The 72,089-nt window shown below is 30.5% G+C and overlaps 1 protein-coding gene across 1 annotated transcript; it reads right to left on the minus strand.

The window, feature by feature from the left end:
• Positions 1 to 3,146: 3,146 nt before the first annotated feature.
• LOC107448133 (rho GTPase-activating protein 17) lies at positions 3,147 to 41,268 on the minus strand. Its single transcript, XM_087166453.1, has 16 exons — positions 40,915 to 41,268; positions 38,479 to 38,626; positions 34,911 to 34,987; positions 32,882 to 32,993; positions 30,820 to 30,896; positions 24,762 to 24,885; positions 20,985 to 21,135; positions 20,483 to 20,610; positions 20,357 to 20,404; positions 18,221 to 18,287; positions 14,119 to 14,200; positions 12,941 to 13,021; positions 9,013 to 9,147; positions 7,078 to 7,157; positions 6,195 to 6,273; positions 3,147 to 4,388 (listed from the first exon to the last, which is right to left on the minus strand). The coding sequence occupies exons 1-16, from the start codon at positions 40,965 to 40,967 to the stop codon at positions 3,725 to 3,727; spliced, it is 2,106 nt and encodes a 701-aa protein (XP_087022579.1). The 5' UTR covers positions 40,968 to 41,268; the 3' UTR covers positions 3,147 to 3,724.
• Positions 41,269 to 72,089: the final 30,821 nt, after the last annotated feature.

Consider the following 72,089-nt stretch of genomic DNA (forward strand, 5'->3'; position numbering starts at 1 on the left):
ATAAATTAACTATCTACAATTACCTTAAAAAATATCCTGGTACTGCTATCTGGTGTATAAAATGAGAAACTAAATGTTTTCCGGGCAAAAGAAATGATTTAGTTTTATTCTTATTGGAGCGTTATTACACTCCAGCCCGTCAATATCACGGGAGCGAGAAATAGCGGGCAAAAACTCAACCCGTCATTTTCACGGGAGCGAGAAGGAAGGGGTTAATAAACTAACGAAATGAGTGTGCAAACCATTCTTTTTACTACCAACCAAGTTTACTTAGTATCATTTGCAAATCTTATGAAGTGCATAATTCTCGAGCTCCTGTGTAGTGTAGTAGGATATTTTATACAATCAATCTATGAACTCTTATATTAGTAGGGAGCTAACTTCTTTAAAAATTCTTATTCGGAAAATTACTTATTTTACAAATGTTGCAAAGCATGTGTATTTTTAAAATGGTTATTCATATAATTTTCACATTGGCCAACAGTTTCTTCCTTGATGAATTAAAAACCATGACCCTAGTAAGCAGTGGAAAACTAAATCCTTATTAATTATTATCTTTTAACTTTTTAAATTTTTTTTTCTCTAAACTTGCTATTTGAACTCTATGATCCGCTGCAATATGCTTTTGTTGGAGTCAAAATATTGACATTCTTTATATTTTTCACAATTATCGTGCATCAACATAGTTAAAGAAATTAACATTTTTAAAGATTTGAAATCATTTTTCAAAGAACGCATCTCTAAAAATACTTCGACGAATCATAAAAAATAATTTTTCACAATTTATGAGTTAGTTTACCCTCTACATACCCCCTGAAATTTAAAATTCGATGCTAAAAATGATGAGTTTTTGTAAAAAAGAACAAACCAACTGAAATAAAAGAACTGACAGGAAAAGATATATAAAAGTTTGCTACACTACACTAAATAAATTATTTACATTTAATAATCAAAAATACAAATTTACAAAGCATTAATTTGCTTTATATAATTTTTTAATTTACAAACGAGAAGTTTTATGGCATTTAGCTAAATTATGTTTTACAATATTTGCACTGTTAAAAATGCTTAAAAGGTATCCACTTAAATCCTATAGGAAGAAATTCAGACATTTTAATTCTATTTATAGTTTTCTTTTAAATAAGCCACAGATTATTTAACCAATGAATATCACTGACTAATTGATCAAAAAGTTAAATTGTTAATTCAACTCAGTAAAACGTAAAAGAGTACGCATTTAGTTTCACATAATTTATTTTATTAAACATTTTTACCTTATATTATATGTCATATTCATAAATTTATAATAACTTTATATGTTATATTCATAAATTTATAATAACTTTGATTTTAGCATAAAATTTTCATACAAATAACGTTAGAACAGCTTTAAAAAAAAAGAAGATAAATTGAACGTTCAGATTTTAAAATCTTGGAAAATCATAAATAGTTTGTTAATCGATTCAAACTTTTTTTTCAAAGCATTAAAAAGAAAGCTCTGTTTTCCTTGCCTAGAAAGTAGATTCAAATATTTTCCGCTTGGTTGCTTAGCAACAGAGATACACAATGTTTTGCCGTTTTGTCATTCATTCAGTTTCTTTATAGTTGTTTTCAATTGTTTCACTATCTATGGCGAGGTAATTTGGCCTTATTTTTAACTTTTGCCATACATATAAATCTTTATTGCGACACAATTTTTTCGAAATGTTGTCTACATTAAAAATAAACTACTAAGCTAAAAAAAATCAATGTAAGGACTGTATTCTTTAAATAAACTTCCACACGTAAAGTAAAAAAGAATCCTGTACTAATTATGGTGTATACTATTATATATCATATTGATAAGAAGAGTAAATTATTTATAAAGCTAGTACTTATTATCAAATACACGACCATTAATTAGACCATATCTTTTTATTTTAAGGGTCAGAATTCCAAATATGTAAAAAAAAAAAATAATAATACATGTTTATTCAAAGAAAGTACGTTTTCATATCTGATTTCTTAACTTAATTAATAGTAAGCACTTATTAATAAATGCTTACTATTAATAAGTAAGCACTTATTAATTAGCATATTTGAGGTCACCCCAAGGAATAATTAAGATTGACACTTAGGTTGTAAAAATCCGATCATTAGAACGAAAGTTATTCAGGGTGATTCGTTTTTTTTTTGTTATCTGTACATAAAACTATGGAAAAAGATACGGCATTTCAATACGACGAGGAACTAATGAAAGCCAGAAGTTGCCGGTTGATTACGTTGAAGCCGCAAATGGCTTTATTAAAGTTACACATTCTTTGAGAATAAAATATTATTACAAACATGACTCAAACTATGGTGAGGTTTGACAAATCATAAGCTCAGACAAATAATGTTGTTTGAAAGAATACCAGAAGAATCTCCAACACCAGGTGCAGAAAGACAGGATATTCTACTGCACTAGGAGCAACTGCGCCTGGACATTAATTCCCGCATTTGTGATTGCAAAAGAACCGACTGGATGCATTCAACCTCGTGTGCTGAAAGACCTGAAAATACCAGACCACATCAAGGTCACCTGCTCTGTTGACAGATGAATGACAGCTAACCTCATGTAAAGTTTGCTAACGAAGATTTGGGGATTCAAATTAGGATGACGTTCAAAGGTTAAAATAATCTTGAAATGAGCCTCAATCCCTAGAACCTCGGGTCTCTCTGAAAAATTAAAAAGTTTGGATACCGATACAGTTTAAATTCCGGCAGGACGCGCAAACCTTTTGCAGCAAGCAGATGTTTCGTGGGTGGTGCCCTTTAAAAGTGCATTGAAAAGAGAATGGGTGCTCTTCATTAGGAATAAATAAAAGACTCTTGCCGGGAATTTAAAAAGGCTAACTCGGCAAGCTGGATGAAGACATGCTTTAGTGCGAATGCTTAGAGAATTTGCGTCACTAGGTTCTCGCATATGGGAACCCTGGGTGAACTGGTGTGGATTTAAGGCATTCAGGCTTTGGAAAGATTGATGAGAAGAGATTGTCAGCTACCACGCTAGGGATCTTGTGATTACATGCTGTATCCCCCCTTATCTTATCGGGATCTTAAATTAATTAACGAATAATTAACTTGCTAAGGAAATGTAATACTATGTGTTATTAATAAATTAGATGAAATGCTATAAGTTTAATAATACTTCAGCAGGTTAAATCATTGTTTCAGTATGCTTGCTTTTACAACAACATATCACAGTATCATTTCATATTAGCTGTATCTACTCTATATCACATCTAATTTCCAAGCTATTTACATATTAAACAAGTGTAATTAATTTTTTAATCACTATCAATTGATTCACAGTCATACAATTTACAACAAAACATACAATACTGTAACATCTTTTGCTACCAACTCTGGCAAATGCAACTTTACATGATTTTTTCCTACAATGGACTTCAGACATTTGCTTTTTCATTTATCATGCTTTAGCATCAACGTTCTTTGTTTATGCAATTTATTGACTAACTTTTGGATGTGACAATCGCTTTCGTTGTTTTTTCATTCATGCTGGTAAATGATAGTTTTCAGCATGATGAACAGATCATAACTTTGTCAAGCGTGTAACATTATACTTTTTATGGATGAATGAAACACTATCCAGACAGAATGGAATTTTTTTTTTTTTTTTTGTTGAGATTATATCCAAATGAGCTAGCACACCTGATATGTAGAGATATTGCAAGGACTATACTCATAAATTAGTATTCTCATTCTGAAGAGGGAATTTTGGTTTGACAGGTGGCTGAGGCCTGGCAGGTTTGACTTTTTCAGTAACAGGATCACAGGTTTCTTTTTGAGTCACAGGATCACAGATTCCTTGTTGTGTTCCTTCAGGAGCTCCTGTAGATCGAGGAGGTCTTTCGGGTGGCTTGTCTTCTTCTTTTTGATTCATTAAAAAGTCAAAGCGGTTAGTCTTTGATACAGAATTCTGTTCATCTTTGGTCACGTCTTCGAGGGAGCAGTCCGGCTGTTCCTCGGCATGAAAAATGCTGTCAGTACTGGAACAAAATTTTTGGGGCTTTGCTGGACGTTCCGGTGGAGGCACTGTTGGACGTTCTATGTGACTGCGAGCATCTCTGTTATACTGACCTTTGGAAGAGGGTCTGAGACACCTTCGATCCAGGGATAAAGATGAGTAATCTGGCTTTTCAGGGATAGCTGGTTTTTCAGTTGTGGTGGAATGGATGATTTTTGAAGAAGAGTCTTCACAATTTAAATCTATCAATGCTGCCGTTTTCTCCTTGGAAATGTCTACGTTTTCATCACTACTTTTTTGTAGTGGAGGAGGTGGAGCTGCAGGTTTTTTCACTGTCTTGGGAAGCAAACAAGGACTGGCTGTAGGATCCCTTTGGACGCTACAAAATAGAAAAAAAAATTAATGTAACATTGAATAAACCAGTTATGCAAAATAAAATTTTTTTTCACATTGTTTGATTTTAAGTACTATAAAAATAATTCCCTGATTTTTCCAGATTTATTTTATTTAACTTCCCAAATTTGTATAATTGATGGTATGAATTTTATTATCAAGTTTTCAATTATGCCTTATTCTTATACACAAAATATATTTAAAAGAAACAAAAAACAAAAAAAAAACACTCATACTTGATATTAGATTTTAAAATCTAACATAACATTGTTTGAAAAATTGATTATTACAATAATCTTTTTTTTTCTAAAAAAAATATTGGAGTTGGACTTTAGAGTATCAAAAACCTTTTTTTTTTTTTTTTAAATTTAAGTCATAATAAAGAACCAGACCCAACGGTAATGATTTCAAATTATTAGCCAAACTTCAAAAGTCTAAGCCAAAAGAAAATTTTAAAAATTTCTCACGATAAATTTTTTTTGCACATTGAAACCTTCAAATCATAATAGAAATTCAAATCAAGAGTCATTTTACAGTTGGGGAGGAGTAGCTGAACAATGAAGGAGAAAGGGTAAAAAAAAAAAGTAATTTGTAAATGAAAAATGTAAGTGTAATTTATCATCTTTGAGGATAACTTCTTAGATTAGAGCAGTAACATAAGGATAAAGGTGCAGCAACATTTAGTGCTTTTTTAGATTCCAACTATTTTCTAAATGTATAATTTCATTTCTAAATAAAACATTTCACTCAAGCCTTATTTTTTAATGAAAGAATTTTTACTCTCTTGCTTATTTTTTACTGTCGCAATGCAATAATTCAGAAAAAAACAATCGCCGAAGATGGTAAGTTATGAGCTTGAATACTTGGTTTGAATTATTTAATTCCGATTTAAGGGTTTTTATACTACTCAGAAATTTTTTTTTAAAATCAAAATTTGGGCGAGGGGTTTAAACACGTTTGTTGCCAGCTGAGTGCATGTGGTTATGCACAAAATTAATACTGATTTATTGATTATTTACTTTTTCACCCCTCGGTACGGGTATTTAGCTATTATAATAATAAAACAAGGTTTTACTATACTAATTTAAATAAAATATTGAAAATCTGCATTCAATTTATTATTTTTTCAATTGTTAGTTTCATTTGAAAATTAAATAGCTTAGAAATTAACCATCAACGGACCATTGCCATCATATAAGCTGCACGGCCCTCTTATATACTGGGTTTAATATTGTGTATTTTACAGAAAATTCATAGTTTTTTTTAATTACTCTTACTGCCATATTTGCCATTTATTTAATAAAAATTGCCAAAAAAATTAGATTAAAATTAGACTAAATTATACCTTGTGAGTAGTCAACTTGAAATACTTTTAGACCATTATGGCTTAATACTGTTATTTAAACTAGATTGCAATCATAAACTGTTTAAAAAATTGTTTTAATACGATATTTCTGTTTGGAAAATAGTTTCTTCCATTTGGATCGAATAAAAGCTATATCTTCCAGGGCAGTTTTTTTTTCCCTCTATGGAAGAAACTTGCCATCCCAGGTACATACATTTTTATAGGTATTTAAAAGCAAATGCTTCTAAATTTTTATTTTATTTTGTTAAAGCAGTTGGCAGTTTTTTTGGAACATTTAAAGTATTTATTTTTGAAAAACATCAAACTGAAATACAGAAAAATATGATTTTAAACTCTGAATTGGAAGAAAAAAAAATGAACTAAGATCAATTTGCAGCCAGTTCCAGATATTTTTGTTTTGAATTTTTCTGAAATATTTATACACACCTATTCGAGGAATTATTTCCATTCACTTCTTCAAAAGGCACTTCATCTTCATTTATATTTTTTGTCTTTTCACTTTCATCTGTAAATAAAAATACAAATTGCTTAGAAAAATATGGTTTACGTTTTGGTAGTTAACAGGGAAGTTACTTGCAACATTTAGTAAAGCAGGGTGCGTAGCCAAATCTTTCAACAAAAAATAAGCATCTTTTAAGTACTATTTAGGCACTCAAAAAATATTTTTAAGCACCATATACATTAACAAAATGCAGAATAATTTTCAAAAACTTTACATGATCATGATAAAATAACTAGTTTTTGACAAGGAACTCTTTTCATGATTATATTAACCACCATAAAAAAGATCGAGAGATTTTTCGGTTCGATTTCAGAGGGTGGAAAATGAAGCTTGAAACTGAGAATATCTTGCAAAACGCAGCAGAGTTGCACATGAGAGTGCAATAATCTCACCGGACCCAACTCACATGCAGACTCGCAAGTATTTCATCAAACCTGTAAAATGATTGAAGTTTTCTTATGCTATGGACAGACAGTATGCCGAAATAAACTGTGGTTGAATGAATTATGAAAGCGTTGAATAGAACAATGTGAAAAGCACCCTTTTGCATATTACGCATCGAAAATTGACATGGTAATGAAAAAAAATTTTCATTTTAGAAAAAGGAAAATTAAGCAAAATTAAAAACACCCCATAAAAAAAGCACCTTTAAGGGTTTTTAAAAAATGAAAATCAAAAATATGCACCTTTAAGCACTTTTTAAAAATGTTATGCACCATGTAAAGTGTTTGCAATCTACAGAATTATTTCTTTGTTATGTTTTTGTAACGTAACATTTAAATTTGGCAATGTATAGGGTTTACTTACCTGGTGGAAAAAACCATGGAGCATATGAGATGAGAACATCAACTATTGATGTGTGAAGACTAGCAATAGACATGTTCATTCTGCCCAATAAAAAACAAGAAATGTCTTTTTTAAAAAAAAAAGAAATGAGTATGCAGAAAAATACAATAAATGTCCATTATATCAACAATGCTTAATGGCAGATGGAAATGTCATTATTAATGAGATAGCCATTATAAGTAAATACACATATCTAATAAATATATAGATGTTAAAATAACAATTCAAAGATACATATAGTGCGGCTTTGTGGAGAACTCCTTCAGACTAAAAGTCTGGGGTTGTCTGATACTACGGTAACAAGCTAGAGCACACTTCTAATGGGGGTGGAATGGAGGAAAGAAGGTGCCGATTGGTTTACTCATGACTACCTATTCTTAATCAAAGAATGAAACTAATTTACAAATCCAGGAAAAAACAAAATAAAGTAAGTATTATTTAAATCAATAAATCAAAATAGAAAAGTGCTTAAAGCAGCTAAATCCAAGTTTTGTTCCATTTTAATTTAAAAAGTCAGAAAAACAACTCCTGCAGAAAACAAAAACCATAAAAATTTTTAAGATATGGGTGTTAGCAGGACAGTACTTCATCAGGGGACACACTGCCCGCTAACACCCAGGAGCCTTTCTGTTGTCAGTCGTGAAACCAAAAACTGGTAGTGCCCCAAGGCCCCACAATGGAAAGTCAAATACGAAAAATATAAATGTAAATGTAAAGATAAATAAATGACAAGGAGACACAAAGTAAGTCTTAATAATGACTTAAAAGTACACAAAATAAGACATAAGAAATGTCCACAAATAAGAAAAATAAATAAAGATAAAGTGACAAATAAATAAAGATGAAGTGATGAATAGCCACATCAAAATAACGACACAATAACATATAAATTGCCAAATCATTAAGACAAAACTATTCACCCCACATCACTTTTCGAAGTGTCCTTTCCTCGTAACCATAGTACCTGCCACGACACGAGACGGGTGTCTGGAGTTCTCGTGAAAGCCGCACTATAAATGACAGCTTTTCTGTTTGTTTGGAACAACTATTTGTTTTGAAATAAAACATATCTAGACAATTTTTGCCTACATGTACTAGACTGTACTGGGAGTTCTTGCAAGATAAAAAAAAAATTTGAAGTGCAACAGCGTGGAAAAGGCCAATGGTTGCTCAAACATGCTTTATTAACATAATGGGTTAAAATTGAAAGTAGGAAATAATGTGAAAGGATATTCGTTTCGAATTTTTCTTTACTGCTATCAAAATAAATAAAAATATCTTCTATTTTACTTTTTTCTCCATATAATAATTATCCTTCAAAAAGTGAAAAACTGTATTTTTCTCTAAAAAAATGTCATATCAATAAAGGCAACAGAAGCTTATCATAAACATACAGTTTCTGTATTTTTCATATTAACATTTTGTCAGTGACTTGGATAGTTGCCATAATACCTAGCTGTTTACTGCCTAAAAAAAATATTTACTGAAGTATATTTGATTGAAAGGAATTATTAAACTAGTAGTTACTAACACTATGCAGAAAGCATAAATATACAAAACAAAATGAGCTTATATGCAATTGGAAACAATCTTCAAAAATTTCAGAATTTTTTAAATTTTATTTTATGACACAAATGAATCAAGAGAGGTTCAACTTGCAATATAAAAATGCTTAAAAAATAAAATGTAAAATAATTTTTTATAAATCTAGAACAATATCACAAACATATTAATTTCTTTCCATAACAAAATGTCTGTCATTAGAAACAAAACACTGGCTTTCTGATTGGTCGCAAAATAGTTGTTGACAACAGAGACTCTGAAATACAGCTAAGTAGCACATAAGAGAAATATGAATTATGATTTTCCTTATCAATACTCATTAATAAGACTTACCCAAGAGTTGGTCCGTCATCAGAGGACAATGGGGACCAAATTAGATTGGGAGCCATGATAATTGCAAGATTTTGAGAGGACATTTTGTTCACATCCACATTTTCATGAACTTTAGCCAGAAATTGTATCACATACCTAAGAATAATTAATTCAAATAAACTAAAAACCCTGCACACGAATCAAATAAGAGATTTTAATTTAACAATACTACTATTTATTAAAGTAACATTATTTTATTTTAGTAACTGAAAGAAATATACAATTATTGAAACTGAAGGCTACAACAAACTTTCTTATTTAAAGAAAAAATTACTGCACATATGTCGGAGTCACCTTTTCAAACTCCCAAAATTTTATTGAAATCAAGGAGAGGACTTATACACTGTTAATAAAGTTGGACATTTGTTGATCATGAAATATAAATGTATTATAAACAATGAGATAGATATAGATAACTCTTCATCAATTTAGCCCTTTCAAATACTATTTTTAATATGTTATATACAATCAAATTTAATTTTTAAAATTGGCATAGTGCGCCTCAACTGAATCATAAGCTCTCGGCAATTTTGAACAAATTTGGACAAGCAATCAATAGCAAATAAACCCTACTCCAACTATAAGCAAATATTCTGATAAGCAGATATTTTTATAATACAACTGTGTCGAACAGAAATTGAATTGTTGCCCCACAGGATAATAGACTAAACAGAAATGGAGAAACACAGGAAGAATGAGGGTGGTGGTGGTGGTGGTATAGTAGATAGCAGATGGGGGGGGGGGTGAATAGTAGAAAATACAGAAAAAGTTTTCTTTCATTAGAATTAATCAAGGGTATGAGAAATAAACTGGTTTAGATGGCATGTTTTAATTCCAGTTAATGTTGTAAGTTAGGGATGCACAACCTGCGGCCCACCGACTGTTGATGTGCAGCAAACGTGAGTTTTTAGCAGACATATTTTTCCTTTTTAGAAAAATTAAAAAATTTTGAGTCGCAAATTTGAGTTATGACTTTCTGATGAGCTAAATTTGCATAGATTTTATTGTAAATCTTGACTTATTGTAAAACTTGTTTCTCGATGAAGGTGTAAAATAGGAGAAAACGCAAATTTTTAAACTGCTCGATGCTTGTAATTTTGCTTTAAATTTATTGTAGCTTACATGATTTCTTTTAGGAAAAAATGACAAAAAAAAAAACTTTTATATTTAAATTCATAAAACAATTCAATAATTCAAGTAGTAGTTCTCTAATAATTCAAGTAATAGTAATAATATAGTATAATACCAAATAAATATTGTATCTTAATATGCACTATAATAATTTCGTTTTAATTTTTGCTCAACTCCTATAAATTTTCTTTAATTAAAATATTTAATTCAAATTTATTTTACTGATTGAAATATGTACATAGCTTATTTTTCAACACACTTATATCCTGTGAGCATTATAATTTTTTTTTACGTTAGAGTTTATAGCATTTTTTTTTAAAAATATATATTTTCATAAATTAATTACTGATAAAAAAAAACTTTAAAAAAAAATACAAGTTTTATTTTTGAATGAATTCTAATAATCAAAAGCATTTAACTTTCTGAAAATATGTTACCAATTTTACAGATAAAATTATTTAGTGATTAGAACACCAATTTTAAGAATTATCATATTTTCCACCAACATGACTAGATATGTATGCCGCCCTTCATCAGTCAACCTGCTGTGCAAGTGGCCCTTCACTCAAAAAGGTTGCGCACCCTTATAGGTGAAACAGAGGGTGAAATAAAAGGAACAGTTGAAGGAGACCAAGAACTTTGCTTTCTTTAATCGGAATTTTGCAATAATCTAACTGTAACTTTGTGAGTGTTTTCCTAATGTTATGATTTTGAAAAGCTCGACTTTGGTGTTATAAGCTAGAACGAAAAAACTAAAAATTTTGTGTAATCAAAAATTTAGGGTAATGAAAAAAAGATGATATTTTAGTCAAAAGTAATAACTGTGCCAGTATTTCCTTTAATTCGTATTGCATGTATTTCCTTTAAATTATTTATGATAAATTTATTATGGATGCTTTATTTACATTTCAAATCATAGCAACCCAAAATAATTTCCCGAGAGTTTTTCATTTTCTCCCTTTCAAATTTGAGATTAGCCCTAAATATTTAACCGCAGATCTAGATTTAATATATTATTATTTATATTTTCTTGCAACAATCATCACTTACTTTCTCATTTGAATTTACACATTCTTAAGTTTTGTCATTTTTTTTTCACCTGTTGCAACCTTTTTTAATATTTTAAGATTTTTTATTTACCATAAACTGCAACATTATTATCCACAGAAAATAACTTTTAATATGTAATTTTTTCTTAATTTAATAAACTAGCAAACTCTTTGCTATTTTATGGGCGATCCTTCCTATCTATGCAAGCATAATTTACTTGTCTTCCTTTTTTAGAAATTGAATGAAGGCACCTTCTTTTCAAATATGGCAATTACTTTCGTATTACAGCTTCAAGAAAATTCTTCAATTCAAGAAAAGTTTTGAAGAACTGGAGTTTAAAAAAGTATTTTGAATCCTCCAAAAAATAAAGGGGGAAATGCTTTTTTTTTAAAATTAATTTTATTATGAGCAAAGATAATACACAGGGAATTCAGAGTTTTTCATAGTATCCAAACATTTGTGATATCTAAGTTGGACTATATATAAAGTATATGCTATACCACATTTCATACTATCTATTACCATCGTAAAGTGCGTAGTGCCTTGCAAATTAGCTCATTTTCAAGAAAATATAAATAAACTGGTATTTGTTTATTTATTTTTTGAATTTATATAGTGTGACCCAGACTTTACGTTTTTTGTCAGACTAATATTGAAAATGCATGATGCAGGTTAACGTAAAAATGGGATTAAAAAAAAATATGAGAATATTTTTCAAAAATTTATGTGAGCAAGATAAACTACTAGAAAAAATGTGTAATCTTACACGTTTTTTTACTTTTAGATACAATTTCAACATTATCCTTCTCAATATTTACTATTGTTTGCAAATTTGCTTAATGGATTACATTCGAATATGCTTTAGAACCTTTCATGCTCTCTAACTCTTGATCAGTTGCGGGTATAACCTCCAACCTTTTTTGCTCATCTTCATTGCTTTCATCACTATTATCCGGAGCAGACATTAAATCACATATTGCAGGAATTGAAGTGATCAGATGAGTGTGACAGTCAATATACACATCATCAAATTCAGAAAATCTTCAGACATGCAATTTTATTCCGTAGGATCAATATTCCCGTTGGGTACTGATGAGCAGTTAACCCCGAGAAATTTTATTTAAGCCCTCATACTTCCATTAACCACCTATTCTGTGCTTTGCGCATGCCACCACCCATCTGGTTTTTACTCAATCGGGAAATCCCCTGTCACAGACAAAACAAAATAGACATCCCAGCAAAATAGAATGTTACAAAAGCTTCAAACAGCTAAACCTATGAAACATCTAAATAAACGTGTCCACTTAAAAAAAAAAAAAAAAAAAGTAGAAAGGAAGAAAAAAAAAGAAGAAAGGTCAGAAAAAGTTTGTGCAAACTTTATAGGGAAAAAATGATTTTTATCTGTTTGTAAAACATTTAAAGCAGGATTTTCTTAAAAACTATTAAGCAAAATTCATGATATTTATCATTGTTTTTCACGGGCCAACAGAAAATGATGTAGACAGAGGGAAAACATACAACACGGATAACAGAAAACCAGGGTTTCACTGTATGTATAAATATATATAGACCAAAATATTTTCAAATTATAGTCATTAATAACAGAACTTGGGCTCAGATAGTTTCTTTTTTAAAATTAAAGCATGGTTATGGGATGGTTAAACAAGGTTAAAAGATGGAAAAAACTAAGAAAAAAACGTTATTGCACCTTAAATTTCTATAATTTGCTTCTGGTAATCTGTGCAGGACTTGCCAGAGAGCTTTTAACTTGGAGTCCAAATCTTGAATTCTGGAAGATAAAGAGATTTAGAATAATTAAAGAATATTTTTAACACAAAAATACGTTTAGAGTAACATAACAAAATGCAATATCAAATTCTCTTATACAACCGAACCTAGATAATTCAAATCTCTTTCATAAAAATACATATGCAAACCAAAATGTATGCATTATAAATTTACATAAGTTAATTAATATTATTTATAAATTACTCAAATGTAATATTTTTTATGCACTTTTAGGTACAATCATAAATAGTGAGTCGGAAACTAATATATACTATTTTCCTATTTAATTAAACTCAAACAAATTGATTAAAACTGTTTAGACATTAGTCTCATAACCCAGATTGGAAGCAGGTTTTGAACAAATCGCAGTGCGAGTTTTTTCCTTAAAACGACGGGCGATGGAACGATGGGGGTTCGGGCCCCCTAATACTTGGGAAGCCAGGGATCATTATTTTGAGAAAATATATCTGTTTTGTTTCCATATCCTTTACTTTTTTTTTCACTCTTGGTTTTTTTCTCCCACCCAAAAGCGGTTATAAATAGAGGAGGTCGCTACACAGAGGTGTTCTTTCTTGGAGGTTTCACTGTATTTGAATATTTCTAGTAAAATAACAGATTTTTTTTTTACATGTATTGTAATGAAGGCATAAATACAGTATTGGATTTAGAGATGGTCCTATGAGCTCCAACCTTAGAGTCTAGATAATAATTTGGAATTTGAAGGTTAAAATTAAAATATATGAAGTTATTATTTAAAACAAAATGGCAAAATGTGTAGAATTTGAAAATGCATGAGTATCACAGGCTTCAAAGAAAGTAACAAAACAATAAGATGCAACTTAATAAATTAACGAAGTAACGTAGGAGCAGGACAAAACCAGGAAATCTTAAAAGAGAAATCTAGAAAAATCCACCACTTTGTCACAAAAAAAAAAGAGAAAGAAAAACTAAAGAACCCTCTTTAAAATGAAATTTGTTTTACGAAATAAGCTAAATCAACTTCTTTTTATAAATCCATCTACATCTTAAAAACAGTTTAACAAAATATAACTAGAAAAAATGAAACTATCAAGGGGTTAGAGAAGAGCGCTTATTTACTTTATTGCAGCCAACCATTCATCATAAAGAGATGCAGACATCAAAGGTTCAGGAAGTTCTCTTAAGTAAGATTTCAAAGCACCTGCAAGTAAGTACAAACAAGATAAGTACTTGGAAGTAAGATTTTTTTATCAGGGATCAAATAATCAAAGGTTTTCCACAAGTTTTATTTTCTAGTATTTGTTGCTATTGTCAGTGCCATTTTAAATAAATCTTGTTTCATAATAGAAAATGAAATTTGTGGAAAATCCAGTATCGTTTTGACCTTTTTTTTTTTAAAAAAAAAAAAAAAAAAAAAAAAAAAACAACATAAAAACTACTTAGAAAATAGCTTGAAATGTTTTCAATTTTTAAGATATACAAAAAAAAATTTTTTTTTAATTAATTGCCACTATGAAAATAAGAAGAAATATGAAATAATAAGTTGTCACTATAAATATACGATAAAATTTTTTCTGCGTATGCGCTGTTTAAAAGAACCACTTTAAACACTCAATCGTGCACAATTTTTAAGGAATTTTTTTTCAAAATTCAAATCAATAATTTTGTAATTAATTTTAAATTTAGTGTTAATTGTATTGAATGTTTTTATAGCAAAAAATACATTAGACAAAAAAAAAAAGGTCTTTACAAAAATGTCCATATCTTCATAAATATTTGAGCGAGTTTTATGAAATTTTATGCTGTTATTACAAATAACATCCAAATAATCAATACAAGTTATAAGCTTACTGCTTGAGTTTTGACATTAGGTGTACCAAAATACTTGTTTTTTTCTTTCATAATTTATTGTCAGTTCCTCAAACCTCTGAAAGCTTTAAACTTTATTGCTAAATATGAAAAATCACACAAACTAAACACTTCCACATGGTTCCCACTAAATTTTTCAAAGAAAATTTTGAGAACTTTTCAATGACTTTCAAGGACCTAAAATCAAATTGTTCAAGGACCTATTCGGTATTACAATTATATGGTAAATTACATCCCAACTAGATTTTACAATTACGTTGAAGCAAAAATTGTATATTTTTATAGCACAATGCTTATCTGGAAACAACAAAAAATTATTTATTAAATTTATCATCTAATAATACAAATGGTTGATAGTTACATTGTTGTTTTCAAATCACCAGTGTTTTCACTACAGCGCGAGAACGCGAGAATCTCGCATATTTTTTTCTTTTCTCGCAATAAAAAATTATTACCGCGAGAAATTCGCGCATTCTATAAATCAATTTCAAAATTCGCAATTTCTCGCATTTTGGAAAAAGCTTCGAATTACGCCATTTAGAATAAAATCCGTTTCACTTTTCTTCCTGGATCTTTCATTATTTTAAACATCTGCTCCATTATCTAGTCTCCCTATTTACCAGTACTGTTCAGAAACTTTTCGAATAACAGAACACAACCACAGAACCCCTTTCAGAACACATTTCTCTGCAACCACGTGTTCACCGTAGGTAAGGTTTCTTCATGTAAGACGTTCAAATTTTTTATGAACTTATGTAAGATGGACAAATACCTTGTAAAGGCAAAATCTTCTGTGATGATGCACCAAAAATATTCAATGCTTTAAAAAATAGAAGACGTTAAAATGTATTATAATTAAAGAAATGATTTTTTTTTTCAAGAGTTTTTGTGCTTTTTTAGTTTTCAGAAATCTCACTTTTTGAAATCTCACCCTGTTTTTGAGAAAGGGTGAGAAATTCTCACCCATTTTTTTTCTATGATGAAAACACTGAATCACTTTGAAAAATTCTAATTGACTAAAAAACAAAACAAAAAACAAATAAATAAAAAAAATAAATAACTCCAATTGTCATAGGATACTAGCCAACATTTAAAAACTAACATCAGTGAAACCTTTCTTGAAAAATTTAATGAAGTGAATTAGAATTTATGAAATTGAGTGAATGAGTAATGTATATTACATTAAACAAGCATTGTAAATAATTGATAAAGTTTGTGTAATTGCATGGTTATTAAAATATAAATACTTCTTTTTAATATATTGGATCAAATTTTAGGTTACAGGAAATATATATAATTAAATAAAATATCAAAATATATCAATTTAACACATGTTTCAATTTTAATAACAAATTATCGATTTTGTTACTTCAGAAAATGAGCATAATAAAACATAAAATTTTTTAACATAATAAAATCTATTGGAGAACAATATTTTACAGAAAACTAAGACTAACCAAGCCTTATTTTCTTTAAAATATATCCATAAAATGGGATTTTTAAAATTTTGCAAATATGCATAATTTTCACTAAGCATAAGTTTTAAATCGCATTTATATGCACCTAGCACCTATTTATACTATATGTAAATCAAAATTATAAGAAAGGTGAAGCAAGTCTCAAAGATTACGTAAATCATGTATCACAATGTGTGATTTGTAAATTGAATTGTGGTTTATGTTTCTTAAATCTGAATAATATGAATAGCAAATGATACAAAATGCACAAACTAACAAGATGTAAATCACAATGTGTGATACATAGATCACTTCAATATGAATTCTGTTGCATGATTAGCAAATAGTTTTCATGTTAATTGTGATCATTATGATTCAAACTGCAATTTGTGATTCAAAAGGTGCTTAATATAGAACGGTTATGAGTGATTCATAAATCATTTTTACGAGAGCTGCAAGTGGTAATTCTTAAATCTCTCTTTTGTGAATCACAATGCGTGATTTGTAAACTACTAGAATGAAAATTGTGAGGCATGATTCTGAAATTACTTAAATACGCATCATGTTATATGATTCAGAAATAACTTTAATTGAAATCATGATGTGTGAATCCTGATGAGTAATTTGCAAATCACTTTAAAGTAATATTCAATATGTGATTCATTAATCACTTTAATTTAAATCGCAATTTGTAGAACATTTAATATGAATTCCGATCCGTAAATCAAGAATAAGTTTAATGTGAATCACGATTTGATTCATAATCAATGTAACCTGTAGAACTAAATTTTATTTATTAGCAGTAAAAACTAAATGTAAAATTTTTATTATAAATGATAAAAAATTAATTATCCTTTGTACGTGAATTAAAAGAACAAATAGGATAACAATATTAACCTGTCATAATAACAAAGTTAACACATTGAACACATTTCTAAATCGATTAAACACTATATATCGTTCAAAAACTATGACTACAAATCCGAAAATTTGCTAAAAATTTCAGCTTTCAAAATATCAGAGAGATAAACAATAATCTGGTGTGAAAAATCTAGAAAAGTTTTGCATCTTCTTTAGCCCCTTTTCACTTCAAGCATTTAAAATTGCATTTATCAGAGTTTCTATAATTTTCTTTTGAATTTATTTACTTTTTTATTGCTTTTTTGTAAGAAACATTAGTATTTCAATTCCTGAAAAATCAAGTACTTTTCAAGTACCCTATGGCAGAATTCAAGGACTTTTCAGGGCCCTGATTTTTTTCAACAAAATTTAAGGACTTTAAAGCACTGTGGGAACCCTGTTCTAAATTTACAAAATAATCCTTTAAGTATTTCTTGAGAAATTGATAAAAAATGACAAAAACTTAAATTGTCTCTTCCGTTATTGTAGGGTAGTGTTGGATATTATAGCATATAAAAATCAAATCAAAAATTATTTGTAGTTTACATTCTTTAATAAACACTAATTTAAATTTTTACCCCTATGGGACAAGTTGAGTTGTCTATTCTGTCAATTATTTAATGTATTTTTAAAATCATCCATTAGTTAAAATAAAAATTCCTAATTAGTTTATAAACAAAAATTTAAAAATTATGACCCCATTGCATTGCCTTTACCAAATATTCAAATTTTAGTCAACAATTAATATCACCTCACGGATCTCAGGTTTCTTAATACTTTAATTATCTAAAGACTGTGGTCCTTTTGTATCAAATTTATTAAACCAAGGAGCATGAAATTTGCTTAATAACGTTGACAAAAAAGTAGGAAACTATAGAAATGTTGCATTACAGTTTACTCCATTGTCAGACAAAGAATAAATGCAGTTTTAATGGATCTCCTCATAGCACTACTTACAGGACATGTTTTATATTAAATATGAACAAAAGTTTTACCAGAAACAGCATGAGGATCCCGTATAAATTCGGTGAAGTCAATATCTTGACCAGCATCAAAAGAACTCTGAAATATTTGAAAACTTATTTGTTTTTTGTATCATTAGTCAAATATTGTATTATTCTTTAAAACAAAGAGGCAAAAAATTTGTGATTTTAAATACTTTATTCAAACTTTTCAAACTTATTTCATTAAAATAAAGAGTACATTTTGAAAAGGTATGTAAAAAGAGTTCTTTTTCCTACTGTTAATAATAAGCAATTTTTTATAATTCATATTTTTAGCCTCTTTCTTCAAAGTTGATATATCAAACATTGACTACACATGCAAACAAAGCAAATGACGCAAAACAAATGAACAAATAAAAATAAAGAGAGGTCCACTCAGTGCTGATGAAACACGCCAGAGCGATTCTGAAAATGGCGCCTTCAGCTCAATTTTGGAAAAAGATTTAGAATAGAAAAATAATGATAAGTCATTTCCCCATGAATTGTTACATTGGTGTAGTCTAAATGCTGCATATTTTTTTTCTTCTTTTTATTTATCAGAAAATTATAAATCTATATCAACCCTAAATGTTGACTTAAGAAACATATGAAGAAAATAAATAACAATTAACAATTACAGGGGAAAAAGAAGGCTGCTAGTTTCATTAAAGAGAATGTCATCTCAAAAATTATAGAATAATTTAAGTGATATTTTTTATAAGTGATACAGATTCTATTATAAGTGATATTTTTAATAAGCAAAATCTTTTATGACATGTAAATGTATAAGTATAAGCATTTAAAAAAAATTGTGCTTTAGCAGATGCAAATGGTGTTATAGACTCTTCAAAACCAATGGTTTTCTGGTTTCCTTTTTGATAGAAATTGTCAAATTTAGCTTCTCTTGAGTCATTGTAGACATTAAATAGATTTTAATAACTTTTAATTTACTAAAAAAAGAATATTCATCCCTTGCTACAGATGTGGGATTGTTAACAAAATTCTTAAACTTACCAACAAGTTTGAAAAAATATCTTTCAAGTTGTCCTTATGGATGAACATTATGTGATCAATTGGAGATATATTATCTAATTATTTCTTGTATAATTGCACATGTAAAAAATAATATTTTCCATTAATTATATGCTATTTTGTTAAAAATTATTATAAAAAATGAGAGACTGTTGTCATTAATAGCCATAATAACACAGGTTTACAAAACTATGTATACAAATATAAATAAATAATTAAAAGAAGTCTTACTTTAGTTTCCCAGAAAATCTTTTAATAACTATTTTAAATATATATTTATTAAAAAAATTTGTCAAATATTTTTAAATTTTTATTAATATAATATTATTATAATATATTATTAAAAATATTTGACAAATGTTTTGAAGAATGAATCATTTTTTGTTGTTTCTAACATAAAATTATTTAATCTTTACTAATTATCTTGCCTCCCTTCTGTCATGTTTTGAAATAGCTCCCGCAAAAAAAACCACAGAAATTTAGATGAAAAACTTCAAATTACATTTTGAGACAAAATAGAAGTATTTCATTCATAGAATATTAAGGTTTATATCAATAAATTCATATTATATTAAGAGAGCATTTGACACATGGGTTCACACGTACATTGTGAGAAAAAAATAGCACTTTGAACAAACTGATTGAATTTTAACATATCAGAACTTACTCTTAATAATTTGAGGAGGTATATGCTAATTAGTTAGTGCAGACCATTACAAAATCAGACAAAATGCAAAACAAACATTAATGAACTACATAGCTCAATATTAAAAAAATCTAGGATTTTAGATTAATAAAATATTATGAAAAGATATTTTTTCTTCAGAGAGAATTTTAAAAACCTCTTGGGTCCTCCCATAGTATGTTAAAAAAATATTAAATACATATGTAAAAAAGTAATAAGAAAAATATTAAGAACTTCTTAATATGACAAAAAAAAAAAGGGGAGAAAGAAGAAATTGCAAATTTATGATACATATACGATTATAAAAACATATAAACCTGAATGTTTGTTTATCATCTTTAAATATTTAAATCTTGTTTACTTAGTAATGTTTATTTAAAGGTAAAGTAACGTCCCATTATCAATAGAATGGTGTAGGAAAATTAAATCACCTTGATTTTCTTCAATTTTATTGAACTTCCAGCTATACGGAGCAACCCCTAAAAGAAATAAAAATGAATAAGTAAGCCAATTAAAAAAAAAACAGGAATGATAGGAAAATTATATGTAACACAAACCTCCTCTAAAAGTCCATACTCTACAAGGAAAGATATGCAACTTTCTAAAACATGAGCGATGTCTCTATTCGTCACTCTCAAGTGTTCTTCCAGTGGGCAACCATAAACAGGCTTCTGTGGAAAATCAACTAGAAAAATTTTTTTTTTTTATTCATTAAAAATTATATTATTTATAACTAGAAAATCAATCTAAAATTCTACCTTTATTTTAAAATTAAATATATGTATAGAAAGTGTGTTGTAAAAATACATTATTCTTATTTGCATTGAAATCTATAAATATCTATATTTGCATTGAAAATACTGTTATTGTTCAAGGTGTAATTGTTCAATGTGTTAACACTGAACTATTAATTGAATATAATGAAATTATATTCTATTATATAACATACATTGAATATAATATATATTTCACATTTAAAATTTTTTTTCAATTTTTTTATTTGACAATGAAGGTCTATTTTTTAGCGTAGCTAATAAAAATAAACTAAAGGGAATTTACGTATGACATTCTGAAGGGAAGGGAGAGACATTTCTAGAACAGCAAGGGCATTTCTGTGGTAGGTAGCCTGCAGCTGATGAAATTGAATCAATAATTGTGCTAATTGTGGCTCTCTACTAATCAGACTAAACATTTCAACTGCCAATGCATCCTGAAAATAACAAAAAAGAATCTTTAACAACAAAAAAGTGACAAACAAACAAAAAATTTCAAAATTTAAATGTTAGAATATCATAGCTGCCAACATTTAAAAAAATTATAAATATAAAGAGTACAATTTAAGACATAAAATGGAAGTTTGGAGTGTCTGAGGACTTTTCCTTCATATTGCAAAATAAACCCTGAAAATAGCAAATTACAGCATACTGAATTTAAAACTTTGGTAACATTCACTTCCAACTGCACTAAAATTTTATAAACACAAATATTTACTATATATACACTTAAAAGAATTTTTTAATGAAATTTGTTTTAAGAAAACAAAAAGTTTTCACCCAAATATTTCGAAATTTTTTAAAAAAAATCCTAATGATTTCAACATTTTTTAAGAGTCTGGGAGATTACCTCAAAATTCAGGGGTCACCCGATTTTTTCAAAAAAGTTAGCAGCTACAAAATACATTTATTGAATAGATTTGTTATTGACAAGACATTTTTAATTTCATTTAAAGATAATACTGGCTGTTCCATACTAAACTACTAATAAATAAATCTGTATGTGCATAGATAAGAATAAAATTAACTCATGAAAAAAAAGAAAAAAAGTGGAGCATTCACACGCCAGCACCCCCCCCCCTAACTTGAAAAACTTAAATTCTTAAACGCAACTAATATTCGATTTTCTACTTGACCTTAACTTTAAAAGCAAGTTTTCCCTTGAATTTGCATTTTAGAAATATTAATTAAATAAACTTAGTACTTTGTATTTTAGAATTATTTAGGAAATTCATGTTTTTATTTCAGTGAAATGTGAAATTGACTTGCAGCATGTAATGAGATAAATGTTTAGGTTTATAAGTTTTATAGGATTTGAAATCCTACTTTTAGCAAAATATTCAAGTATCTACTAATTTATCAATCAGATATAAAAGAAGGCATTGGTGTTTGGAAGACTTATCATAACAGCTAACAAACAGCCATACTGAACAACAATCAAAGATACGACCTATGAATTACAAGTAAAAGTATACTTCAAAAATTAATTACATTCTAATTAACAAAATACAAAAGATGTGATGAGTGCCCATGAGCCAAGAACTGAGAAACAGGGAGGAAATGCCCCAAATGTAAAAAATAAAAAAATAATTCTGTTCCAAGACTAGAAGAATACATTTTGTACAAAAATTGCACACACACAACAAACATAATGCATTAAAGTTTTCATATTAATCTTAATTATCTATTAATTTATTTATTTATTTCAAACCGCTGAGGTTCTTTTTTATAAGATTATCAAAAGACTGAAAACAAGACTCAGTCTGAACCATGAGCAATTAGTAGACTGTGCTTAAATTTGAACTATTTGTTTGCAATATTAAGAATTATTGAAGTTTATCATTTTTTAATCAAATAAAAGAATGATATAAGCATTCCAAAACGTCTTAGTTTTGAAGTGTATCAAAACTATGCAATCAAAAATTTGTGATAAGGAATTTAAAGACTACTTTCACACCTAATTAAACTAAAATAATATTGTTAAAAGGATTGACTGCCATTTGAAAATAGAGTATTACTCAATATTTGTAGATAATAAAATCTTATGGTGAATACTAGGAATTTTTGTTTTAAACAAAAATTATGCAAAATTAAAGGCATTGAAATAAAAAAAATTTAAAAAATTCACACTCAGCACGAAGTGTGAAGAGTAGCACCATAACTTTTCTTCTAAAAAAAAAAAGAAAGAAAGATGGTCTCTGTAAATACTTATTTGCTTAATGGAATTGTAAAAAATAACCATACGTAATTTTACCAATCGATGACAATGATACTTAACTAATGTTGATAATATGTATAAATTGAAATAAAAAGAAACTTATCTACTAAAAAGCAAAGTTAATAGAGAAAAGATACTTATATGTTGCAGGGAACCGTAAAAATTGGCATTTTATTCTTGATACAAATGTTAATTAAAAATGTTAATATGCATTAATTGAAATAAAATATGAGCCATGTGCTATAAAGATAAGCTAAGGGAGAAAAATTAATGGGGAATTGGTTTAAGGGAGCTGTAGAAAATCCCCATAAGCAGATGACACATAATTTAATTTTGGTAATATGTGCTATTGGTATTATGATAATTAATGCAGTTTTAGTAAGAATTCTACAACAGGTTTTCTGTAGTTTTAGAAACTATTTTTTCAAATGTTCGCAAAGAAAATGTATTAATATTTTAATGAGTTGGAATTAAAAGAACTTTTTTTCACCACTACATATAAATATATTAAACAATAAATTAAAGGTCAGAAAGAGAAATGGCCAAGCTTCAAAGTCATTGTCAAGGTCTTATAAGAATTCTGTTTGTTTTTAAAATTTCGACTTTAATTTACTGCTACTGATAAATGTTTTGTACAAAACATGAATGTTGAAGGATTATGCAACAGGTAGTTGCTGTGGACATAAGTGCCTTATGGACCCTAGAAAAAGATATGCACCGGAGAAAATTACCTGATAATGGTACCTGATAATGACAATTTTGACCATCATGAGTTGACTGCAAGCAATAGCATCGTGTCTAGTAATACTGAATACAGTAAATCTCTATTCTGATGGGATGAACATCAAAAACGCGTTTTGCTGAATTTAATAATCTAATTTAATGATAATAATAATGAATTTAATAATCTAAAGTAACTGGAAAAGACAGCAAATATTAATAAATAAAAAAAATTGAAATTACTTTAGCTTTATTGCGTTGGTGTATGAGTTTCAGTTTTATGCATGATTTTGAAGTGTTGTTCTTTATGTTTCTTGCTGATTATTTTCATCATTTTATTCACTCTGTACCAAGAATGGGTATTCAGCTATTACTTTAATGTGTTACAATTATCTGGAATGTATTTAGAAAATTGGTACTTTTATTTACCTCACATTAGGGCCATCGCCGGATTAACCTATAGGCACGTGCCTAGGGCCAACGAAATTCAGGGGCCTACGAAAAACTTGGGAGAAAAAAATTTGTTGACAAAAATAATTTAGCTTTAAAAACAGCAAGTGCATTTTGCACAAAATTATGAAGATACAAAGAAAAATATTATATTTTTTGGTAATAAATTATTTTGCAGAATCTTATGATCTAATATATTACTTTTTTTTTGCGATTTTTGGATTTAACAAAATCTTGTATTATGCTGTCGAATTCCAAACTACGCAATTGCACTGTTTTCTTTGCTGGTTTGTTGTTGTATTGTTGACGTGAAGTGTTTACATAGTTATCGATCGAATTAATCAGAATGGTATTATCGATATCAACTGCAATATCGGCAGTATGTCGGTATTGCAGATAAAGTTCAATAAACAAATTCGTAAATTAAAATCCATAGTAATAAAAATGTTAAAAAAAAACATGCAAGAAAATTTTAGCATATATTTTGAAAAGAGGGGAAGGAAGGGAGGGCCCAAAAACGGCTATGCCTAGGGCCTACGAAAGGTATAATCCGGCTCTGACTAGGGCTATACAATTGTCTACTGATGACAGTTTGGGAATCACCCCTGAGGAAGATCCGATTAGAAAATTGATAAAGCAGTATAAATAAGATTATGAGTAACATTATTAGTTTACCCTGCACTGTTCAACTTTCTGTGATGCATCTTCTAGTTCTTCTTTTAGGGTGTCTACCTTTCCAACAACATTAAGATTGGTATTGCATGATGCCTGCAAACTATGTCTCTCTGCAGTTTGAAACCTAAAAAGCAACAAAAGTTTACTTACATATTTAAAAAAAAAAAGAAGAAAAAACAATAACGCTTTTATTACGCAAAAGACAATTGAGTACAATAAGCAGAAAAAAGATACAGAACACTTTAATTAAATTTTTATATATTATGGTTCAAGGTTCTAACCTAAAACATGAAAGAAGTCAAAATATACTATCCCTAAATAATCATAAATTTTTTGGATGGATTTGGATTCTTGAGCATTAAAATATGGGAATCTGAAAAATATGGCAATATAATCTAAAAAATACAATCAAAACCCATCAAAAAAAAATATAGGTTTATTAGAAAAAGGCATATTTCTGAATCTCATTTTGTAACTTAGAATTTTGTCTGTGCAAATTAATTATCAAGTTTAAGATCAGACCCTCAAACCACTCTAAGATTGTATCTTACTTTAAATCTGCAGGAAAAAGATAAGTTCATTTGAAGAAGGTACATTTCGTTGTCTTATTTCGCAACATGAAATATTGTCAGTACAAATTAATTAATATGTCTAAGATTAAACCCTCAAACCACTGAGATTAAGTCTCACATCAAATCCATCATAAAAATCATTTTATCAATTAAGAAAAGAAAAAATAGCACCAAATGTTGCATAAAATTTTGCTAAAAAATAAAAAATGTATATTTTGAGGTGCTAATTTTGTCTTCAATGTAAAAAAAAGAAGAAAAAAAAATTTAAACAATTATTTGTTAGTTAAGAGTTGGAAGTGATAAATATTAATAAAATTATAAAGTCTATATTTGACAAAATAGAATGAAAACAATACTTCTATTAATGAAAATGTCTAATAATATTTGCTTTCAAAAATAATTTGGCCATTCTTGTACAAATATATTATTTAAGAAAACAAAAATATGTGTAAAATGCAACTTTCTTTTGACAAAATTTCCGTTACCAATTTTCCCTATTTTCGATAATACTTTGAGTTACAGAATTTCAATGTATAACCTTTAGGCATAAGAGTGGGAAAAGTCTCAAAATACCTCTCAACTCAAATCATGAAAAGAAAAAAAAAGAAAAAAGGTTGTGAAACCATTTTGCACAAAAAAACATTTAAATTATTTACATACTTATTTACATTTTTTTCCCCTATGTGTGTACATTGTTAAACTTTATAAATAAATCATGATTTAAGAGAATAAAATAAAGTAAAACATCCGAATGCAGAAATATTAAGAAAAAAAAATAGGCATTTAACACAGCATTTTCCACTAGTATTTTTTCTTAAAAAGTTTGAAAGCTGGAAACTACAAAAAATCAGAAGAAACTCAAGCCTGAAATTTATATTTGTTTAAAGTATATTTGTTACAAGTTACACAGTTTACTTAGAATCATAAAAAAAAAAAAAAAAAAAAAAAAAAAAAAATGGTTCTTTTCACAATTATAATGGTTTACAAAAATAATATACTGAATAATTCATAATGGTTTTCAAAATAATCATACTGAATGTAGGATTCATTTTAGTCCTTAAAATGGCAGGACACTAACGCCCGTATTCACCATTGACCCTAACCCTCAGTCACAGTTCAAAACAGGTTTTATGAGAGCAACTCTAGGTTAGAGTCGAAAATTTCATTTTACCGTGTACGTAACTGCGAGTTACTCTAACCCAGAGCTAAGCAACTTTAACCTGAAGATATTCCCGGTTAGAGTAACCGTGCATGCACAGTAAACGAGTGTCTGCTCATTTACTTCGTTGGTATTTTTTATATTTATGCTTTTTTACGTTTGATAATTTTAATTGTTTTGAATTTCAATTCTTTTTTTGTATTTTTAACCTGCAGATTTCCGCGGTTTGAGCAAACAGGGATACGAAGAAGATTTTTTATTTATTTACGTTTTCAAAAATAACACTTTTGATATTCAGTTGCTTATGTTCAATGAGGTCAATTTTTTTACTTGATGTAATATAATTAATAATGTGATAATATAATTAATAATGTGATGTAATATAATTGAATATAATTAATTTATATCTTTGCCTTGCCTTCAAAAAAATATAGCATACCACAATATTAATAAAATGAAAATATATTTATAAAATCAAAATTAAATAATTCTTTATTTTAAAGTTCGGTTGCTTTTTTTATGTTTAATAAGATCATTTTTTTTACAGATGTAAATAAACTGCTGTTTGTAGAAAATGCAACACCATGAAGGAATCATCAGAATCAAATGAAATTCGCAGCAAATGTCAATTATAGGATATTATGCAAATTAATAAAGTTTCAGAGCCATCGCGCGTGCGTGGCGCGCGCAGCGCCCTCTGAATTGATGCTGAAAGCGTATAAATAAAGTGCTGTAGCGGGACGTTGAAAATAGTCTATGATTATTTGTTAGTGGCAAACGTTTAGTGAGACCTGAGTATGCCTCCACGACGGAAGAATAAGAAATTCAAGCAACTTACGGAGTTTGAACGAGGGAGGATAATCGGCCTTCGAGAAGGAGGATTTTCCTATCGCGCAATAGCAGCTCGTATGCAGCGGAACAGTTCCACAGTGATGCGAGTTTGGAAGCAGTGGACCGACGAGCACCGAACAACTCGAAAAACAGGCACTGGACGACAGAAGGTGACGTCAGAGCGCGATGATCGACACCTGCTCCGCATGGCGGTGAATGATCGCACAGCTTCCTCCAGGCAGCTGGCAGCACATTGGTCTACTGCTACAGGTGTATAATTGTCGGCTTCGTCAATTCGTCGTCGTCTGCTGCGCCGTGGATTGCGTGCAAGGGTGCCATTATACAGGATTCCCCTCACGGCGGATCATCGACGGCTGCGTCGGCAGTGGGCTCATGAGCACAGAGACTGGCGAGCTGATTGGCACCAAGTTGTCTTTTCAGATGAATCACGCTTCAATTTGTGGACCCATGATGGCCGTGTTCGTGTTAGACGTTATGCCGGTCAACGCTGCCTTCCTGAGTGTATTATTGAACGACATAGTGGTCGAACACCCGGAGTTATGGTCTGGGGTGCGATTTCGTATCATGGACGATCCAATTTGATACGAATTGAGGGTAATCTCACTAGCAACAGATACGTCCGTGAAGTGCTACAGCCCGAAGTCGTTCCTTTCCTTCAAGGCATCCCTGGAGCTATCTTTCAGCAGGATAATGCACGCCCACATGTTGCGCGGACTGTTAGAGACTTCTGTTCAGCACAACGCATGCAACTTCTTCCTTGGCCTGCTTATTCGCCGGATATGTCGCCTATTGAGCACGTGTGGGATATGGTTGGTCGGCGTCTCACTCGTGATCCGCGTCCTGCAGTTTCCAAAGACGAACTTTGGTTGCGCATACAAGCGATATGGAATTCTCTTCCTCAAGCAGATATTCAACATCTGTTTGACTCCATGCCACGTCGTATAGCAGCACTTATTGCAGCGCGTGGTGGCTGCACCAAATACTGATTTCGGACGCTTAATTTGTTTCTTTTGTTTTGAAAATTTCATCATTTATTTGTATCAGTACAAGTCGTTTCTGCATTAAATTTCATTTGATTCTGATGATTCTTTCATGGTGTTGCATTTTCTACAAACAGCAGTTTATAATTAATTTATTTCAAATAAGTGCTTATTAATAAAGTCAAAATTAAATAAGACCTTTTATGTTCGGTTACTTATTTTATGTTCAATGAGATCAATTATTTTACTACATGGTTGTTTTTTTAATGCTCAATGAAATCAAATTTTTTACTAGATGTAACCACAATTAATTTATATCAAATAAATGTTTATTAATAAAATGAAAATTAAATTTTCTTGAGTTAATATCTTCTATAGAAGATACTATATATATTTCTCAAATGGTTACAGCACTTAAGCAGTGGTTACAGCACTTAAATAATTTTTCACTGGAAAAAAAAATCGTGGATAATAAAGATTGTGGCTACAATAATTTAAATGAATAGTGAAAGTAATAAGATTGCAAATAATTTAACTTTTATTTATTTTTTTAAAAAAAGAAAACAATCGATACTTGAAAGAAATATAAAATTTAAAAAAGAATATAATTCATTAAATGTTTTTAGACTTTGATAATATCTATCGAGATGATAGATCTTGCCCAAAAATAAAAACAGTTTAGAGATGAACTGGCAAAATAATGTGCAATATTTAGATATGAAGAAAACGAAAAATTTTTAAATTTTTTAAATCCATAAAATATAGCTATTAATTAAATTAAAAACATATACATTATTTAAATATATATTAGAAATTATGCTAAATTAAATATTATGTAATCAACGTAAATTTTGATCCGAGGTAACATTTTAACTACACAATCTGTATCAAATAACTTTGCAAATCAGGAAATTTAGAATTTTATAAGCGTAAAATAATCTGCTGAATATTTGGAAAAAAGAGGATCATTTGGAAGAGATTTATTGCTTAAAACTATATGAAATTAAAATGCCCGTCTTTAGTTATATTTTTTAATATATAGCCTGACTACTTTATGACATATGGGACATTTATGCAACTGATATATTTCCATGTACAATTATCGAAATAATTAAATTTTTTAAGGCATGATTTTTTTAAAATTTTAAGGTTTCGGAATATTTGTTCCGATTATGACATTTTCCTTAAAAAATTCTTATCTTATTCACCATATCACTAACGGCGATTTTCTCTTATCATCGGCAGATGGCAGCACAATAATAGTCATTTATAACTTATGAATAATATGAATGTCCTGATTTATGCTTATCTGAACCAAGAAGTTTATTTTATACAATTTCATTAAAAATTTTTAAAAAAAAGTTCTTCTCAATGGTTTAAGTTATCGATAATATGTTATGAAGGGGAAGAAAAAAAAAGATTAAAAATACGCGAATAAGGATAATAATGATGTTAGCATAATCCCCTTGATCATAGTGCAAAATAAAATTATTAAATTATTGTGTGAAATAAAAGAATTTTTAATTGAATTTCAGTTACATTTCTATGATTGCTTGCGGCTTTATGATATCCATAATAATAAAATATCTAAATTCATAACAATAAAGCTCGCATCCTTTTGCTCATCAATACAAGTCAGTTAGGAAACGAAACTAAACATATTTTTTATTTGACAAGTAAAAGTGATATCCAAATTTAATTACTCGATGCAATCTTTTTTTCTTCTTCTTTAAATAGAATTTAAAAAAAAAAAAAAAAGCAACGAAAATTGAAAATAAACACCGTTAAAACGGCTATAAATCTACCACCGGGATGCAAGTTATTATCCAATAGGAAAATGCCTGTAACTGCTGGTCAAGTAACCTGCAGTTAAGAAACCGACGGTCAAAAAATAATGGTGGAATCGCTTTTGAACTCTCGGTCAAAGTTTCCAAACCTGGGGCTTTGGAACTGAGAGTTACGCGTTAGGTCAGAGTCAACGGTGAAGACGGGGGTAAAAATTGAAAAGGGAACTATTTCCCCCTAAAAAAGGATATTGTTTTTCACAAATATTTGCCCAACCTTTAATTTACCCAACATATACAAAGTTCTTAATTTTATCATCAAAAGAATCTTTATTTCTAAAGAGAATTTATTTAAATTAAAAATAATTCCTCAGTTAAAATTGCACATTCTACGAATTGGTTTTAAAATGAGAGAGAATTTAAAATAAATTCTAGAATTTTAAAAAGTGTTACATGTAGTAATAAGTAACATATTAAAAATATCGGTATTTTAAAAACGAATTGAAAGGACTATGAAAATAGATAATCAATTGCAATAACTTCTGAAAAAGTGATCAGAAATTAATGATTTTTTAAAATAGAATCATCCCAAATCAAGCACATAAAAAAACAATTACTACAATATGAAATTTGCTAGTCATAGCAGTGTATTAATTGCATCCGAATAGTTATAGTACTTGGAATTCAAATATTTAAATAGAAGGTACTTGCCTAGTACGTGCAGAGTCCATATCCAGCACTAATTTTCCAAGCTGTTTCCTTAACTTAGTAATATTATGGATCTCATTCTGCAAAGAAATTTCAACAAACAATAATCAGAATCAATTATTATAATTGAAAAAGATACAATAATTAATGTATACACCACTCTGATCTAAGCACCATACAAAGTTTGTTTTTTGAAAGAATAATTAAACAAAAATCTAAATACGAGAATCTAACTATAAAATACTGTTTATTTTGCTGTTGTTTCAAATGCCTTTTTAAAATTAACTGTAATAATGACCCTAAAGAGTTGAGCGATAACAAAAGGTGGAATGGCTTTACATCCAGGGGTCATATTCCAATGTACATAAAGAGCAATGAAACAGTCACGCATTTCCCCTAATTTTTCCAGTCATGTTTACTAGAAGGCACCAGGGCTAAAGAGAATACAAGGGCTAGTTCACTCCGCTCTTAGAGCTGAAGTTACGATTTCTCTCCTCATGACGTCACTGTGTCTACAGATCTCGGAGATCGCAAGCAAAGATATGATAACTTTGCATCTTTCTCTTGTAAAAATAAGTTCGACTTTTTCTGGTTATTAGCCTTCAAACTTTACGTAATTAACACATTATTTCCGTTCATAAACATAGTTCAAAAAAAACTTTCTTGGTTATTATATTAAAAAAATACCATTTTAAACTTATAAAAATGTTTTGCTAGTTGGTGAAAATGACACGATAAATACTTTATTTTAAAAAGTTCAGTTTTAACTTTAACTATTAAGAAAAATGAAGGCATATATCGACACTTTTTTTATCTACATATTCTTTTATAAGGATAAGTTAAGTTAAATTTAGAATCCCCGATTTTAAAATATGTCGTTAATAGCAATTTGTTCATACTTAATCATTAGGAAACATCAACCTTAAACGCTAATTACTGAAACAAAATAATAATTTAGGTTCATAATGACATCAGAAATTTTACAATTGTTTATAGACATTTAAATTTACGATGATATAATATATAGATATTTAAATTGAAGAGAATATAATTTTTTTAAAAAATCATAAATATTTAGAATAACTACATTAAAAAATATGTTATGAAATTAGGAGAATTTCAACTATATACTATATATTTTATTTATACTTTTTACTTACATTTTAATTTTCTTTGACTTTATCTATTTTTTAATTCTTTTCACCTGCCTTTCTTTATGAAGTAGCGAGGCGGTTTCGATTTAGATAATGAATTTTTATAAAAGTTCTTTACGACAGAATAAACGTATTGCGGTTTTATATTAACTGTGTCATTTCGGAATCCATTCTTTACATAGTTGTTCATTTACTTTAGGGAACACGCGAAAAATTATACTTTTTCCTTTTGTTTCTTTATCAGAATTTTTGCAAGTTGCAATCGCGCAAACTGGCATTTCGATAATAGTTTTAAATTCTTGTAAATTCACTTCAAAAACTGAGGAAAGTCATTATAGAAAATAACAAATGTCTTAGAATATCTCGCAAAAAGAAATGATCCAATATTAGTTAGAGCTAGTAAGGCCAAACGCTCCGTTCTTGAAGTAAAAGTGCGAGCTTTGCGCCAAAGTGACGTCTAGAGTGACGTCGGAGGATCGGCGCGGCAAGAGATACTTCAAAGGAGTGAACCAGCCCTTCTATTCTCTTTAGCCCTGAGAAGGCACACTTTCGTCGCATTAGTTTGATTTCACATGGGATCTGTTCTTTATGTTTCATTATGTTATCATGCAAAATAAATTTAATATTAGCAAGAATTTTTTTTAAAATTCTTGGTCTTTATAGAATATCAGAGGAAAAGAAATTCCATGTTTTCTAAAAAAAGAAATAAAAATTAACTGAGAACAAAAATAAATTCAGATAACAATACAAATTTAGATGAACTGAAATAATTTTTCAAGAAATTTTTTTTTACAAGAGTTGACAAAAGAAGGTTATGGAAGTATTTATTTATTAACTAACCAAGAAAAGTAACTTAAAATATCCAAATGTGATATTAATCAATGCAGTGACAGAATAAACTCTATATTTACATCTAAAACACCAGCAATAGGCTTTAAAATGAGTTTCTCCACTTCATTGCAGTATTCTAAAAGTTCAGCACCCAGTTTACTTTGTACTGTAGCACATTCTTTCAGTGTGTCTCTAAAAATGCAAAACAAGAATTACATAATGTTTCAAAAGAAAAAAAAAATCTGGTACTTACTATCATCATTATTATTTTGAATTAGAAAATCTAGTTTGTAAAAACTAGATTTACAAGTAGAATTAGAAAATATTTGTAAAAACTAGAATGTTTGTAAAAACTAGATTTAGAATAGAATGATAATGAAAATCAAATTGAAAACTAGAGAATTAGAATAAAAAAACCAATAACTTCTTTTAAACCATATTTTCCATTAAACGAAATAAAAAAAAGATATAAATGATATAATACCACTTTCAATCCTAAGATTGTAATCTTAACTAATAATCTAAATGGACTGATATTAATGGTAAATTGTAAACAAAGAAGAAAATAATGAAAATAATGAAAAATATAACAATAACAGAAGCTGACGTCGTCAGAGGGTAGCAGCCCTGGAAGTCGGAAAAATACAAAACCTTCTCTATCGAGAGAGCACGACAAATATCTAAAATTTGCTGTCTCTATACTGAGGCTTTGCAAGAACTCCAGGAAAAGAAGATACGAAATACAAAAGTTAATTAAATAAACTAATTACAAATGGAAAAATAATTTTCAAAAAACCTATTAGGATGGTTTTTAGGTTATCACTCCTTGATGTTGTATTGCCAGTCTTGTTCATATGATAAACAAATTGCAAATATGTTGTGAGTCATAATTTTTATGATGCAATATTGTTATTTGTACTCACATGAAATATGAATCTTACACTTTATATCACATTCATGATAACATTTGGCACATCACATAGCAACTAAAATATGTATTAACTTTTTACTTAAATTAGATAACACTTTATATGATATTTGAATTACACACTCGATTAATTCTAATATTCCAGGTGATAATAAGGGGTGTCCAGAAAAGGACGGACTGAATCAAAAATCTCTGCAACAAAGGAAGAAAGAGGAGTGACACAAACAGTAAGTTGATTATAGCTGTAAAAATTAGGTACAAAAATTTTGCAATTTAGCTGCAAAAGTTGCCCCACAGATGGTGTTTTGAGCCACCAATAACTAGAGCAATCTGCTCTAGCAGTTAAATATGAAAGAAGGACTCTATATTGGATTAGAAGGTTTTAACATAATATTCTATTGAACATTTTGTGCTTGTGATTTAAACTTTATATTTTTCTCTAGAATATAACTAAAACTAAACTCAGTGGCGCGACAGCCCATGGAGGGCCAAGGCCTACTGTGCTCACCTCAGTTTTCTTGACCTTGGGCTCTGGGGTGCAGGAGCAGATGTTTCAGTTAGGTGGTCAGCCGAACACGAAACTTCCAGTGTTTAGTTCTCAAGCATGCTTGGTGCTCATTTATCGACCCACTGACGGGATGAAAGGTTGAGTCAATCTTGCCCGGCCCGAGGATCGAACCCAGAACCTGTGGCATGGGAGCACGGAGTGCTACCCTCAGCCACCAGGCATCCTAGAGTATCACAGGTTAGATAATAGTCCAATGGGATTTGTATTCTTTTCATGAATTCTGTACAAGTGCCCTCTGTTGGAAACTTTTGTAACTAAATTCCAAAATTTCTGCATAAAAAATTTACAGTCTTCATAATAGACATACAGTTTGTTTAAGTTCTCTATCATCCATTGTTCCCCAGATTTTTATTTTGGAAATTGTCAGTTCGTTTCTGGAAACCCTGTATGAATTAATTTTAACACTGGACTTTACCTGAATAAAAATTCCTACTTTGTTTTCTTGTTGCGCTATTTATGGAATGGTCATTTTTTACTCTTATTTTATGAATACTTTTTACAAGGATTCTTTCATATTTATAATTTTTAAGGAGTAATATTCATTTCAATTATTTGAATATTCAGATTTGAGGAGTTCTACTGTAGTTCAATAATGTGCATGGCAAAAACTTACCCTAAAGCAGATGTCTTAGAGAAAGAATTGCCACTTTCCAACATGGAGGCACCAAGACTCACTTGGGGAATTTTTCTCTAAATATACAGACAAAATAGATTAGAAACGACAATCTCAATTCAGGCAGTCAGGTGACTATTACAGTGTATTTGCAACTATTGGAGTTATGCAATATCCAAAATGAACTATGTACAGATTGATACAGCAGTTTAAACTTTAACCAAACATCTATATTTTTGAAAAAACTTTACTGGCATCGCTTTACTTGGTCAGATTGTTTAACTATTTAACATATTCATTCAATTTCTTTTCTTCTACTATACCTTTAATTATTTTACAGTAGGGAACCGATTATCCGGAACGATCGGGACCATCGCTATTCCGGATAACTGATTTTTCCGGTTTTCTGAATCGCTACAAAAAGCCGTTTTTTTTATTGTTAAACCCAACTAAAAAATTTTTTTTGTGTGGAAATAATCTTAAAAAGAAGAAAAAACGATGGAGATGGATGGCTGTACTAATGATTATTTCCAAAATGATGGTAAGGTAAACATCTTTCAAAAAAGAAAGAAAAATCCTGAAATCTTATGAGGAAAAAAATTTTATTTTTTTAAAATGGCTGTAAAATTTATCTAATTTCGTTCCGGTTTTTTGGTTTTCCGGTTTTCTGATTTCCGGATAACGGGTTCTGTACTGTATTATACCTTTTAATCAGGGTTGGCATTTCGTTCTGAAGAAAGTTTCTTCCAAGACACTGGAAGAAACTGGACAAAACAGACGAAACTAAAAATTATCAATATATTTATTTAGCAACAAGCATTATAAGAATAACTTTGATTTAAACTATTTAAATTTAATATAGTATCAGATTTCATATTTACTTTAAAAAAAAACTTTTCATACAATATATATATATATATTTTTTAGTTTTATACAAAATTTATAAATTATATTACTTAAAAGTCAGTTTGAGCATTCATGTTTAACAGTACATATTTGATTACAAAAATTAGTATGCTATTTGAAATTGTGAATTCAATATGCATTTTTTAATATAGTAGGGGAAAGTTGGATAAAACAGGATAGTCGGGACAAAACGGGATACGTCGCCTAGGGACCAGACTATTACAGCTATCTAGTGGACAACGACAGAAACGTGTTATTCGACCGTGATTATATTATTCTCGGTGCGTCCCGTCTCGAGATCACTATTCGATAGAACGTTGTAGGTCTCAGAACTTTTTTATTCTATTTTCTTGCCGTTTTCTACATTTACGTACATAGTTTTTTACATTGTACTGCCTCTATATATGGGAATAAAATTCCGGTGAATATTTAATTTGATTAACCATTTATTTACCAATACTTTTATGTGCAGTCTATCTAATTTTCTTTGCACATTTAGGCAGCAGCCATGTTTGCTTCAAAAAGGGTCAGAGTCGGACAAAACGGGACACTTATGGGTTGGGCAAAACGGGATAGAGTTTTTTATGTCCCGTTTTATCCACCTATTTATTTGTTGATTATTACATTTTAAAATAGTCATATATTAATGTAGGCCTAGACTTTTTGAACAGCTTATTTATTTAGCTATATATATTTTTGAAAAATTTAGTCTCTTTATATAGTAATGCAAAATGTGTTTATTAACGTTCATTATTAAGCATTTTATTTTTGACTCTAGGATTTTCCATCTTTCTTTAGAACTAATTGTAATGTATTTCTCTGATGAAGACTTGAGCTTTTTTATATATAAACTTCTTAATTTTCTGGATTGCTCAATTCAATCTGCATTCAATTCTAAAATGAATTTTTCTCTTCGTAACTGAAGAATTTAAATGCTTGATTATTAAAGAGTCTTTCAGGGATGTTACGACATCAATGGAGTGAATTAGAAATAAAAGTGAATTAGAAAAGGAAGAAAAGGAAATGATTATTTAACTACAAAAAAAGAACCAAGAGAATTGAAGAAAAGGCTGCTAAGAAATCTCTATTAAGAGCACAAGGCACATCTTGACAACGAAAAATGTGAAAATAAGCCTTCATGTTTGAAAACTCATAGTCTTTAAAAACAAATGTAGCATCATATTTTTTTGTGTACTTACTTATAAAACAACAATCTATATAAAAGTGTTAGAATAGTAAAATACCATGAACATAATTTATAGAAATTTTGCTTTGCAGTTCTCTGTCAGTTAATTATGCTTTTCACTCAGTTTTATGCAAAAAATTAAACATTGTAAACCCTATCCCGTTTTATCCAACCCAGATATGCTAAAACGGGATATGTAAGAGTTTGGAAATAAATTTTTTTTTTTCTATTTCACAGTCATTAAAATTAGTTGAAAATATGTTTTTTGCATGCTTCAATAAAAGTTGTAGCTACAAAAAAAAAAAAATGTATGGTTTTCCTTAACAGATATTCCGTACTAAATAAAAACAATAATGATATCCCGTTTTGTCCAACTCTCCCCTACATGCTTAGTATAATTTGTTAATTTAAAAACATTAATAAAATCTGATAGTAACAGTTATTAAATAATTTAAAATTAAGTTTTACTAAACTCATTTGCGTAAGCGTTGAAGAACTACTATTACTTTAATTTCTTATGAAATTCATCAAATTATTTTTTTTCTCCAATTGCTGCTTCTCAGGTTTCACTCATTTGAAAAATTAATACTTATATTTAAACTAGATTGCAATTAAATCACTTCTTTTTATTGTAAGTGTTAAATAGCAGACCCAGTTCTAAATTTAAGACTATTAAAGTGCAATTCCATAGACTTGCAATTTTGAACCTAAACCAGAAGACAAAAGAAATCATGGATCAAGCATTGAGACAAATTAGTCTTTGCATAGGACCTTTTGATGTAACTAACCTGCTTTTGTGTTGCGCAAAGAGGAAAACCACGAAAGAAAAAAAAACATTTCCCACAGTTAGCCTGACAGCAACAGGATTCTAAACTGTGATACGTATATCACAGAGGATATTTTTATGTCAGCACTATGTTTGGTATGAGCAGGGAGCAGAATTCATATCAACCAACCACCACTGGGATTTGAACCTTGGTCACTTCACTGATAAGTAAATGCTCTATCCCCTGAGAGGGAACTATATTTTATTTTACATTTCTTCAGATTCTTTTTCTTCTTCATAATTTTTTAGTTGACACGACGAGTATAAATGTCAAATAGAGATTTAGTCAGATGTGTATGCACTTGAAACACTAATAACTGGCTAAATCAACAACCCTCATAATTCCACTATTATGGGAAAATTAAATTAATTCCTCTTTAATGCTTAGTTACTACGAAGACTTTATAAAGCTCTTTAATTTTCTGCATAAAAACATACTTTTTCTCGTAGTTCATAAGCAACAGAATTCAACTTAAGCACTTGAGTTCATATATTGTACAAATTTTTTTAAATTCCATTTCTAATACTTGGAGAAAACTTATTGAAATAAAAGGCTAAAATTTTTTGTTACAAATTCTAGATAGTCGATTAAGCAACAGTTAAAATGAAGAAAAACAAGAGACAAACAAGAAGAAAAACAAGAGACATACCAAACGTTTTTCCAAAGAAGTTTCAGACCCAAAATCAATTTGAGTAGAAATAATCTTTTTGTGAGTGGACTGGCAAGACAATTTAATGGAATCCACCCGCTTCTCAGCAGTCAACAGGTCTTCAGTCAAAACATCAGTCTTCTCAGCCCTATAACAAAGAAATATTTATATTCTCGATAGAGGGGGACGATTTATGTATTTATATTCTCGACATAGGGTGACGAGAAATATTTATATTCTCGTCAAAATTTCTTCAAATGAAAAGTTTTCCAAAAAAACTTTCTCTATGTTTTTCAGTAGAATTTTAAAAGTCAAAAAGGTAGATTCTCAGAGGACTTTTTATAGCACTTATTTAAACTTTCCATATTTTTCTCAGGTTACATTTTGCACAATTTAAACAGCAACTACAGGTTATAATTCTAACTTAGTAACCCACAAGAATAAAATTAAGTATAATTTTGTTTTACTTAAGATTTGTCACACTCGTTAATTTGCAAGTTACAACAATGAATCCCCATTTTTTTTGTAACTTTATAATCAAAGCATGATTGAACTTGATTGCAAAAGAATTATGCACACACACATGAGCTAAATTTATTATGTTATAGCATATTAACTATAGTGGCCAAAAAGGTGCTAGCAACATAACTAATCGTTTGCATTACATAACCAGTGACTCACATACCAAGAATTGTTGAGGTGTAATTCTCCAGTCTAGATTAAAAAAAAAAAAAAAAAAATGCCAGCCAGCAGATTTATGTCAGCAATAATGTAACTGAACTTTAAACGTACAAAACTAAAATTTGTTTTCTTCATTTCTAATAGCTGAAGGAGAAAAGTAGAATAATTCTGAGAACCAAAGTACATTGTTTCTTTTACTTGATGCAGGTGTTCGATCAGTTCTTAAGTTTTGGGTCATGAGGACTGGCAGTTTCTAACGTATAGCGGAATAACTGCACAACATTATATTTGAACACACTCTCTTCTTCTCAACTCAAATAATACTTTTCAACATTTGCAACATATTGATGTCTATTTTATATAAGGTTTAATGACTACAAAAATTGTTATATAGGTTTTCAGGCCTTTGGCAAATATCGACACTAGCTGTGGTTTTATTTTGCAGTCTTCATCAGTATCACTTTGCACTTTTTCAGCTTCTGCAAAAATTTATTGAAATAACACCACAACTTTCGACATATTCATCAACTGATGCACTAACATCCAATTAGCGGTTTGATTTGCTTTCCCCATACACTGACAAATCCCCATTTTCTTCTTCATCATTAGCATCAGCATCCAATGAAATAATTTGTTGTTAATATATATTTTTTAAACAGAATTTCTAAATGATAATTGCAAAAATCTGCCAATTTCAAAAGTCATCTAACCGGTTTTTAATAAAATTATAAGTATAGCATTTGCAATGAGACTGTTAAAAAAAATACATACGCAAAAAAATGAGTGACTGATCTAGGATTGGCTATATACATAACTGAACAAGGTAAAGGTTTATAAGCAAAAAGAGGTTGAGTAGATAATCTGAGTATGATTTCCAGATGCTGTAATATGTTGTCATAATATTATCTTTTCTTGTTTAATAGATGTTTTAGTAAATTCAAAGACACTTGCTTGCATTTTTTACTACACCATAAACTCTAATACTAATTTAGCTATAACCAAGTAATAGTACACAAGAAACTAAAATAATAATAATAAAATAGATAAACTAATAAAATTTGCTTGTTTAATTTCTAATTTTTTCAAGTTAAAATACATTTGCCCATATACAAATTCGCAACATTCGGGCAGTGGCCCACAAGAACCTCACAGAAGAGGACCAACTCGTATGGTATAACTCATAGTGAACCCAGGACAAACCTCTACATGTATAATTAACGTACTAAATTTTAGAAAATTTGCAATTGAAAATCAATTTAAAGCTTCAGCAATTGTAGTTAGCACAGCAGATCACGATACAAAATATCCCCTACAAATTTATATAAAAACCTTAACCATATTATTGGAATCTTAATTTGTAATATTTTATGGTTTAAGGAAGATTTTCCTACAGTGATCTCCAGCAGAACAAGTCTTGGAAACTTTTGGCAAGCGGCCCTTGATAAACTAAGAAAAAACATTTTAGAAGGGGACCAACTTCCAAGCAAACCTCTATATCTTATTTTTATAAAAATTCATTTTGGTGATTGTAGTCAGGGAGATTTCTTTGTATCATGATCTACCAAGTCAACTACAATAAATTGATTTTAAACAAGAAAAATTCAAATGATATTTCAATTAAAATGAAATGATTGATGGATATATTATTGACTATACGCAATCTTAAAAAAAGCATCAGATTCATTACAAATCAATGTGATTAATGTTATAATAAATTGAATGCTTCAAAGGACAAAAAATTATTAATTTACTTACCGTAAAAATGTTTGATCAGCAATTTGTTTAACTCTCAAAAATTGCTTTTTCATTTTAATTTTACTGCCTCGAAACTTTTACAAAAATATTTAAAATTCAATCATATTATACATGTTTAAAACTTCACTAAAATTGATAAGAACAATTTTTAAAGTTATAATAAAACTTGAATTAACTTTTTAATTATATTAAAAAACTTATATGAGATAGGACAGGTCTGTTTATATTTTTGTGAGAGCCTCACTTCACCCAAAGTTTAAACTCGATATCGAGTTCAACGTTCGTAATGTAACAAAAAAGTTTGTAACTTGGCTCTTGGTGGCCAAGGTTCTCAAAATGAACGGCCATACAATGAAAGAAATTGGACGTTGGCAACAGTAGATCAACTGTTACGGTTACTTTGGCTTGGCATTTTTTCGCGTGATTGGCGTATTTCTCTATACAACCAAGATGAATTAAACTTACAACAATACCTTAAACAAGATAATGAACTTGAAATTAATAATTTAACTCAGAATATACACATTAAATTTAGAGTAAAGAATTCCAGAATCAATATTTTTAGTTTTTTCGCTTAAACAACCCGAAGAACCAGAATTTTACTTCGACCTGTTAAATGGATCAATTTCTTTCTTTTTTTTTTTTTTTTAAATAATCATCTTTGAACAGCTGGCCCAATTTTTGGGTTTACGACTACTAATGTTCAACTGCGTAGTTTTGCAATTTTGAACCCAATCCAGAAGAGAAAAGGGACCTCCTGGATCAAGTATTGGGAAAATTTGCCTTCGTGGAGGATTTTTTGATGGAACTAACCCGCATTTGCATTAAATGGAGGGGAAAATCTCCCACTGTTGGCCTGACGTCAAGGGGACTCTAACTCATGATTCGTTTACCACTGATTATATTTAACTTCAGAACTGTGGTCGTTGCGAGTCAGGTATAGAATTCGTATCGACCAGCCATCGCTAAAATTAGAACCCATTTCACCTCATTGGGTGGCGAGCGCTCTATCCCCTGATCCATCCGGGTTTCAGGCTAAAATTGAAGAAGAAAACCATAAATTAACTGAAACAATGTCATCATTTAAAATATTTGAGTATAAATTAAAATCACTGTTTTTCAGTCAATTAAAAATAAAGTTTTTTCGAGAAAACAGGGAAATAACACGAATGGGTTGAGTAATCAATCTTCTTTCAAATTTACTATATTATTCTTATCTTATTCCGCAGCGCACTGATCGTAAAGACACGGTTTCCAAAAGAACATCGAAGTCAAGCATCAATGGTTGCGGTTAGTAAACCGGTGGGTGATCACTTTGATACACCTGCGTAGGGACCAAGGGTGCACAGTATCGGTCCTCGTTAAACTGTTCGACCGAAAAGTGCTCCACTTCGTCCGCAAGTCATCGGGCTACCAATTTTACTTGACATTATTTTAGCGAATGTTTAAATTTCAGGAGGAGCGAAACATATTCTTCGTCCCCTCACTTAAATTTCAGAGAGAGCGACTGTCCTTCTATTGTAACAGTAAATACATATTTTTTATTACATGAAATATTTATCGACTAATAGATAAATATTTTATAATAGTTGCAATCATACAGTTGACGCCCGGTGGCTGAGCGGTAGCGTTGGCGTGCCACAGGTCCCTGGTTCGATCTCTGGGCCGGTCTATGTTGATATTATTTTTTTAATCTCGTTTTACAATATTTTCGCGGTAGTTTAGCATACGAAAGGCGTTCTATGTATAATTACAATTGTCTTTCTTTGTAAAAGAACGCATAATGGAATAAAATTGAAAATAAATAAAAATTGCGTGAAAATGTTTCAAATTTCAAGACCGCTTAACTTCCTTTAATACTAAGTTATAATTTTGAAACTCGGATCGAAGGTTGACCTCTACATGCCGAAACACCCCTCCAAGGAATATTTTTATACATCGATTAGAAGGGTCGCTATGGCCCCTTAATTCTTTTGTTTACCTAGCCGGGAGCGGGTACTTGAAGCTATGTAGTAGCACGTTTTCCGTATAAGCGTGGTCAAACGGTAAAGACCATGTGCTAGTGACTTACGCCTGTAGCGAGGGAGCAAGGGTTCGAACCCCGGCTGTTATGGGTTTTTAAATTTATTTCTTTTTTTTTCTGTTGTTTATTTTACAATACATTATTTGTTAAATTTTTTTTTGCGATAAATTAAAGGTTCCTATGTATAAAAAAAAATTTTTTTTTGTTAAGGAAATTTCAATTAATGCTTAAAAACTTGAAAAATCCCGGAAAATTAGTTTATTTATGGTATATTATTTTTTTAATCTCGTTTTACAATATTTTCACGGTAGTTTAGCATACGAAAGGTGTTCTATGTATAATTACAATTGTCTTTCTTTGTAAAAGAACGCATAATAGAAAAAAATTGAAAATAAAAAAAAATGGCGGGAAAAAGTTTCAAATTTTAAGACCGCTTAACTCCCTTTAATATTAAGTTATAATTTTGAAACTCGGACAGAAGGTGGGTCTCTACATGCCGAAACACCCCTCCAAAGCATATTTTTATAGATCTATTAGGAGGGTCGCTATGGCCCCTTAATTCTTTTGTTTACCTAGCCGGGAGAGGGTACTTGAAGCTATGTAGTAGCACGATTTCGTATAAGCGTGGTCGAACGGTAAAGACCATGTGCTAGTGACTCACGCCTGTAGCGTGAGAGCAAGGGTTCGAACCCCGGCTGTGATCGATTTTTTAATTTATTTCTTTTTTTTTTCTCTTTTCTTTATTTTACAATACATTATTTATTTAATGTTTTTTTTGCGATAAATTAAAGGTTCCTATGTATACAAAAAATTTTTTTTTTTGTTAAGGAAATTTCAAATAATGCTTAAAAACTTGAAAAATCCCGGAAAATTGGTTTATTTATGTTATATTATTTTTTTAATCTCGTTTTACAATATTTTCACGGTAGTTTAGCATACGAAAGGTGTTCTATGTATAATTACAATTGTCTTTCTTTGTAAAAGAACGCATAATGGAAAAAAATTGAAAATAAAAAAAAATGGCGGGAAAAAGTTTCAAATTTCAAGACCGCTTAACTCCCTTTAATATTAAGTTATAATTTTGAAACTCGGACAGAAGGTGGGTCTCTACATGCCGAAACACCCCTCCAAAGCATATTTTTATAGATCGATTAGAAGGGTCGCTATGGCCCCTTAATTCTTTTGTTTACCTAGCCGGGAGCGGGTACTTGAAGCTATGTAGTAGCACGATTTCCGTATAAGCGTGGTCAAACGGTAAAGACCATGTGCTAGTGACTTACGCCTGTAGCGAGGGAGCAAGGGTTCAAACCCCGGCTGTGATGGATTTTTAAATTTATTTCTTTTTTTTCTCTTTTGTTTATTTTACAATACATTATTTATTTAATGTTTTTTTTGCGATAAATTAAAGCTTCCTATGTATAAAAAAAATTTTTTTTTTTTGTTAAGGAAATTTCAAATAATGCTTAAAAACTTGAAAAATCCCGGAAAATTAGTTTATTTATGTTATATTATTTTTTTAATCTCGTTTTACAATATTTTCACGGTAGTTTAGCATACGAAAGGTGCTCTATGTATAATTACAATTGTCTTTCTTTGTAAAAGAACGCATAATGGAAAAAAATTGAAAATAAAAAAAAATGGCGGGAAAAAGTTTCAAATTTCAAGACCGCTTAACTCCCTTTAATATTAAGTTATAATTTTGAAACTCGGACAGAAGGTGGGTCTCTACATGCCGAAACACCCCTCCAAAGCATATTTTTATAGATCGATTAGAAGGGTCGCTATGGCCCCTTAATTCTTTTGTTTACCTAGCCGGGAGAGGGTACTTGAAGCTATGTAGTAGCACGATTTCCGTATAAGCGTGGTCAAACGGTAAAGACCATGTGCTAGTGACTTACGCCTGTAGCGAGGGAGCAAGGGTTCAAACCCCGGCTGTGATGGATTTTTAAACTTATTTCTTTTTTTTCTCTTTTGTTTATTTTACAATACATTATTTGTTAAATTTTTTTTTGCGATAAATTAAAGGATCCTATGTATAAAAAAAAATTTTTTTTTGTTAAGGAAATTTCAAATAATGCTTAAAAACTTGAAAAATCCCGGAAAATTAGTTTATTTATGGTATATTATTTTTTTAATCTCGTTTTACAATATTTTCACGGTAGTTTAGCATACGAAAGGTGTTCTATGTATAATTACAATTGTCTTTCTTTGTAAAAGAACGCATAATAGAAAAAAATTGAAAATAATAAAAAATGGCGGGAAAAAGTTTCAAATTTTAAGACCGCTTAACTCCCTTTAATATTAAGTTATAATTTTGAAACTCGGACAGAAGGTGGGTCTCTACATGCCGAAACACCCCTCCAAAGCATATTTTTATAGATCGATTAGAAGGGTCGCTATGGCCCCTTAATTCTTTTGTTTACCTAGCCGGGAGAGGGTACTTGAAGCTATGTAGTAGCACGATTTCGTATAAGCGTGGTCGAACGGTAAAGACCATGTGCTAGTGACTCACGCCTGTAGCGAGAGAGCAAGGGTTCGAACCCCGGCTGTGATCGATTTTTTAATTTATTTCTTTTTTTTTCTCTTTTGTTTATTTTACAATACATTATTTATTTAATGTTTTTTTTGCGATAAATTAAAGGTTCCTATGTATAAAAAAAAATTTTTTTTTGTTAAGGAAATTTCAAATAATGCTTAAAAACTTGAAAAATCCCGGAAAATTAGTTTATTTATGTTATATTATTTTTTTAATCTCGTTTTACAATATTTTCACGGAAGTTTAGTATACGAAAGGCGTTCTATGTATAATTACAATTGTCTTTCTTTGTAAAAGAACGCATAATGGAATAAAATTGAAAATAAAAAAAAATGGCGGGAATAAGTTTCAAATTTCAAGACCGCTTAATTTCCTTTAATATTAAGTTATAATTTTGAAACTCGGACCGAAGGTTGGCCTCTACATGCCGAAACACCCCTCCAAGGCATATTTTTATAAGTCGATTAGAAGGGTCGATATGGCCCCTTAATTCTTTTGTTTACCTAGCCGGGAGCGGGTACTTGAAGCTATGTAGTAGCACGATTTCCGTATAAGCGTGGTCAAACGGTAAAGACCATGTGCTAGTGACTTACGCCTGTAGCGAGGGAGCAAGGGTTCCAACCCCGGCTGTGATCGATTTTTAAATTTATTTCTTTTTTTTCTCTTTTGTTTATTTTACAATACATTATTTGTTAAATTTTTTTTTGCGATAAATTAAAGGTTCCTATGTATAAAAAAATTTTTTTTTTTGTTAAGGAAATTTCAAATAATGCTTAAAAACTTGAAAGATCCCGGAAAATTAGTTTATTTATGGTATATTATTTTTTTAATCTCGTTTTACAATATTTTCACGGTAGTTTAGCATACGAAAGGTGTTCTATGTATAATCACAATTGTCTTTCTTTGTAAAAGAACGCATAATAGAAAAAAATTGAAAATAAAAAAAAATGGCGGGAAAAAGTTTCAAATTTTAAGACCGCTTAACTCCCTTTAATATTAAGTTATAATTTTGAAACTCGGACAGAAGGTGGGTCTCTACATGCCGAAACACCCCTCCAAAGCATATTTTTATAGATCGATTAGAAGGGTCGCTATGGCCCCTTAATTCTTTTGTTTACCTAGCCGGGAGAGGGTACTTGAAGCTATGTAGTAGCACGATTTCCGTATAAGCGTGGTCAAACGGTAAAGACCATGTGCTAGTGACTTACGCCTGAAGCGAGGGAGCAAGGGTTCAAACCCCGGCTGTGATGGATTTTTAAACTTATTTCTTTTTTTTCTCTTTTGTTTATTTTACAATACATTATTTGTTAAATTTTTTTTTGCGATAAATTAAAGGATCCTATGTATAAAAAAAAAATTTTTTTTTGTTAAGGAAATTTCAAATAATGCTTAAAAACTTGAAAAATCCCGGAAAATTAGTTTATTTATGGTATATTATTTTTTTAATCTCGTTTTACAATATTTTCACGGTAGTTTAGCATACGAAAGGTGTTCTATGTATAATTACAATTGTCTTTCTTTGTAAAAGAACGCATAATAGAAAAAAATTGAAAATAAAAAAAAATGGCGGGAAAAAGTTTCAAATATTAAGACCGCTTAACTCCCTTTAATATTAAGTTATAATTTTGAAACTCGGACAGAAGGTGGGTCTCTACATGCCGAAACACCCCTCCAAAGCATATTTTTATAGATCGATTAGAAGGGTCGCTATGGCCCCTTAATTCATTTGTTTACCTAGCCGGGAGAGGGTACTTGAAGCTATGTAGTAGCACGATTTCGTATAAGCGTGGTCGAACGGTAAAGACCATGTGCTAGTGACTCACGCCTGTAGCGAGACAGCAAGGGTTCGAACCCCGGCTGTGATCGATTTTTTAATTTATTTCTTTTTTTTTCTCTTTTATTTATTTTACAATACATTATTTATTTAATGTTTTTTTTGCGATAAATTAAAGGTTCCTATGTATAAAAAAAAATTTTTTTTTGTTAAGGAAATTTCAAATAATGCTTAAAAACTTGAAAAATCCCGGAAAATTAGTTTATTTATGTTATATTATTTTTTTAATCTCGTTTTACAATATTTTCACGGAAGTTTAGCATACGAAAGGTGTTCTATGTATAATTACAATTGTCTTTCTTTGTAAAAGCACGCATAATGGAAAAAAATTGAAAATAAAAAAAAATGGCGGGAAAAAGTTTCAAATTTCAAGACCGTTTAACTCCCTTTAATATTAAGTTATAATTTTGAAACTCGGACAGAAGGTGGGTCTCTACATGCTGAAACACCCCTCCAAAGCATATTTTTATACATCGATTAGAAGGGTCGCTATGGCCCCTTAATTCTTTTGTTTACCTAGCCGGGAGCGGGAGTTTGAAGCTATGTAGTAGCACGATTTCCGTATAAGCGTGGGCAAACGGTAAAGACCATGTGCTAGTGACTTACGCCTGTAGCGAGGGAGCAAGGGTTCGAACCCCGGCTGTGATGGATTTTTAAATTTATTTCTTTTTTTTCTCTTTTGTTTATTTTACAATACATTATTTGTTAAATTTTTTTTTTGCGATAAATTAAAGGTTCCTAAGTATAAAAAAATTTTTTTTTTTGTTAAGGAAATTTCAAATAATGCTTAAAAACTTGAAAAATCCCGGAAAATTAGTTTATTTATGGTATATTATTTTTTTAATCTCGTTTTACAATATTTTCACGGTAGTTTAGCATACGAAAGGTGTTCTATGTATAATCACAATTGTCTTTCTTTGTAAAAGAACGCATAATAGAAAAAAATTGAAAATAAAAAAAAATGGCGGGAAAAAGTATCAAATTTTAAGACCGCTTAACTCCCTTTAATATTAAGTTATAATTTTGAAACTCGGACAGAAGGTGGGTCTCTACATGCCGAAACACCCCTCCAAAGCATATTTTTATAGATCGATTAGAAGGGTCGCTATGGCCCCTTAATTCTTTTGTTTACCTAGCCGGGAGAGGGTACTTGAAGCTATGTAGTAGCACGATTTCGTATAAGCGTGGACGAACGGTAAAGACCATGTGCTAGTGACTCACGCCTGTAGCGTGAGAGCAAGGGTTCGAACCCCGGCTGTGATCGATTTTTTAATTTATTTCTTTTTTTTTTCTCTTTTCTTTATTTTACAATACATTATTTATTTAATGTTTTTTTTTGCGATAAATTAAAGGTTCCTATGTATACAAAAAATTTTTTTTTTTGTTAAGGAAATTTCAAATAATGCTTAAAAACTTGAAAAATCCCGGAAAATTGGTTTATTTATGTTATATTATTTTTTTAATCTTGTTTTACAATATTTTCACGGTAGTTTAGCATACGAAAGGTGTTCTATGTATAATTACAATTGTCTTTCTTTGTAAAAGAACGCATAATGGAAAAAAATTGAAAATAAAAAAAAATGGCGGGAAAAAGTTTCAAATTTCAAGACCGCTTAACTCCCTTTAATATTAAGTTATAATTTTGAAACTCGGACAGAAGGTGGATCTCTACATGCCGAAACACCCCTCCAAAGCATATTTTTATAGATCGATTAGAAGGGTCGCTATGGCCCCTTAATTCTTTTGTTTACCTAGCCGGGAGCGGGTACTTGAAGCTATGTAGTAGCACGATTTCCGTATAAGCGTGGTCAAACGGTAAAGACCATGTGCTAGTGACTTACGCCTGTAGCGAGGGAGCAAGGGTTCAAACCCCGGCTGTGATGGATTTTTAAATTTATTTCTTTTTTTTCTCTTTTGTTTATTTTACAATACATTATTTATTTAATGTTTTTTTTGCGATAAATTAAAGCTTCCTATGTATAAAAAAAAATTTTTTTTTTGTTAAGGAAATTTCAAATAATGCTTAAAAACTTGAAAAATCCCGGAAAATTAGTTATGTTATATTATTTTTTTAATCTCGTTTTACAATATTTTCACGGTAGTTTAGCATACGAAAGGTGTTCTATGTATAATTACAATTGTCTTTCTTTGTAAAAGAACGCATAATGGAATAAAATTGAAAATAAAAAAAAATGGCGGTAAAAAGTTTCAAATTTCAAGACCGCTTAACTCCCTTTAATATTAAGTTATAATTTTGAAACTCGAACCGAAGGTGCGTCTCTACATGCCGAAACACCCCTCCAACGCATATTTTTATAGATCGATTAGAAGGGTCGCTATGGCCCCTTAATTCTTTTGTTTACCTAGCCGGGAGAGGGTACTTGAAGCTATGTAGTAGCCCGATCCCCGTTTAAGCGTGGTCAAACGGCAAAGACCATGTGCTAGTGACTTACGCATGGAGCGAGGGAGCAAGGGTTCAAACCACGGCTGTGACCGATTTTTAAATTTATCTCTTTTTTTTCTCTTTTGATTATTTTACAATACATTATTTGTTAAATTTTTTTTGCGATAAATTAAAGGATCCTATGTATAAAAAAAAATTTTTTTTTGTTAAGGAAATTTCAAATAATGCTTAAAAACTTGAGAAATCCCGGAAAATTAGTTTATTTATGGTATATTATTTTTTTAATCTCGTTTTACAATATTTTCACGGTAATTTAGCATACGAAAGGTGTTCTATGTATAATTACAATTGTCTTTCTTTGTAAAAGAACGCATAATAGAAAAAAATTGAAAATAAAAAAAAATGGCGGGAAAAAGTTTCAAATTTTAAGACCGCTTAACTCCCTTTAATATTAAGTTATAATTTTGAAACTCGGACAGAAGGTGGGTCTCTACATGCCGAAACACCCCTCCAAAGCATATTTTTATAGATCGATTAGAAGGGTCGCTATGGCCTCTTAATTCTTTTGTTTACCTAGCCGGGAGAGGGTACTTGAAGCTATGTAGTAGCACGATTTCGTATAAGCGTGGTCGAACGGTAAAGACCATGTGCTAGTGACTCACGCCTGTAGCGAGAGAGCAAGGGTTCGAACCCCGGCTGTGATCGATTTTTTAATTTATTTCTTTTTTTTTCTCTTTTGTTTATTTTACAATACATTATTTATTTAATGTTTTTTTTGCGATAAATTAAAGGTTCCTATGTATAAAAAATTTTTTTTTTTTGTTAAGGAAATTTCAAATAATGCTTAAAAACTTGAAAAATCCCGGAAAATTAGTTTATTTATGTTATATTATTTTTTTAATCTCGTTTTACAATATTTTCACGGAAGTTTAGCATACGAAAGGCTTTCTATGTATAATTACAATTGTCTTTCTTTGTAAAAGAACGCATAATGGAATAAAATTGAAAATAAAAAAAAATGGCGGTAAAAAGTTTCAAATTTCAAGACCGCTTAACTCCCTTTAATATTAAGTTATAATTTTGAAACTCGGACAGAAGGCGGGTCTCTACATGCCGAAACACCCCTCCAAAGCATATTTTTATAGATCGATTAGAAGGGTCGCTATGGCCCCTTAATTCTTTTGTTTACCTAGCCGGGAGAGGGTACTTGAAGCTATGTAGTAGCCCGATCCCCGTATAAGCGTGGTCAAACGGCAAAGACCATGTGCTAGTGACTTACGCATGGAGCGAGGGAGCAAGGGTTCGAACCACGGCTGTGGCCGATTTTTAAATTTATCTCTTTTTTTTCTCTTTTAATTATTTTACAATACACTATTTGTTTAAATTTTTTTTTGTGATAAATTAAAGGTTCCTATGTATAAAAAAAATTTTTTTTTTGTTAAGGAAATTTCAAATAATGCTTAAAAACTTGAAAAATCCCGGAAAATTAGTTTATTTATGTTATATTATTTTTTTCATCTCGTTTTACAATAATTTCCCGGTAGTTTAGTATACGAAAGGCGTTCTATGTATAATTACAATTGTCTTTCTTTGTAAAAGAACGCATAATGGAATAAAATTGAAAATAAAAAAAAATGGCGGGAATAAGTTTCAAATTTCAAGACCGCTTAACTTCCTTTAATATTAAGTTATAATTTTGAAACTCGGACCGAAGGTTGGCCTCTACATGCCGAAACGCCCCTCCAAGGCATATTTTTATAAGTCGATTAGAAGGGTCGCTATGGCCCCTTAATTCTTTTGTTTACCTAGCTGGGAGCGGGAGTTTGAAGCTATGTAGTAGCACGATTTCCGTATAAGCGTGGTCAAACGGTAAAGACCATGTGCTAGTGACTTACGCCTGTAGCGAGGGAGCAAGGGTTCGAACCCCGGCTGTGATGGATTTTTAAATTTATTTCTTTTTTTTCTCTTTTGTTTATTTTACAATACATTATTTGTTAAATTTTTTTTTGCGATAAATTAAAGGTTCCTAAGTATAAAAAAAATTTTTTTTTTGTTAAGGAAATTTCAAATAATGCTTAAAAACTTGAAAAATCCCGGAAAATTAGTTTATTTATGGTATATTATTTTTTTAATCTCGTTTTACAATATTTTCACGGTAGTTTAGCATACGAAAGGTGTTCTATGTATAATCACAATTGTCTTTCTTTGTAAAAGAACGCATAATAGAAAAAAATTGAAAATAAAAAAAAATGGCGGGAAAAAGTATCAAATTTTAAGACCGCTTAACTCCCTTTAATATTAAGTTATAATTTTGAAACTCGGACAGAAGGTGGGTCTCTACATGCCGAAACACCCCTCCAAAGCATATTTTTATAGATCGATTAGAAGGGTCGCTATGGCCCCTTAATTCTTTTGTTTACCTAGCCGGGAGAGGGTACTTGAAGCTATGTAGTAGCACGATTTCGTATAAGCGTGGTCGAACGGTAAAGACCATGTGCTAGTGACTCACGCCTGTAGCGAGAGAGCAAGGGTTCGAACCCCGGCTGTGATCGATTTTTTAATTTATTTCTTTTTTTTTCTCTTTTATTTATTTTACAATACATTATTTATTTAATGTTTTTTTGCGATAAATTAAAGGTTCCTATGTATAAAAAAAAATTTTTTTTTGTTAAGGAAATTTCAAATAATGCTTAAAAACTTGAAAAATCCCGGAAAATTAGTTTATTTATGTTATATTATTTTTTTAATCTCGTTTTACAATATTTTCACGGAAGTTTAGCATACGAAAGGTGTTCTATGTATAATTACAATTGTCTTTCTTTGTAAAAGAACGCATAATAGAAAAAAATTGAAAATAAAAAAAAAATGGCGGGAAAAAGTTTCAAATTTTAAGACCGCTTAACTCCCTTTAATATTAAGTTATAATTTTGAAACTCGGACAGAAGGTGGGTCTCTACATGCCGAAACACCCCTCCAAAGCATATTTTTATAGATCGATTAGAAGGGTCGCTATGGCCCCTTAATTCTTTTGTTTACCTAGCCGGGAGAGGGTACTTGAAGCTATGTAGTAGCCCGATCCCCGTATAAGCGTGGTCAAACGGCAAAGACCATGTGCTAGTGACTTACGCATGGAGCGAGGGAGCAAGGGGTTCGAACCACGGCTGTGGCCGATTTTTAAATTTATCTCTTTTTTTTCTCTTTTGATTATTTTACAATACACTATTTGTTTAAATTTTTTTTTGTGATAAATTAAAGGTTCCTATGTATAAAAAAAATTTTTTTTTTGTTAAGGAAATTTCAAATAATGCTTAAAAACTTGAAAAATCCCGGAAAATTAGTTTATTTATGTTATATTATTTTTTTCATCTCGTTTTACAATAATTTCCCGGTAGTTTAGTATACGAAAGGCGTTCTATGTATAATTACAATTGTCTTTCTTTGTAAAAGAACGCATAATGGAATAAAATTGAAAATAAAAAAAAATGGCGGGAATAAGTTTCAAATTTCAAGACCGCTTAACTCCCTTTAATATTAAGTTATAATTTTGAAACTCTGACAGAAGGTGGGTCTCTACATGCCGAAACACCCCTCCAAAGCATATTTTTATACATCGATTAGAAGGGTCACTATGGCCCCTTAATTCTTTTGTTTACCTAGCCGGGAGCGGGTACTTGAAGCTATGTAGTAGCACGATTTCCGTATAAGCGTGGTCAAACGGTAAAGACCATGTGCTAGTGACTTACGCCTGTAGCGAGGGAGCAAGGGTTCAAACCCCGGCTGTGATGGATTTTTAAACTTATTTCTTTTTTTTCTCTTTTGTTTATTTTACGATACATTATTTGTTAAATTTTTTTTTGCGATAAATTAAAGGATCCTATGTATAAAAAAAAATTTTTTTTTGTTAAGGAAATTTCAAATAATGCTTAAAAACTTGAAAAATCCCGGAAAATTAGTTTATTTATGGTATATTATTTTTTTAATCTCGTTTTACAATATTTTCACGGTAGTTTAGCATACGAAAGGTGTTCTATGTATAATTACAATTGTCTTTCTTTGTAAAAGAACGCATAATAGAAAAAAATTGAAAATAATAAAAAATGGCGGGAAAAAGTTTCAAATTTTAAGACCGCTTAACTCCCTTTAATATTAAGTTATAATTTTGAAACTCGGACAGAAGGTGGGTCTCTACATGCCGAAACACCCCTCCAAAGCATATTTTTATAGATCGATTAGAAGGGTCGCTATGGCCCCTTAATTCTTTTGTTTACCTAGCCGGGAGAGGGTACTTGAAGCTATGTAGTAGCACGATTTCGTATAAGCGTGGTCGAACGGTTAAGACCATGTGCTAGTGACTCACGCCTGTAGCGAGAGAGCAAGGGTTCGAACCCCGGCTGTGATCGATTTTTTAATTTATTTCTTTTTTTTTCTCTTTTGTTTATTTTACAATACATTATTTATTTAATGTTTTTTTTGCGATAAATTAAAGGTTCCTATGTATAAAAAAAAATTTTTTTTTGTTAAGGAAATTTCAAATAATGCTTAAAAACTTGAAAAATCCCGGAAAATTAGTTTATTTATGTTATATTATTTTTTTAATCTCGTTTTACAATATTTTCACGGAAGTTTAGCATACGAAAGGTGTTCTATGTATAATTACAATTGTCTTTCTTTGTAAAAGAACGCATAATGGAAAAAAATTGAAAATAAAAAAAAATGGCGGGAAAAAGTTTCAAATTTCAAGACCGCTTAACTCCCTTTAATATTAAGTTATAATTTTGAAACTCGGACAGAAGGTGGGTCTCTACATGCCGAAACACCCCTCCAAAGCATATTTTTATACATCGATTAGAAGGGTCGCTATGGCCCCTTAATTCTTTTGTTTACCTAGCCGGGAGCGGGAGTTTGAAGCTATGTAGTAGCACGATTTCCGTATAAGCGTGGTCAAACGGTAAAGACCATGTGCTAGTGACTTGCGCCTGTAGCGAGGGAGCAAGGGTTCGAACCCCGGCTGTGATAGATTTTTAAATTTATTTCTTTTTTTTCTCTTTTGTTTATTTTACAATACATTATTTGTTAAATTTTTTTTTGCGATAAATTAAAGGTTCCTAAGTATAAAAAAAATTTTTTTTTTGTTAAGGAAATTTCAAATAATGCTTAAAAACTTGAAAAATCCCGGAAAATTAGTTTATTTATGGTATATTATTTTTTTAATCTCGTTTTACAATATTTTCACGGTAGTTTAGCATACGAAAGGTGTTCTATGTATAATCACAATTGTCTTTCTTTGTAAAAGAACGCATAATAGAAAAAAATTGAAAATAAAAAAAATGGCGGGAAAAAGTTTCAAATTTTAAGACCGATTAACTCCCTTTAATATTAAGTTATAATTTAGAAACTCGGACAGAAGGTGGGTCTCTACATGCCGAAACACCCCTCCAAAGCATATTTTTATAGATCGATTAGAAGGGTCGCTATGGCCCCTTAATTCTTTTGTTTACCTAGCCGGGAGAGGGTACTTGAAGCTATGTAGTAGCACGATTTCGTATAAGCGTGGTCGAACGGTAAAGACCATGTGCTAGTGACTCACGCCTGTAGCGAGAGAGCAAGGGTTCGAACCCCGGCTGTGATCGATTTTTTAATTTATTTCTTTTTTTTTCTCTTTTGTTTATTTTACAATACATTATTTATTTAATGTTTTTTTTGCGATAAATTAAAGGTTCCTATGTATAAAAAAAAATTTTTTTTTGTTAAGGAAATTTCAAATAATGCTTAAAAACTTGAAAAATCCCGGAAAATTAGTTTATTTATGTTATATTATTTTTTTAATCTCGTTTTACAATAATTTCCCGGTAGTTTAGTATACGAAAGGCGTTCTATGTATAATTACAATTGTCTTTCTTTGTAAAAGAACGCATAATGGAAAAAAATTGAAAATAAAAAAAAATGGCGGGAAAAAGTTTCAAATTTCAAGACCGCTTAACTCCCATTAATATTAAGTTATAATTTTGAAACTCGGACAGAAGGTGGGTCTCTACATGCCGAAACACCCCTCCAAAGCATATTTTTATACATCGATTAGAAGGGTCACTATGGCCCCTTAATTCTTTTGTTTACCTAGCCGGGAGCGGGTACTTGAAGCTATGTAGTAGCACGATTTCCGTATAAGCGTGGTCAAACGGTAAAGATCATGTGCTAGTGACTTACGCCTGTAGCGAGGGAGCAAGGGTTCCAACCCCGGCTGTGATCGATTTTTAAATTTATTTCTTTTTTTTCTCTTTTGTTTATTTTACAATACATTATTTGTTAAATTTTTTTTTTTTTGCGATAAATTAAAGGTTCCTATGTATAAAAAAAAATTTTTTTTTGTTAAGGAAATTTCAAACAATGCTTAAAAACTTGAAAAATCCCGGAAAATTAGTTTATTTATGGTATATTATTTTTTTAATCTCGTTTTACAATATTTTCACGGTAGTTTAGCATACGAAAGGCTTTCTATGTATAATTACAATTGTCTTTCTTTGTAAAAGAACGCATAATGGAATAAAATTGAAAATAAAAAAAAATGGCGGTAAAAAGTTTCAAATTTCAAGACCGCTTAACTACCTTTAATATTAAGTTATAATTTTGAAACTCGGACCGAAGGTGGGTCTCTACATGCCGAAACACCCCTCCAACGCATATTTTTATAGATCGATTAGAAGGGTCGCTATGGCCCCTTAATTCTTTTGTTTACCTAGCCGGGAGCGGGAGTTTGAAGCTATGTAGTAGCACGATTTCCGTATAAGCGTGGTCAAACGGTAAAGACCATGTGCTAGTGACTTGCGCCTGTAGCGAGGGAGCAAGGGTTCGAACCCCGGCTGTGATAGATTTTTAAATTTATTTCTTTTTTTTCTCTTTTGTTTATTTTACAATACATTATTTGTTAAATTTTTTTTTGCGATAAATTAAAGGTTCCTAAGTATAAAAAAAATTTTTTTTTTGTTAAGGAAATTTCAAATAATGCTTAAAAACTTGAAAAATCCCGGAAAATTAGTTTATTTATGGTATATTATTTTTTTAATCTCGTTTTACAATATTTTCACGGTAGTTTAGCATACGAAAGGTGTTCTATGTATAATCACAATTGTCTTTCTTTGTAAAAGAACGCATAATAGAAAAAAATTGAAAATAAAAAAAATGGCGGGAAAAAGTTTCAAATTTTAAGACCGATTAACTCCCTTTAATATTAAGTTATAATTTAGAAACTCGGACAGAAGGTGGGTCTCTACATGCCGAAACACCCCTCCAAAGCATATTTTTATAGATCGATTAGAAGGGTCGCTATGGCCCCTTAATTCTTTTGTTTACCTAGCCGGGAGAGGGTACTTGAAGCTATGTAGTAGCCCGATCCCCGTATAAGCGTGGTCAAACGGTAAAGACCATGTGCTAGTGACTTACGCCTGTAGCGAGGAAGCAAGGGTTCAAACCCCGGCTGTGATGGATTTTTAAATTTATTTCTTTTTTTTCTCTTTTGTTTATTTTACAATACATTATTTATTTTATGTTTTTTTTGCGATAAATTAAAGCTTCCTATGTATAAAAAAAAATTTTTTTTTTGTTAAGGAAATTTCAAATAATGCTTAAAAACTTGAAAAATCCCGGAAAATTAGTTTATTTATGTTATATTATTTTTTTAATCTCGTTTTACAATATTTTCACGGTAGTTTAGCATACGAAAGGTGCTCTATGTATAATTACAATTGTCTTTCTTTGTAAAAGAACGCATAATGGAAAAAAATTGAAAATAAAAAAAAATGGCGGGAAGAAGTTTCAAATTTCAAGACCGCTTAACTCCCTTTAATATTAAGTTATAATTTTGAAACTCGGACAGAAGGTGGGTCTCTACATGCCGAAACACCCCTCCAAAGCATATTTTTATACATCGATTAGAAGGGTCACTATGGCCCCTTAATTCTTTTGTTTACCTAGCCGGGAGCGGGTACTTGAAGCTATGTAGTAGCACGATTTCCGTATAAGCGTGGTCAAACGGTAAAGACCATGTGCTAGTGACTTACGCCTGTAGCGAGGGAGCAAGGGTTCAAACCCCGGCTGTGATGGATTTTTAAACTTATTTCTTTTTTTTCTCTTTTGTTTATTTTACGATACATTATTTGTTAAATTTTTTTTTGCGATAAATTAAAGGATCCTATGTATAAAAAAAAATTTTTTTTTGTTAAGGAAATTTCAAATAATGCTTAAAAACTTGAAAAATCCCGGAAAATTAGTTTATTTATGGTATATTATTTTTTTAATCTCGTTTTACAATATTTTCACGGTAGTTTAGCATACGAAAGGTGTTCTATGTATAATTACAATTGTCTTTCTTTGTAAAAGAACGCATAATAGAAAAAAATTGAAAATAATAAAAAATGGCGGGAAAAAGTTTCAAATTTTAAGACCGCTTAACTCCCTTTAATATTAAGTTATAATTTTGAAACTCGGACAGAAGGTGGGTCTCTACATGCCGAAACACCCCTCCAAAGCATATTTTTATAGATCGATTAGAAGGGTCGCTATGGCCCCTTAATTCTTTTGTTTACCTAGCCGGGAGAGGGTACTTGAAGCTATGTAGTAGCACGATTTCGTATAAGCGTGGTCGAACGGTTAAGACCATGTGCTAGTGACTCACGCCTGTAGCGAGAGAGCAAGGGTTCGAACCCCGGCTGTGATCGATTTTTTAATTTATTTCTTTTTTTTTCTCTTTTGTTTATTTTACAATACATTATTTATTTAATGTTTTTTTTGCGATAAATTAAAGGTTCCTATGTATAAAAAAAAATTTTTTTTTGTTAAGGAAATTTCAAATAATGCTTAAAAACTTGAAAAATCCCGGAAAATTAGTTTATTTATGTTATATTATTTTTTTAATCTCGTTTTACAATATTTTCACGGAAGTTTAGCATACGAAAGGTGTTCTATGTATAATTACAATTGTCTTTCTTTGTAAAAGAACGCATAATGGAAAAAAATTGAAAATAAAAAAAAATGGCGGGAAAAAGTTTCAAATTTCAAGACCGCTTAACTCCCTTTAATATTAAGTTATAATTTTGAAACTCGGACAGAAGGTGGGTCTCTACATGCCGAAACACCCCTCCAAAGCATATTTTTATACATCGATTAGAAGGGTCGCTATGGCCCCTTAATTCTTTTGTTTACCTAGCCGGGAGCGGGAGTTTGAAGCTATGTAGTAGCACGATTTCCGTATAAGCGTGGTCAAACGGTAAAGACCATGTGCTAGTGACTTGCGCCTGTAGCGAGGGAGCAAGGGTTCGAACCCCGGCTGTGATAGATTTTTAAATTTATTTCTTTTTTTTCTCTTTTGTTTATTTTACAATACATTATTTGTTAAATTTTTTTTTGCGATAAATTAAAGGTTCCTAAGTATAAAAAAAATTTTTTTTTGTTAAGGAAATTTCAAATAATGCTTAAAAACTTGAAAAATCCCGGAAAATTAGTTTATTTATGGTATATTATTTTTTTAATCTCGTTTTACAATATTTTCACGGTAGTTTAGCATACGAAAGGTGTTCTATGTATAATCACAATTGTCTTTCTTTGTAAAAGAACGCATAATAGAAAAAAATTGAAAATAAAAAAAATGGCGGGAAAAAGTTTCAAATTTTAAGACCGATTAACTCCCTTTAATATTAAGTTATAATTTAGAAACTCGGACAGAAGGTGGGTCTCTACATGCCGAAACACCCCTCCAAAGCATATTTTTATAGATCGATTAGAAGGGTCGCTATGGCCCCTTAATTCTTTTGTTTACCTAGCCGGGAGAGGGTACTTGAAGCTATGTAGTAGCACGATTTCGTATAAGCGTGGTCGAACGGTAAAGACCATGTGCTAGTGACTCACGCCTGTAGCGAGAGAGCAAGGGTTCGAACCCCGGCTGTGATCGATTTTTTAATTTATTTCTTTTTTTTTCTCTTTTGTTTATTTTACAATACATTATTTATTTAATGTTTTTTTTGCGATAAATTAAAGGTTCCTATGTATAAAAAAAAATTTTTTTTTGTTAAGGAAATTTCAAATAATGCTTAAAAACTTGAAAAATCCCGGAAAATTAGTTTATTTATGTTATATTATTTTTTTAATCTCGTTTTACAATAATTTCCCGGTAGTTTAGTATACGAAAGGCGTTCTATGTATAATTACAATTGTCTTTCTTTGTAAAAGAACGCATAATGGAAAAAAATTGAAAATAAAAAAAAATGGCGGGAAAAAGTTTCAAATTTCAAGACCGCTTAACTCCCATTAATATTAAGTTATAATTTTGAAACTCGGACAGAAGGTGGGTCTCTACATGCCGAAACACCCCTCCAAAGCATATTTTTATACATCGATTAGAAGGGTCACTATGGCCCCTTAATTCTTTTGTTTACCTAGCCGGGAGCGGGTACTTGAAGCTATGTAGTAGCACGATTTCCGTATAAGCGTGGTCAAACGGTAAAGATCATGTGCTAGTGACTTACGCCTGTAGCGAGGGAGCAAGGGTTCCAACCCCGGCTGTGATCGATTTTTAAATTTATTTCTTTTTTTTCTCTTTTGTTTATTTTACAATACATTATTTGTTAAATTTTTTTTTTTTTGCGATAAATTAAAGGTTCCTATGTATAAAAAAAAATTTTTTTTTGTTAAGGAAATTTCAAACAATGCTTAAAAACTTGAAAAATCCCGGAAAATTAGTTTATTTATGGTATATTATTTTTTTAATCTCGTTTTACAATATTTTCACGGTAGTTTAGCATACGAAAGGCTTTCTATGTATAATTACAATTGTCTTTCTTTGTAAAAGAACGCATAATGGAATAAAATTGAAAATAAAAAAAAATGGCGGTAAAAAGTTTCAAATTTCAAGACCGCTTAACTACCTTTAATATTAAGTTATAATTTTGAAACTCGGACCGAAGGTGGGTCTCTACATGCCGAAACACCCCTCCAACGCATATTTTTATAGATCGATTAGAAGGGTCGCTATGGCCCCTTAATTCTTTTGTTTACCTAGCCGGGAGAGGGTACTTGAAGCTATGTAGTAGCCCGATCCCCGTTTAAGCGTGGTCAAACGGCAAAGACCATGTGCTAGTGACTTACGCATGGAGCGAGGGAGCAAGGGTTCAAACCACGGCTGTGACCGATTTTTAAATTTATCTCTTTTTTTTCTCTTTTGATTATTTTACAATACATTATTTGTTAAATTTTTTTTGCGATAAATTAAAGGATCCTATGTATAAAAAAAAATTTTTTTTTGTTAAGGAAATTTCAAATAATGCTTAAAAACTTGAGAAATCCCGGAAAATTAGTTTATTTATGGTATATTATTTTTTTAATCTCGTTTTACAATATTTTCACGGTAATTTAGCATACGAAAGGTGTTCTATGTATAATTACAATTGTCTTTCTTTGTAAAAGAACGCATAATAGAAAAAAATTGAAAATAAAAAAAAATGGCGGGAAAAAGTTTCAAATTTTAAGACCGCTTAACTCCCTTTAATATTAAGTTATAATTTTGAAACTCGGACAGAAGGTGGGTCTCTACATGCCGAAACACCCCTCCAAAGCATATTTTTATAGATCGATTAGAAGGGTCGCTATAACCTCTTAATTCTTTTGTTTACCTAGCCGGGAGAGGGTACTTGAAGCTATGTAGTAGCACGATTTCGTATAAGCGTGGTCGAACGGTAAAGACCATGTGCTAGTGACTCACGCCTGTAGCGAGAGAGCAAGGGTTCGAACCCCGGCTGTGATCGATTTTTTAATTTATTTCTTTTTTTTTCTCTTTTGTTTATTTTACAATACATTATTTATTTAATGTTTTTTTTGCGATAAACTAAAGGTTCCTATGTATAAAAAAATTTTTTTTTTTGTTAAGGAAATTTCAAATAATGCTTAAAAACTTGAAAAATCCCGAAAAATTAGTTTATTTATGTTATATTATTTTTTTAATCTCGTTTTACAATATTTTCACGAAAGTTTAGCATACGAAAGGCTTTCTATGTATAATTACAATTGTCTTTCTTTGTAAAAGAACGCATAATGGAATAAAATTGAAAATAAAAAAAAATGGCGGTAAAAAGTTTCAAATTTCAAGACCGCTTAACTCCCTTTAATATTAAGTTATAATTTTGAAACTCGGACAGAAGGTGGGTATCTACATGCCGAAACACCCCTCCAAAGCATATTTTTATACATCGATTAGAAGGGTCACTATGGCCCCTTAATTCTTTTGTTTACCTAGCCGGGAGCGGGTACTTGAAGCTATGTAGTAGCACGATTTCCGTAAAAGCGTGGTCAAACGGTAAAGACCATGTGCTAGTGACTTACGCCTGTAGCGAGGGAGCAAGGGTTCAAACCCCGGCTGTGATGGATTTTTAAACTTATTTCTTTTTTTTCTCTTTTGTTTATTTTACAATACATTATTTGTTAAATTTTTTTTTGCGATAAATTAAAGTATCCTATGTATAAAAAAAAATTTTTTTTTGTTAAGGAAATTTCAAATAATGCCTAAAAACTTGAAAAATCCCGGAAAATTAGTTTATTTATGGTATATTATTTTTTTAATCTCGTTTTACAATATTTTCACGGTAGTTTAGCATACGAAAGGTGTTCTATGTATAATTACAATTGTCTTTCTTTGTAAAAGAACGCATAATAGAAAAAAATTGAAAATAAAAAAAAATGGCGGGAAAAAGTTTCAAATATTAAGACCGCTTAACTCCCTTTAATATTAAGTTATAATTTTGAAACTCGGACAGAAGGTGGGTCTCTACATGCCGGAACACCCCTCCAAAGCATATTTTTATAGATCGATTAGAAGGGTCGCTATGGCCCCTTAATTCTTTTGTTTACCTAGCCGGGAGAGGGTACTTGAAGCTATGTAGTAGCACGATTTTGTATAAGCGTGGTCGAACGGTAAAGACCATGTGCTAGTGACTCACGCCTGTAGCGAGAGAGCAAGGGTTCGAACCCCGGCTGTGATCGATTTTTTAATTTATTTCTTTTTTTTTCTCTTTTATTTATTTTACAATACATTATTTATTTAATGTTTTTTTTGCGATAAATTAAAGGTTCCTATGTATAAAAAAAAATTTTTTTTTGTTAAGGAAATTTCAAATAATGCTTAAAAACTTGAAAAATCCCGGAAAATTAGTTTATTTATGTTATATTATTTTTTTAATCTCGTTTTAAAATATTTTCACGGAAGTTTAGCATACGAAAGGTGTTCTATGTATAATTACAATTGTCTTTCTTTGTAAAAGAACGCATAATAGAAAAAAATTGAAAATAAAAAAAAATGGCGGGAAAAAGTTTCAAATTTTAAGACCGCTTAACTCCCTTTAATATTAAGTTATAATTTTGAAACTCGGACAGAAGGTGGGTCTCTACATGCCGAAACACACCTCCAAAGCATATTTTTATAGATCGATTAGAAGGGTCGCTATGGCCCCTTAATTCTTTTGTTTACGTAGCCGGGAGAGGGTACTTGAAGCTATGTAGTAGCACGATTTCGTATAAGCGTGGTCGAACGGTAAAGACCATGTGCTAGTGACTCACGCCTGTAGCGAGAGAGCAAGGGTTCGAACCCCGGCTGTGATCGATTTTTTAATTTATTTCTTTTTTTTTCTCTTTTGTTTATTTTACAATACATTATTTATTTAATGTTTTTTTTGCGATAAATTAAAGGTTCCTATGCATAAAAAAAAATTTTTTTTTGTTAAGGAAATTTCAAATAATGCTTAAAAACTTTAAAAATCCCGGAAAATTAGTTTATTTATGTTATATTATTTTTTTAATCTCGTTTTACAATATTTTCACGGTAGTTTAGCATACGAAAGGCTTTCTATGTATAATTACAATTGTCTTTCTTTGTAAAAGAACGCATAATGGAATAAAATTGAAAATAAAATAAATGGCGGTAAAAAGTTTCAAATTTCAAGACCGCTTAACTCCCTTTAATATTAAGTTATAATTTTGAAACTTGGACCGAAGGTGGGTCTCTACATGCCGAAACACCCCTCCAAAGCATATTTTTATAGATCGATTAGAAGGGTCGCTATGGCCCCTTAATTCTTTTGTTTACCTAGCCGGGAGAGGGTACTTGAAGCTATGTAGTAGCCCGATCCCCGTATAAGCGTGGTCAAACGGCAAAGACCATGTGCTAGTGACTTACGCAGGGAGCGAGGGAGCAAGGGTTCGAACCACGGCTGTGGCCGATTTTTAAATTTATCTCTTTTTTTTCTCTTTTGATTATTTTACAATACACTATTTGTTTAAATTTTTTTTTGTGATAAATTAAAGGTTCCTATGTATAAAAAAAATTTTTTTTTTGTTAAGGAAATTTCAAATAATGCTTAAAAACTTGAAAAATCCCGGAAAATTAGTTTATTTATGTTATATTATTTTTTTAATCTCGTTTTACAATAATTTCCCGGTAGTTTAGTATACGAAAGGCGTTCTATGTATAATTACAATTGTCTTTCTTTGTAAAAGAACGCATAATGGAAAAAAATTGAAAATAAAAAAAAATGGCGGGAAAAAGTTTCAAATTTCAAGACCGCTTAACTCCCATTAATATTAAGTTATAATTTTGAAACTCGGACAGAAGGTGGGTCTCTACATGCCGAAACACCCCTCCAAAGCATATTTTTATACATCGATTAGAAGGGTCACTATGGCCCCTTAATTCTTTTGTTTACCTAGCCGGGAGCGGGTACTTGAAGCTATGTAGTAGCACGATTTCCGTATAAGCGTGGTCAAACGGTAAAGACCATGTGCTAGTGACTTACGCCTGTAGCGAGGGAGCAAGGGTTCCAACCCCGGCTGTGATCGATTTTTAAATTTATTTCTTTTTTCTCTTTTGTTTATTTTACAATACATTATTTGTTAAATTTTTTTTTTTGCGATAAATTAAAGGTTCCTATGTATAAAAAAAATTTTTTTTTTGTTTAGGAAATTTCAAACAATGCTTAAAAACTTGAAAAATCCCGGAAAATTAGTTTATTTATGGTATATTATTTTTTTAATCTCGTTTTACAATATTTTCACGGTAGTTTAGCATACGAAAGGCTTTCTATGTATAATTACAATTGTCTTTCTTTGTAAAAGAACGCATAATGGAATAAAATTGAAAATAAAAAAAAAATGGCGGTAAAAAGTTTCAAATTTCAAGACCGCTTAACTACCTTTAATATTAAGTTATAATTTTGAAACTCGGACCGAAGGTGGGTCTCTACATGCCGAAACACCCCTCCAACGCATATTTTTATAGATCGATTAGAAGGGTCGCTATGGCCCCTTAATTCTTTTGTTTACCTAGCCGGGAGAGGGTACTTGAAGCTATGTAGTAGCCCGATCCCCGTTTAAGCGTGGTCAAACGGCAAAGACCATGTGCTAGTGACTTACGCATGGAGCGAGGGAGCAAGGGTTCAAACCACGGCTGTGACCGATTTTTAAATTTATCTCTTTTTTTTCTCTTTTGATTATTTTACAGTACATTATTTGTTAAATTTTTTTTGCGATAAATTAAAGGATCCTATGTATAAAAAAAAATTTTTTTTTGTTAAGGAAATTTCAAATAATGCTTAAAAACTTGAGAAATCCCGGAAAATTAGTTTATTTATGGTATATTATTTTTTTAATCTCGTTTTACAATATTTTCACGGTAATTTAGCATACGAAAGGTGTTCTATGTATAATTACAATTGTCTTTCTTTGTAAAAGAACGCATAATAGAAAAAAATTGAAAATAAAAAAAAATGGCGGGAAAAAGTTTCAAATTTTAAGACCGCTTAACTCCCTTTAATATTAAGTTATAATTTTGAAACTCGGACAGAAGGTGGGTCTCTACATGCCGAAACACCCCTCCAAAGCATATTTTTATAGATCGATTAGAAGGGTCGCTATGGCCTCTTAATTCTTTTGTTTACCTAGCCGGGAGCGGGAGTTTGAAGCTATGTAGTAGCACGATTTCCGTATAAGCGTGGTCAAACGGTAATGACCATGTGCTAGTGACTTACGCCTGTAGCGAGGGAGCAAGGGTTCGAACCCCGGCTGTGATGGATTTTTAAATTTATTTCTTTTTTTTCTCTTTTGTTTATTTTACAATACATTATTTGTTAAATTTTTTTTTTGCGATAAATTAAAGGTTCCTAAGTATAAAAAAAATTTTTTTTTTGTTAAGGAAATTTCAAATAATGCTTAAAAACTTGAAAAATCCCGGAAAATTAGTTTATTTATGGTATATTATTTTTTTAATCTCGTTTTACAATATTTTCACGGTAGTTTAGCATACGAAAGGTGTTCTATGTATAATCACAATTGTCTTTCTTTGTAAAAGAACGCATAATAGAAAAAAATTGAAAATAAGAAAAAATGGCGGGAAAAAGTATCAAATTTTAAGACCGCTTAACTCCCTTTAATATTAAGTTATAATTTTGAAACTCGGACAGAAGGTGGGTCTCTACATGCCGAAACACCCCTCCAAAGCATATTTTTATAGATCGATTAGAAGGGTCGCTATGGCCCCTTAATTCTTTTGTTTACCTAGCCGGGAGAGGGTACTTGAAGCTATGTAGTAGCACGATTTCGTATAAGCGTGGTCGAACGGTAAAGACCATGTGCTAGTGACTCACGCCTGTAGCGTGAGAGCAAGGGTTCGAACCCCGGCTGTGATCGATTTTTTAATTTATTTCTTTTTTTTTTCTCTTTTCTTTATTTTACAATACATTATTTATTTAATGTTTTTTTTGCGATAAATTAAAGGTTCCTATGTATACAAAAAAATTTTTTTTTTGTTAAGGAAATTTCAAATAATGCTTAAAAACTTGAAAAATCCCGGAAAATTGGTTTATTTATGTTATATTATTTTTTTAATCTTGTTTTACAATATTTTCACGGTAGTTTAGCATACGAAATGTGTTCTATGTATAATTACAATTGTCTTTCTTTGTAAAAGAACGCATAATGGAAAAAAATTGAAAATAAAAAAAAATGGCGGGAAAAAGTTTCAAATTTCAAGACCGCTTAACTCCCTTTAATATTAAGTTATAATTTTGAAACTCGGACAGAAGGTGGGTCTCTACATGCCGAAACACCCCTCCAAAGCATATTTTTATAGATCGATTAGAAGGGTCGCTATGGCCCCTTAATTCTTTTGTTTACCTAGCCGGGAGCGGGTACTTGAAGCTATGTAGTAGCACGATTTCCGTATAAGCGTGGTCAAACGGTAAAGACCATGTGCTAGTGACTTACGCCTGTAGCGAGGGAGCAAGGGTTCAAACCCCGGCTGTGATGGATTTTTAAATTTATTTCTTTTTTTTCTCTTTTGTTTATTTTACAATACATTATTTATTTAATGTTTTTTTGCGATAAATTAAAGCTTCCTATGTATAAAAAAAAATTTTTTTTTTGTTAAGGAAATTTCAAATAATGCTTAAAAACTTGAAAAATCCCGGAAAATTAGTTTATTTATGTTATATTATTTTTTTAATCTCGTTTTACAATATTTTCACGGTAGTTTAGCATACGAAAGGTGCTCTATGTATAATTACAATTGTCTTTCTTTGTAAAAGAACGCATAATGGAAAAAAATTGAAAATAAAAAAAAATGGCGGGAAGAAGTTTCAAATTTCAAGACCGCTTAACTCCCTTTAATATTAAGTTATAATTTTGAAACTCGAAAAGAAGGTGGGTCTCTACATGCCGAAACACCCCTCCAAAGCATATTTTTATACATCGATTAGAAGGGTCACTATGGCCCCTTAATTCTTTTGTTTACCTAGCCGGGAGCGGGTACTTGAAGCTATGTAGTAGCACGATTTCCGTATAAGCGTGGTCAAACGGTAAAGACCATGTGCTAGTGACTTAGGCCTGTAGCGAGGGAGCAAGGGTTCAAACCCCGGCTGTGATGGATTTTTAAACTTATTTCTTTTTTTTCTCTTTTGTTTATTTTACGATACATTATTTGTTAAATTTTTTTTTGCGATAAATTAAAGGATCCTATGTATAAAAAAAAATTTTTTTTTGTTAAGGAAATTTCAAATAATGCTTAAAAACTTGAAAAATCCCGGAAAATTAGTTTATTTATGTTATATTATTTTTTTCATCTCGTTTTACAATAATTTCCCGGTAGTTTAGTATACGAAAGGCGTTCTATGTATAATTACAATTGTCTTTCTTTGTAAAAGAACGCATAATGGAATAAAATTGAAAATAAAAAAAAATGGCGGGAATAAGTTTCAAATTTCAAGACCGCTTAACTTCCTTTAATATTAAGTTATAATTTTGAAACTCGGACCGAAGGTTGGCCTCTACATGCCGAAACATCCCTCCAAGGCATATTTTTATAAGTCGATTAGAAGGGTCGCTATGGCCCCTTAATTCTTTTGTTTACCTAGCCGGGAGCGGGAGTTTGAAGCTATGTAGTAGCACGATTTCGTATAAGCGTGGTCGAACGGTAAAGACCATGTGCTAGTGACTCACGCCTGTAGCGTGAGAGCAAGGGTTCGAACCCCGGCTGTGATCGATTTTTTAATTTATTTCTTTTTTTTTTCTCTTTTCTTTATTTTACAATACATTATTTATTTAATGTTTTTTTTGCGATAAATTAAAGGTTCCTATGTATACAAAAAAATTTTTTTTTTGTTAAGGAAATTTCAAATAATGCTTAAAAACTTGAAAAATCCCGGAAAATTGGTTTATTTATGTTATATTATTTTTTTAATCTTGTTTTACAATATTTTCACGGTAGTTTAGCATACGAAAGGTGTTCTATGTATAATTACAATTGTCTTTCTTTGTAAAAGAACGCATAATGGAAAAAAATTGAAAATAAAAAAAAATGGCGGGAAAAAGTTTCAAATTTCAAGACCGCTTAACTCCCTTTAATATTAAGTTATAATTTTGAAACTCGGACAGAAGGTGGGTCTCTACATGCCGAAACACCCCTCCAAAGCATATTTTTATAGATCGATTAGAAGGGTCGCTATGGCCCCTTAATTCTTTTGTTTACCTAGCCGGGAGCGGGAGTTTGAAGCTATGTAGTAGCACGATTTCGTATAAGCGTGGTCAAACGGTAAAGACCATGTGCTAGTGACTTAGGCCTGTAGCGAGGGAGCAAGGGTTCAAACCCCGGCTGTGATGGATTTTTAAACTTATTTCTTTTTTTTCTCTTTTGTTTATTTTACGATACATTATTTGTTAAATTTTTTTTTGCGATAAATTAAAGGATCCTATGTATAAAAAAAAATTTTTTTTTGTTAAGGAAATTTCAAATAATGCTTAAAAACTTGAAAAATCCCGGAAAATTAGTTTATTTATGTTATATTATTTTTTTCATCTCGTTTTACAATAATTTCCCGGTAGTTTAGTATACGAAAGGCGTTCTATGTATAATTACAATTGTCTTTCTTTGTAAAAGAACGCATAATGGAATAAAATTGAAAATAAAAAAAAATGGCGGGAATAAGTTTCAAATTTCAAGACCGCTTAACTTCCTTTAATATTAAGTTATAATTTTGAAACTCGGACCGAAGGTTGGCCTCTACATGCCGAAACATCCCTCCAAGGCATATTTTTATAAGTCGATTAGAAGGGTCGATATGGCCCCTTAATTCTTTTGTTTACCTAGCCGGGAGCGGGTACTTGAAGCTATGTAGTAGCACGATTTCCGTATAAGCGTGGTCAAACGGTAAAGACCATGTGCTAGTAACTTACGCCTGTAGCGAGGGAGCAAGGGTTCCAACCCCGGCTGTGATCGATTTTTAAATTTATTTCTTTTTTTTCTCTTTTGTTTATTTTACAATACATTATATGTTAAATTTTTCTTTTTTGCGAGAAATTAAAGGTTCCTATGTATAAAAAAAAATTTTTTTTTGTTAAGGAAATTTCAAACAATGCTTAAAAACTTGAAAAATCCCGGAAAATTAGTTTATTTATGGTATATTATTTTTTTAATCTCGTTTTACAATATTTTCACGGTAGTTTAGCATACGAAAGGCTTTCTATGTATAATTACAATTGGCTTTCTTTGTAAAAGAACGCATAATGGAATAAAATTGAAAATAAAAAAAAATGGCGGTAAAAAGTTTCAAATTTCAAGACCGCTTAACTCCCTTTAATATTAAGTTATAATTTTGAAACTCGGACCGAAGGTGGGTCTCTACATGCCGAAACACCCCTCCAACGCATATTTTTATAGATCGATTAGAAGGGTCGCTATGGCCCCTTAATTCTTTTGTTTACCTAGCCGGGAGAGGGTACTTGAAGCTATGTAGTAGCCCGATCCCCGTTTAAGCGTGGTCAAACGGCAAAGACCATGTGCTAGTGACTTACGCATGGAGCGAGGGAGCAAGGGTTCAAACCACGGCTGTGACCGATTTTTAAATTTATCTCTTTTTTTTCTCTTTTGATTATTTTACAATACATTATTTGTTAAATTTTTTTTTGCGATAAATTAAAGGATCCTATGTATAAAAAAAAATTTTTTTTTGTTAAGGAAATTTCAAAAAATGCTTAAAAACTTGAGAAATCCCGGAAAATTAGTTTATTTATGGTATATTATTTTTTTAATCTCGTTTTACAATATTTTCTTGGTAATTTAGCATACGAAAGGTGTTCTATGTATAATTACAATTGTCTTTCTTTGTAAAAGAACGCATAATAGAAAAAAATTGAAAATAAAAAAAAAATGGCGGGAAAAAGTTTCAAATTTTAAGACCGCTTAACTCCCTTTAATATTAAGTTATAATTTTGAAACTCGGACAGAAGGTGGGTCTCTACATGCCGAAACACCCCTCCAAAGCATATTTTTATAGATCGATTAGAAGGGTCGCTATGGCCCCTTAATTCTTTTGTTTACCTAGCCGGGAGAGGGTACTTGAAGCTATGTAGTAGCACGATTTCGTATAAGCGTGGTCGAACGGTAAAGACCATGTGCTAGTGACTCACGCCTGTAGCGAGAGAGCAAGGGTTCGAACCCCGGCTGTGATCGATTTTTTAATTTATTTCTTTTTTTTTCTCTTTTATTTATTTTACAATACATTATTTATTTAATGTTTTTTTTGCGATAAATTAAAGGTTCCTATGTATAAAAAAAAATTTTTTTTTGTTAAGGAAATTTCAAATAATGCTTAAAAACTTGAAAAATCCCGGAAAATTAGTTTATTTATGTTATATTATTTTTTTAATCTCGTTTTACAATATTTTCACGGAAGTTTAGCATACGAAAGGTGTTCTATGTATAATTACAATTGTCTTTCTTTGTAAAAGAACGCATAATAGAAAAAAATTGAAAATAAAAAAAAATGGCGGGAAAAAGTTTCAAATTTTAAGACCGCTTAACTCCCTTTAATATTAAGTTATAATTTTGAAACTCGGACAGAAGGTGGGTCTCTACATGCCGAAACACCCCTCCAAAGCATATTTTTATAGATCGATTAGAAGGGTCGCTATGGCCCCTTAATTCCTTTGTTTACCTAGCCGGGAGAGGGTACTTGAAGCTATGTAGTAGCACGATTTCGTATAAGCGTGGTCGAACGGTAAAGACCATGTGCTAGTGACTCACGCCTGTAGCGAGAGAGCAAGGGTTCGAACCCCGGCTGTGATCGATTTTTTAATTTATTTCTTTTTTTTTCTCTTTTATTTATTTTACAATACATTATTTATTTAATGTTTTTTTTGCGATAAATTAAAGGTTCCTATGTATAAAAAAAAATTTTTTTTTGTTAAGGAAATTTCAAATAATGCTTAAAAACTTGAAAAATCCCGGAAAATTAGTTTATTTATGTTATATTATTTTTTTAATCTCGTTTTACAATATTTTCACGGAAGTTTAGCATACGAAAGGTGTTCTATGTATAAATACAATTGTATTTCTTTGTAAAAGAACGCATAATAGAAAAAAATTGAAAATAAAAAAAAATGGCGGGAAAAAGTTTCAAATTTTAAGACCGCTTAACTCCCTTTAATATTAAGTTATAATTTTGAAACTCGGACAGAAGGTGGGTCTCTACATGCCGAAACACCCCTCCAAAGCATATTTTTATAGATCGATTAGAAGGGTCGCTATGGCCCCTTAATTCTTTTGTTTACCTAGCCGGGAGAGGGTACTTGAAGCTATGTAGTAGCACGATTTCGTATAAGCGTGGTCGAACGGTAAAGACCATGTGCTAGTGACTCACGCCTGTAGCGAGAGAGCAAGGGTTCGAACCCCGGCTGTGATCGATTTTTTAATTTATTTCTTTTTTTTTCTCTTTTGTTTATTTTACAATACATTATTTATTTAATGTTTTTTTTGCGATAAATTAAAGGTTCCTATGTATAAAAAAAAATTTTTTTTTTG

This window comes from Parasteatoda tepidariorum, chromosome 6, assembly GCF_982258835.1.
Source record: "Parasteatoda tepidariorum strain Cologne lab strain chromosome 6, Ptep-v5.0, whole genome shotgun sequence".
NCBI lineage: Eukaryota > Metazoa > Arthropoda > Arachnida > Araneae > Theridiidae > Parasteatoda > Parasteatoda tepidariorum.

What these genes read in the sequence shown, in the direction of transcription:
- LOC107448133 (XM_087166453.1), bottom strand. Translation starts at nt 40,967, where the DNA reads ATGAAAAAGCAATTTTTGAGAGTTAAACAAATTGCTGATCAAACATTT. An exon ending in AGTATGGACTTTTAGAGGAG is followed by an intron (nt 20,405 to 20,482) that starts GTTTGTGTTACA and finishes TATTTCTTTTAG; the next exon opens with GGGTTGCTCCGTATAGCTGG. An exon ending in GGAAATAATTCCTCGAATAG is followed by an intron (nt 4,389 to 6,194) that starts GTGTGTATAAAT and finishes TCTATTTTGTAG; the next exon opens with CGTCCAAAGGGATCCTACAG.